Here is a 72,089-nt window from a genome sequence, read left to right on the forward strand (position 1 = left end):
CCTTGATTCATTATTTTATTGATGATATTTGCTGATTGAAAAGTTACAGTAGTACTTGCATCCACTAATCATCAGATCAAAGAAGGCTGGGTTTTTAATTTCGGTAACAGTTTTGAAGAGTGTTTTCTGATTTGAGAACCTAAATTTTCTCATCCACCTGGGCATTTTCTTTTGTTCCTCCCTCCTGATTCCACTCTCAAAAGAAAAGAAAAATTAATCTGTCAAATCTTTCTTTCTCTAATTCTGAGACTTTTAAAGATGGCAGAGGCTTTCATGGGTCTTTTCAACTTAGGCTTACAACTATAAAAAAAATTGACAGAACTCTGCAAGCAAGAAAAATGAGTGTGATAGATTTGTCAAAGGCTCAGTGGATAAAAATGAATGTAATGGGACACATATATGCCTCTTCCTGCTGTAAGTGAAAGAAAACCTCTTCAGAGTCACCAGCAAGAACAATCCATTCCTCATCTTCCAGTCACACCAGGTTTACAGTTCTGTCTCCCTGGGAGCAGAGGGATGACATCTCTTATTCAGTCCAGCAGTAGCAGACCTGATGATACTGATCATACCCAATGATGCAATTTTAGATTCCTGTAACCTCAGTGCCATTGTAGACTAATTGCTACCACACTTTCCAGAACAGGGGAATCTCCGTCTGTTCCGGATCTCTCAAAGGTAATGTAACATTCACTGCTGTATTTCCATTTTCACACAGGTATCTATCCCCTGAGCTGGATGGGGGAGTAAAATCTGACATCCACACAGAACAAACTACAGTGTGACCTTACATGGGAAATGTTAATAGGTCACTCAGAAATTATTGCTGCTCTCCTTAGATAAGCCAACTGGTCTCAATATACCATTTTTAGGCAGCTTGCCCTTATTGAGACAGGTTTTTCAGAACAAGAGCCAAAGCTAAATGCCATTGACTGGAATATGTGGCAAGTTTAATTGTAAAACCATGGCTGTGCCCCTGGGCTTCTGGTCCAACAAATAAACAATTTCTCCCATCCAGGCTTCTTTTTCCCCCCATTTGTTTGAATTTCAAGCACCTGGTCTCCAGATATCACAGATTTTTCAAACGAAATCCCAGCAAATGCAAAACAAAAAACAACAAAATAAACTACCTTGTTTCAGTGAAGATTCCTTAGGCCCTCTGTTTTATTCCAATGCTAAACAAACTGAGCAGCTTCACAGCAGCCTTTGCCAGTTCTCCAAAATAACTGTGCTGGAAATTAGAGTCCCCCTTTCTTAGTCTCTTTGTCTACAGAGGGAAGGTCTTTCTCCAGAGTGTCAAAGCATAGCTTCATCCAAAGTTCCTCAGGGGTTCTGGTCTGGATTCTAAAAAAAAAAAAATAAGAGGCTTGTGCTGCTTTCCTTACTCCTGAACTACCCTTCCCACAGTACTTCCCTCCTTCCCCAGCAGCTATGAACCCACCTGGGCCATAATTTAAAAGTGAATGTAGCAGGCTGATGTTGTGCCTGAAAAAGAAGTAGATACTTAAAACAACATGGGAAAGGAACTATGGGGAAAATTAAAAAAAAAAAAAAAAAGAGTAATTTTCAGTGCTGAAAATAAGGTGCTGAACTCCCCAATCACCTTTACAGTGAAAAATAATTTCCATTTTAGATGTTAAAGATGTCAAATGGAGGAAGTTGCCTTATCATTTAAATTGCAAAATTTTATATTGAATGTCAAAGGAACCTTTTGATTTATGAAGCAGAAAAAAAAAAAAAAAGGTATATTTAGAAGTTTGAATTCAAATGAATAACTAACTACAGGCTGCAATGGTCTACAACACCTATATCATGTTTAGCAGCAGCAGAGCTTGTATTACAGGCTGTAATTCTTTGACCCCCTAACTGGGGCACTGAGTGCAGGAAATTGGTGGAAGGAATTGTGCTTACTCTCTATCTCATCTGCCTAATGACAAGCCTACAGACAGGATCTGGGAAACACAAACTCTTTCATAGTGGCATGACATGAGGAAAGCTGAAAAAATTCCCAGTTTCCCTGGGATATAAAAAGGTCTTGTGAATAAGTGCTTTGGCATTGTGGAAGATGATAAATAAAACAAAGAAATTGTGCTAATTTTCAGAAACAACCTCTTATGTACTTAGCCTAAGAGCTTGCATTATTTGCAACCTGCTATAATTGTTCTGATAATATAACACATGTTCTGGATGTTTTATGAAGAATTTTATCTCATGATGTACCAAAGGCCACTGGGATACATGCTGCAGTCTAGCCTGGGTAGATTTAGAATAATAAAAAAAGAGAGTAATACAATCTGACAGTTGCTGATAAAAAATGTGAAAATAGATGCAGAGCACAATGTCTTAATGAGTGATTCAATGTTAGAAATGATGTAAATAAAGAGATACCCAGTTTGGTCAATTTGGCCAGAAAAATGATTGTTTTAAAAACCACATGGGACCTCTTTAAGGAAGAAAAGGTAGTTTTTCTCTATCTTTAAAAAAGTTCACTTGGGCGTGTTATCATCTCTCTAAGCTATTCCTGTCCCTGACTATTTAAAATTCTAAAAAAAAAAAAAATCATTAAAAATATTATATTTGTGTTGTCTTTTAGAACTACCCAGAATTCACCTTGGTATTTAGTAATCGTGCATGTTCTATGCAGATTCTTTCTTATCAATCCCCATATGAAAGTTGACAGTAAAAAAATTGCATCTTTTTATATAAGAGATTACATCTTAGAACTGTAATAAAAGTGAAAGTGAAGTGGATTTGGAAGCATTCACTGAACCAAAGATCACATTATTTTTTTCAATACTAGATGAATGCAATAGCAAATTCTAATCTCTCCAGTCACGGTCATCATTTTAGCATGGCTCTGTGCTTATTTTTTTTATCATAATATTAAATTGGATTTTTTTTAGCAGAATTACACAGTAAATATTTTGTCATAATGCAGATTTGCTTATTTTGTCTCCCAGATCAAACTTAAACCACATGGTACAGGTGTGCTGATATGGTTAATTAATATTCTATGGGAAAAAAATAGTTAAAAAATTTAAACTCTCAAAAAGATTCTCATAAATAAAACAATTTTAGAACTTAGAACCTTAGAGCTAAAATAAATAGAGTAGCTGCAGCATAAATGAATCTCACACAAGGGTCCGTTCTAAATGATAAAATATTCCTTTGCAAGAAATTAACTGATGAAAAAATATATCCATTTATAACAAGGAAAACACATTAAAAATTCTGAAGGTGGGCAAAAAATACAACTGAGAGCGTTAATGCAGGGACACTCTGCCCTCAAATGCTATGATTGGTCTATGTGAATATTTAGTATTGCAATAACTCTAACAAGTACGACTTCTAAAGCCAATTATATTTAATAGCTCTTTTTACCCAGTTACAGGTAACTTATTTTCCTTTAAAGCAGCATTTTCATTACTTTTTCTCATTATTATATCTTCCAAATCTTTTTCCATATTCCTGTTTTGACATCTCTAGCCATAGATTATAAACTTCAGAAGTTTAGCTATTCTAGTAAATTATAATGCATGTAGTAGTTTTTTAAATAAAAATGTGGAGAATTTGAGCAATCTTAACTTTTCACTGAGTGTAAATTAATATCTTAAATCAAAGTTACTCTGTGCCTACAGTATCCCCTGCACTTTGACATAGAAACATAAAATATTGTGAGTAATACAGTACATTAAATAGATAACTTGTTTCACCTGACACAGCTATTCATATGTCTCCAGTTCAAGAAAGTTTTTCTGTTGAAGACTTTTATAGGTGACTAAAGTCAATGGAGCTGAGCAGATGCCGAAATGCTTCCTTAAAAAGGACTTCAGTACAGGCTGAAGCACTTCCCTGAATGGGAACTACTCATCATCAGAAAACATTTAATCCACAAAACCAAATACATAAATAAATACATAATAAATTTAAAAAAAAAAAAAGAAACCCACCACACAATTAATGTATATTTCTTGTGACTATTACATCTGAAATCTGAAAATTCTTCCTTACCTAATAAAATATTATTATTAATGGGAATAGATGTAATCAGGAAAAAAATCCTGGAACATTGTTTGGTCTAGTCTGTAAAAGCAGGAAGATCAGTCACCAAATTGTCTTCTGGGTCCTTTTATATAAATTCCTTTATTATTTGCAGAGGTATTTTGCCTGGCGTTGGACTTTGACTAATGATTACTAATTTCCAATGTCCCTTTTTATTCATTCATTCATGCTCATAAAAATGTCGAAAATGTATCGATTACCACTACTGCATACCTCTCAGTTTTAATTAGTGACCTGCTCTCACCAATCTTCTTTGAGTAGCGTCAGCATGTCTACTAAAAGTTTTGCTTCATCAAAAGGTTGTGTTTTTCCATAGAATTTGATCTCGATGCCCCTTTTTATTTACTCATAGATCTGTGCTCATTGGTAAAGCGCGTTATACTTCACTAGCTTGAATTTTTAAACTTCTTTTAGTACGTGTAAACTCTAGGAACTCAAAAGGCGTTAGTAAGTACTGGTGACTCATCTCTCTTTCAAATGGTTTTCAAGATCAAAACCCAAGTTAAAGGCTGCAGAAGAAAAAGAGCTCAATAGAGTGGTTCCTCATAGCCTTCTAAAACCAAGCTTAAATCTAAATGTGTAATGAACTCCTTTGAGGATCTGAACTAGAGTTTGCTAGTGCTACAGCACAGATCAGTTACCTGAATTAAAGCAGGAGTAGTAAATAACAGTAGCAGACTATTATTCTCTATTTAGACTAGTCACTATGGAGAAACCTAGTACACTAGAGAAAAAACCCAGCTGCACTTAGAAAAAGACTTTGTGTGTAGCCCAAATTAACCCATGTGATAGAAAATTCCAGTGGAGAGGCAATCGCTTTTTCAAGTTAAGTTTACAGGTCAACTTAAAGACAACTGAGAACCTCAGATAAACGAGGGAACAACGAATAAAGAAAAATGAGAAAGTAAGAGGATGGATAGCAAAGAGGCAGAAAGTGCTGGTGTTAATGCAGCTGTAGAGAAGATTTTAAATTTATATGAAAGTCATTATGCGCAGGAAGAGAACAAACTAAAATATTCTGGCAGCAATGCATGGGTTCCGGAGAACAGGAGGTCCCGGGAGTACTGACACAGAATATGTCAGCTTGCCAAGTCTTGCTTGGGGAAACAACAATACTAATATTCCGGCATGGACTGGAGGAAAACAATTAGGTATGTCAAGACAAAAAAAAAAAATGGAAAGGCAATATGTGCTTATTTGCTTAGTGTGTAGTTAGGATATTCAGAGAAGCCAATCACAGAAAACTAACTTGAAATTATTTTAAAAAAGAATCTTCACATTGTTCAAATTAAATGAATGGATTAATAAAAATAGGCTTGCAACTAAGCTACCTAACATCTCAGTGTCAAGTGTGATAGGCCTAATTAGATAAAAATTAACTTAATATTTAAAGATAAGCATGGATCACGAAAAATAGAAAAATATTGATAATCAATGCTAATGTGCTTATTAGAGGTCAGAAAGTGTAATAAAGTGAGAATCATAAAAATTCACGTGAAAAAGTAGCCAAGATTTTTCAGCTTCATACAAGACTATATGAAAAGAAAAAAAAACCTCAAAGCACTCTCTCTTTAGTGTGAAGAAAGGACTAAAGATAGTCTAGGTATGCCCTCAAATGAATCTCCTGCTTTGGTTTTTAATACGAATGCAGATTCTGAATATTAGGGCAAATGTCGCTAATACAAAGGGCAGGAGAAAAAGGAAGCAATGGCAGGCAATCTTCACGCCAGAGTTCAGAAATAACCAGCATAGGAAACTGCAAGTCAGGCAGAAGAGATTTGTAACAAATCTATGCAATCAGGAATGGTGTATGTGTATGTGTATGTGTATGTGTATGTGTATGTGTATGTGTATGTGTATGTGTATGTGTATGTGTATGTGTATGTGTATGTGTAGAACAGCAAATGCACTTCTTATCCCTAAGAATATGGAAAGGAAGAGAAAGACAACATCAGCAAACATGAGCTTTAGAAATATGCAAAGCTGCTGAAAGCAATCTGAAGGAGGAAAAAAAAAAGGCTTGGAAACATGGGTAAATAGAAAATGGGATAAATTTGTTTGGTTTTCGGGTTGGTTTTATTTTTTTTCAGAAAGGTAAATTATTCTAGGGTGATAAATATTTCATTACCTGCCTTTGATTAGGTTACTAATTTTCTAGACAAATGAAATAGAGTCATCTATCAAGACCTCAATCAAAATGTGATTGGATGTCGTGTGGGATAAAATTAGATAGGCTGGAAACGGGGATTAGGAAAAAGTGGTAAAGAGGGTAAGGCATGGTTTAACAGGTTGTATTCAAAGTCTGGAAGGAAATAACTAATAGAATTCATCAAAGATTGATCTTGGGACCACTGCTATTCAATAAATTAATTAGAAATTCCAGCATAAAATATAGGACCTCGCTATTGAAATATGCTGCTGACACAGGACCAGTAGGCAGTCAGTAGTGTGAAGGGTCTGGGCAACATACTGGAACAGTAGAATGAGAGAAAATATAATTGTGATGTATTCTTGAAAAGGAAAACACAATAACACAATGTCTTAGAGAATATATTTCCAACAGAGATAGATTAGGCATTAACAACATTCCACGAGACTACTAACATCTAAATTTGGATGTTCAGCCACATTCAAAAAAGATTAATTCCAATGGGAATAGACAAAAGAAAAGTTTTGCTAGACTAACACAGGAAATGGAGGTCTATCACCTGAGAAAGACTGCCTGGCTCACATAATTAATAAAATTTGAGAGGGAATCTGTACGTTACAAATTTTTAGGGCTACACATTGTCAGAAGGAGGAAGAAGAGCTCATTAAGACAAAGCAGCGACTGCTAAAGGACAAGTGTGCGTAAAACCAGATATCAAATACAGTAAATCTGGAAACTAGAAGTTAGAAGGTTGTCAAATGTTAGAGGAGTGAATTTTTGGAACAGCTTCCTAATGCAGCATGGGACTCCCCTGCCCACTCCTAACTAGCTAACTTAAAGACAGATCTTGAAGGGTTTCCAAAAAGAACCTACACTGCACTGTCTGCAATCAAGGTAGATGGACTGAATGAGACAGGCAGCTCTTTCCAGTCTAGTGTTCCTAATATTTGGAAACAGAGTGAGCGTTCTTAGGACTAAGAAGAGCAAAGTTTGATGTCAGTGTTTTAAGTTAACTCAGAGGAACGAGACTTGAAAATTGAATTGAGATTGAATGGCAGATGAGTTTGATGGTAACCACAGGTTTTACTTGTTTGTGCTTATAAATTACTTGATAAAGGAACAAAAAATAACTATTGACTTTGTGCACAAGCATTAGAGATCATGTGTTAATCAGATATTTTTCACTGTCTTGTAGCAGCCAAGATGGTTTAGTAGGATCCTGAGCTCTTATTCTTAGTTTAGCTGGTTCATCAATCCATTTCTAGAGAGATTAGGATTACTTCCTGCAGTATGCAACTGTTATTTCCTGAGATGAACCAACTATTTGTCATTGTGCCTTAAAATTAGACCAGAAAATTTTTCCATTTAAATGATGTTTGAAGATTGTGCTAACATGCCAAAGCAAGGGAATGCAAAGCTCAGGCCTTTACACTCTGTTCTTAACCAACACTACCGTGACTTTTCTGGGAAGTACAAATAACAATAATACTTATCACTTACTCTGCACAGTGTTTTTCATCTTCAAAGCACTTTACAAACATTTACTGCTAGTTAATCTGGAAAAAGTATGATTTAAGGCCAGCTTCTGATAGTCTGTATGACAAATTTAATGTCATTTAAATCGAGCCTGTTTGTATTTAATAGGATAGAACTACAGTACTTCAGTTTAAACACTATTGTTCCATTAAAAGCCAATTACAGAAATTCAGCTTTTCTCGAATTTATAGAGCACAGCTTTTCATTTTAAAAAAGATCTATCTAAAGACTTCATCCGAATTTACTCTTCATAATTCCAACTAATTGCATAACAGTCTTTTCACCCAGCTGCATAATGCAATTCGTCATGAAGAAATAAAACCTTGGCGCAGCACTTGCAGGCAGTACCGCCTGCGAGCAGTAGATAGCGCCCAAGATATTTCCATTTATTATAAGGACCCGAGAACGGACCGCGGCCGCCGTGCGAGCCCGGCACAGGGTAAACTCCGACCTGCCTGGCTCATCCCTGCACAGGGTCCTCAATGCCAGACCCTTGGGCAGCTCAACAGAGCGCTTCCTTACGGTTAAGCCAATAACTGGTTCATTTAAATGGGCAAAAATATGATTTCATAGAAGATACCATTTTTCGAGACTAAACATATGCATAGCAGCATTTAGCTATTTTCCATCCAGGATGTGAAGACAACTTTTGGATTTAATTCTAATTGGTAAATCCTAACATATTTTATGCTGATCATTCTACATTAAAAATAAAATCAAATGGTAGCACAACACGTTGAAGACCACGAAGACAAACATGTTATAAAGAAATTTTAAACAGTGCTACAAAAAGTAACCACATGAATTACATTATAATATATTGACTCAGTGGCCATCACTGTTTCAAGTTTTTCTCTGAATCTTTGAATCTGCTGCAAATTGACCCATTTTAGAGTTGTTCAGTTTATATGTAGTTTCCTTTGCATCTTTTCTGAGCCCAAATGAAAGAATGTGATTTGTGGCTCTATCGCATCCACACGATATGTTTTATGACACACCTTAGCAGCAGAACTGGGAAAGGAAGCAGTGGGTTATAACAACTAAATAACCACAATCATCATCTGGTAAAGATCACGGTTGCTCTCAAGTACAATGAAAGGGCTTGCAAAGCTTGTCTCCACAGGCAAGGATTTTAGCATCTGGAAATACAAAGGTGGTTAAAATGTAACCTGAACACGGACCTAGTAAGAAGGTGAGACAGGGCAACCCAGAATTAAGAGGAAACTAATCTGCAAACAACAGGCAGGGTTTGAAAACTGAAACCACTACCTACACTTCAGCCCAGTGGCAGAGAGCTTGTGTATCACATTGCGTGTGCATTACCAATTAGCAAACACCGGCACTGCCAGACTTGATGCAGGCATCTCCGTTACCAGTGACGGTGCTGCTGCTTCAGTCCCAGGAGGCATGGGAGGCATGTGCGCAGAACGTGGCCGGGGTTTCCGTCCAGCCCCTGCGCTCCAAACTTTATTTCCCTTTTCAAGGTTGCTGCGTTACAAGGTTGTTGCTCCTGCAGTTTGAAAGCACAGGAACCAATGTTTCAGGCTGGTCATACCAAACTTAAAAATGGGTTATAGACTCATGGTTTAGGCTGCAAGAGACCTTAAAGATAATCCAGTTCCAACCCCCCTGCTCTGGGCAGGGACACCTCCCACCAGCCCAGGTTGCTCAAAGCCCCATCCAACCTGGCCTTGAACACCTCCAGGGACGGGGCAGCCACAGCTTCTCTGGGCAATTTGTTCCAGTGCCTCACCACCCTCAGAGTGAAGAATTTCTTCCTAATATCTAATCTAAAACTCCCCTATTCCAATTTGAATCCATTCCCCCTCATCCTAGCTGGAGCATATTCATTAATGTACATAATGAAATGGGTATAACCTCAGAGTGACTTCGTTGGAGACGGATTCTCCAGCCCCCTGTGCTCCCAGCACCCCCGGTCGCCATTCCCCAGGCCCTCTCGCCCCACGGCACCGCCAGCACCGCTCTTCCCCGATCCCCTGCCCAGCTCGAGCCCACGGCGAGGAGGAGCCCACCTGAACTTGAACTTGACCCTGTCCCCTCACCTACTCGAGGGGACGCCGTCCACAGCTACCAGGCGTCCCCGGGGCAGGCCGAGGGGCCCGGCTGTCCCGCTATGTCTCCTCACTGCTGTGGGGAAGAAACACACTGAGTTTCCCCACAAGGGCCATGGCCGCCCACCCGCCTGTGGGTGCCGGTGGGGAGGGGGGGGGCAGATCCACCCGAGACAAACGGAGCTGTGGCAGTGGGTTTCCTGTGAAAACGGGGCTGAGGGGTGAACGTGAAGTCAGACCCGTCTCACCAGAGCGGGAGGCCAGCGGCAGGGCCGGGCGGCGGAGGAGGCGGCGGCTCCCTGAGGGAAGGTGGCTTCCCGCGAAGCGACGCCGGGCTCTGGCCCCCGAGGGCCGCCATTCCCCCCGCCCCAGGCAGGGCCTGGGGGGGCGGCCGCGGGCGGAGGAGGGGCCGCCGCGGCTTTAAACTTGCCCGGGAGAGCCGAGTCGCCCCGCCCGAGGCAGCGGGGTCTCCTCAGAGCCCGGCGGGGACGCGCCTCCCCCGGGTTCCCCTCAACTTCGGGGCTCCTCTGCTCCGGCAGCACCATGGTGGTGGGCTACGGCTGTCGGGACGCTGCCGCCCCGCTGGTCGGCGGCGGGTTGTGAGGGGATTTCCCCCCCTACACACACCCCCCCCACACACACACACACACACCTCCCCGCCCCGCTGGGGGTGCCGCGGCCGCCCGGCCCGGCAGCGCCGCCACCGCCGCCCTTCCCGCCTTCTCCTTTTTCCCGCCTCCTGCCTCAGCCATGGCCGCCCGCGGAGCGCAGCGGCGCGGCAGTGCCGCCGGGGTCTCTCCGCTTGCCTGCCAGCGCCCCGTGAGGGGGGGGACGGGGGGACGGGACGGGGACACAAGCGGGGCGGTGTGTCCCTGAGCTCAGTCCTGCCTTCCCCCCCTTCCCTCCCCCCCCCGCCTCCCCGCTTCTCCTCCTCCTCCTCCTCCACCTCCTCCCCGGAGCGGAGATGTGCGAGACCCAGGCGAGGGGAGTCGCCTCCTAGACCGGCAGCCAGGATGGTGCACCTGCAGCCCCTGCCCCTCGTCGTGCTCCAGGGACTCCTCCAGCTCGTAAGTCTCCTTCCCCGGCTCCCCCACACCCCGCCCGGCCTCGAGGCTTTGGGGGACCCGACTCCCACCCCCCCAACACACAGACACCCCGGGGAGGACGGCGGGAGCCGTCTCCTCAGGAGGCGAAGGCAGGGCTGACCCCGCGCAGCCCCCTCCGCACCGGACACGCTCTTTCAGTTTCTTCCTTTTAAGTTATTTTTCGATGTTTGCTGCTCGGCGGGTTCGTTTGGGATGGCGGGGAGCAAAAAGCCGCTCCGGGAGCCTGGAGCTGGGGGCGGGGGGGGGGAGGCCGGGATGCTCCGGGAGCCGCCGCCGGGCGGGTCCGGGCGGAGGAGGGGGAGGCGGAGGCGGCTGTGTGCCCGGTAACACCCCAAACTATCCCTTCAAACTATCCTCCCTTCCCGAAAAGTTTTCCGCTGTCCTCAGGCGCCTCTTCTCGTGTGCACGGCCCGAGCGGGCAGAGTTCGGAGGTTCCCCCGTTAGTTTGGGCTTGCGGCAGCGCACGCCGGGGTTGCTTTTAATTCACTTTTTTGTTATTATTATAAACTGTCGTACGTATCTGTATTACGCCACGTCTTTTGCATGCAGCGGGGAGGGGTTGTGGGAATGTGGGGGCTGACGAGGTGAAAATGCAGCTTTCAAAGCTGGGGGGGGAGGGGGGGGCACGACTTCGCCCTTAACCAGCGAACGGGGTCGGTTTGTGGAGCATCGATGGGAGAAAACAAATGGGCTAAATGGTCGTGTTAATACGGCGGGAGAGGTTAAAAAGAGGGGGGGCGGGGGGAAATTACATTTGTAAAAGAGTTCGACAGTCCTCGCTTTAACAAGCGTTGTCCAAATGTTTTTTGGTTTTGTTTTTTTTTTTGGGGGGGGGTGTTTATACTCCCATAATTATCTCTGATTCGTGCTGCAAAAGTTCTGCCTCTCTTCCCCCAGCTGCCTTGTATCTGAAAGTTTTTCACTGTAGTCAATAGGGAGTGTGTAATAAACCTTGAAGGGATTAAACACCCTCCTTAAGAACTGGAGTCTAATATTACAGCGTGAGTTGATTGATTAGTTTTTGAGGAAGCTTATGTCAAATTCTAATCCGGTTTTGGATTGTGCTGGTCGTGTAATGTTTTTTGCTCCAGCACTTTATCATAGCAATGAAGTAGCGAGCTGCAGTCCTGCGATAAGGCACACATTTCTTTCACACTCCTATCCTTTTGGACAATAAAAGGCTGTTTACATTCTTCACGTTCTTGCAGCCCAGTTTCCAGCTAAACAACGCGCAGGGGTGAGAGATGGGAAAGGAAAGCAGTAAATAGATTACAAAGTTGCTGAGCAGAAGAGAACTAAATAAAAACGCTCCTTCCTCACACCTACCACCTCTCTCACTCCCTCACATCCTCCTCCTTATTTTTTTTTTTTTAAGCAGCTATCAAAGGGATTGATTTGAAACTTGTATCAACAGGGATCAGGTTTGTTATACAATGTTTTATGGATGATGTTGGAAAGTTGCTTGCTGTGGTCTTGCACACCTTGAGTGAAGGCTGACGAAAGAAGCAAAGTTGCTGTCTTGAATCAAACAAAAATCATGAGTAGTCACTGCAGGTTTTCAGGCAGATGTACCACTCGCCTCACCCAGGAGTGTTCATCTTTTCTGCATTGTTTATATACAAACCAGTGAAGTTTTGGAGCCAGTTAGTTTTATAGCTTACATGAATTAGTTTAAATAATAAATTAAAACAAGATGAGAACACCTGAGATTTTTGTGGTATTTTTTGGTATAGCTTTTAATGCTAATCTGTTACTAAAAAGTTGTGTAAATAAGTTTTAGCATATTATTACCAGAATATCTGGTTAACATCTGGATAAAGGCACAGTTTTATAAATTGAGTTTGGAAATATTTGATGCTGGTGGTAATGCACTGAATACAAGTCTCTGTGCTATTCTTTGTTCTCTGGCCAGTATTTGGAGGGACTGGTGGCTTCCTGGAATCTAATTAGCAGGTCTAGCAGGCAGGCATTGGTGGTACTCATTGTTGCCTTTTTTGTTTTATTTTGTTTGTTTTTTAAGACAAAAATCAATGTGATTAATATTAATACAACACTAAAGGCTCAGCATTTCAATCAAGAAAGAAAAAATTGTGGGTTTCTGTGTTGCAATACAGCAGTATTCTAGTAATCCAGAAATGCCTTCAAACCCTTCCTGATGGTGCAATCCTAAGGTTTTATGAAATCAGAGGCATTAGAATGCAAAATATTTTAGCATTGCATTTTAGTGAAGGTAGAAGTACTTTTTTATTATTATTATTATTAGATTTAACTTAGAATGCTTGCTTGGCTTTCAAATACCAAAGTGTGGTATCTACTTACCTACTTTTTAAAGGATAAAAACCATGTAAAACTTCACAAATTTGAGAAGCTGCTACAGATTATGGCAGACAGTGTCACTGAATTTCTGAAAGCAGTGTTAGTTAGGTGATTTTTTTATGTGCTGTATCTACTATTGTTAAATCAGAAGTTCATGTTTAGTACTTCCTTAATAGAGGATGGATGTATTTTTGCAGCGTATTCTTGGATTATTATTTTTACTAATAACTAGTATGTGTGCAGTATGAGCACGTATATATTTCTTAAACTACTTTGCATGTTTGGGTATATTAAACAGTAAGGAAACCTGCTGTTGAGTCAGGTTAAGGTGCTAACTTGCTTCTGTATAAATGCGTTTTCATTTTAAGTCAGGTTTACCTTATTTTTTCAATATAGATCAAAACAATAATTTGCAATGCACAGTCAGTAGGTCTAGGCTGTTATTGGTAAAAAGACCAAAAATTGTTGTGTTGTATTATATTATCATTAGCATGTACTGTTGCTTTGCTATTAATTTTTGGTAAGCTTTTTCAATGGTCATGTAATTGCTGAATGCCTTGTTAGTTATCTCTTTATAAATAATGGAATTCTGCATGTTGGGGATTGAAAAGACTGAAGTATTAGGATTATATGGTTTATAGTATGCCTGCTAGTGTTTTGATAAGTTAGCTTTACATGCCTTAAAGGCAGAGGGGCTTCTGCTACTTTCCTGCGGGTATTATTTATTATAAAGAAATCTTGATTAAAAAAAAAAAAAAATCAAGCATGTTGTCAGTATCCAGTACTTTCTTTTCATGTTATTAGTTTGCACCTTTAAAATGTTGTTTCTCGTAACATAGTTTTAGATAACTTCTATGGGGTCTTCAAAATGTATGAGATTTCCCCCTTTCCTTTAAGAAAGAAAGAGAGGGGAAAAAGGGCTCTATATAGGTTTTGAATCAAGAAGCAGAGTTTGCTTTAGCTATAGATAGCCACTACTTTCCCCTTTGTCTTGGCAAGGTATAGTTACAGACACTCACAGACAGGACCTGTGGTACTGTAGGGTAATTGGGCACCTTAACTATTTGTTTATTCCTACATCTTCGCAGTCTGAAATTAAAAAGGGTTACAGTAGCATTTTCTAGTGCCTATAGTTAAAGTGCATCAGCATTCCTATCAAGAAACTGTCTTCTAACATTATCATTGGGCAGAGTTGTCACCATGTTATAAACCCAGGAATAGATTGTTTTGCAAACCCTTAAAAGTAGTTTATTTTTTCCCAGTAGTGTTTGTATTATGAGAAATAATTAAAAAAGACAAAGTATGTTTTAAGATTTTTTTTTTCCACCAAGATTGACATATAGCATTTGATATGAGTGAAATTCAATGACAGATTATGTTTGTCTTGGACTTTTCAAGGGCTGAAATCTTTACCTATAATGAAAAGCAATTCATCAGACAATTAAGCCAAAATTTTTGAGGAGTGGTTTTTTTCTTTTTTTAAGAGTTTAATGACTTGAGCTGAAAAGAACATTTATAACTTGCTATAGTACAAGACATTGCTTCATATGCAGGAATAGCTTGAAAACTGAGATAAAGCTGCATTTCCATTTAAAATATGTACACCACGTGAGGTGTAGAAACACAGAGGTATGTTCCTCCTGGCTACTTTAATTTTGTCTCCGTAGCCCTGCAAACGTGGTCTGTGTAACATGCCCTTGCAGTGAGAATCAGAAATAGGCACCGTGCAAAACTCTCAACTCTGTTTCGGAAAGGTAAACGCTTCCCTCCGGTCATCTTGAAGCGCATAGATGAAATTCCATCCCACTTCATTTCAGGGAGATCTTTGTCATGAAATATATTGGGCCCAACATTTCATTTAGTTTATTTTGGTATTTTTCTTGATGCTGTAGGCATTGTAAGCCTACATCTCATTCTTGTGTAATAAAGTAATATAAGTAACCCAAGGAATGCAGGCAGTTTGAAGTTGAAGACAGCTCAACAACTGCTGGTTTCAGCAGTTTGAGAATTTATTATCCTGAATGAAGAGGTGGATTAAGGTGGATGGGGCTAGGTTTAGTTTACATAGGAGGTTAACATGCAACGCTAAACTTGACTTGTCCTTACGTCACGCCTTTTGACCTAGTCCTGTGGAATTGGTGACTGGTATTTTTCAGTTTATTTGTAGGTTGACTGGGGCACAGAAAGGTTATAGAACCTATTTAAAATCTGTACAGCGAGTCTGTTTGACTGATGTCCACTAGACTGCAAGATACCCCAGGCTTCACTAACACAGGACACGTAAAATGCAAGTCTCAATCTCTCTGTCTGTAACATGGAAAGTATTTTTCTGCCATTCTAAGTACTTTGAGAGCTACCTGTCAGAGATGTGCTGCAAGTACTTCTCATTACCGGTAGGTAGCACAGTGTAATCCACAGGGAAGTGAAACAGAAAAATCAGTGGTGCCCAAACACTAAATTGGGATACTCTGATCAGTCCCACATTTTTTGTTTTGCTTCCTGAGCCTTAATTTCTGCAAGAGGGGAATTCAAGCCTGGGTGTTGAAAGGGTGCAACAGCAGAAACCACTCGCTGATCTGGACTTTCAGGGTGTCAAGACTCAGAGAGGTGCAACTCCCTTCTAGGTGTGCCAGATTCCTCCTGTACTGTTGAAAATTTTACACTTAATCAACACTTCACAAACAAAAACGTACAAGGAGAAGCAAGGGCTGCTCAGCATGGCATGGGAAATGAGCACTGGGCAGTAACTGTCACTGGGGTGGCAGTGATTCGAAGCCTGTGATCTGTGGGTGACATGTTAACCTGTATTTGGCTCAAGTATTGAACTAGACATGGTAATTCCTGGGCACTTCTGGTAAATAACGGCAGTAAGAAAATATCCGTGCTAGTCTATGCTGAATGGTTTTAAGACAAAAGCTGTAATTCCATAGGTGCGGATTGCATCTTCATGAGAAACGGAGCAAGCTGTTCTGGTGCTCAGGGAAGACTGTCACTTTGTCTTTCACACATATTTGTCAATGTATCAAAACTAAACACAGTGAGGAAAAAGGAAGAATTTTTTGCCTTTATCACAATATTGCTGCGATAAGTGACTATTTAAAAGCACGTGTATGTACTTCACAGGACAGCACATTTGCCTTGTTAACCTGTCTTCTAACCTCCTGATTTTTGCCCACCTCTCTAACTCACCACTTCGCTCTAACCATTATAAGGCAAAAATACTGGCCTTGAAATTTTTACTAGATCAAATCTTGCAGAACTGGATCAAATCTAACAGAACTGGAAAAGAGGAAAGTGAAAGTTCTCATTCACGTGACTATTATAAATTAATCCTGAACTTGATTTCCAAACATCCTATTTTGGAGCGGCTTTCGCCTTTCACTTCAGATCTGGAATATGGTTGTGTATATTTCCCCAACCCCATTCATTGTTACCATTCCACTTTCATTCTGTCAATTTCCCACCATGTTTGTATCTGTGGTTTATGTAGTTTGTTTTGGTAGTTAAAGAATCAATCAGAGTTAAAGAAAATAATGGGTGGACATGCTAAGTAGGGTCTGCTTCCAGCAGAGCATCACTAATGTTAAATAAGTCCATGAGAGTCATGTTTCACCCTCTTAAAGTCCCTTTCCTCCAATTTAGCGCTTTTCACACTTGCAGGTTTTCTCCGATACTCTCTCTATATTCACCCCATTTATCAGTTGTTTCCTTGTGGCTCATATTTCAGAAATTATTATTGTACCATTATAGCACTGAAAACGTGGTAGCATCTGTGCAGAGTCATGCAACATGTTTGTGCCTGCATGTCAAGTTGCGCACTTGGGCTACACCCTGCATTAAATAAACTGATGGAGGATCCTCAACGTAAGGCTGCAGCCCAGGAGTCTGCACCTTGCAGCAGGACTCCTTGCAGCATGGAACATGGGCTGGAGACCTAACATGTGGAGTCTGGGAGCAGGTGCATACCACACACTTGTGATGCTGGAAAAGCTATGGGTCCTGTGCAGAAATATGGGAGTTGTCAGCACTCTGCCAGGTGAGCAGAAGATGGGATGGGGGGTGGATGAGTTTCTGAATGAATCTCATGCAAATGTCATGAGGTCTGCAGGTCAGGACTTGGAAAAGAGTGTTAATTCCTTTCCTGTAGGGAATCTCCTTGTGGGCTGATGTTCTGTGTCAGCTATAAGCTCAGTTGCAGTTAACGAAGAGATTCAAGGAAACAAGAGTGGAGGGGAAATAAAGGGCTGTGAAGATGGGTCCACAGTTAAGACTAAGTAGTTTCGTCCTTGCAGCAAAGATTTCAGTGCTGGTATGATGCTCTGCTCTCCCTGGAATGGCTGTGCTTACTGTAACTATAGAATTTGAATTACTTGACTGTAATTTAAGGTAGAATTAAAGAGCTTTAAGAGCTGTAGTTCTTGAGATAGGTTTTCTCTTTGTTCCAAACGATTGGTAGTAATAGAAGCTATTATTAGCAGGGAAGTGAAAATGAAAGAATAGGGAGAAATAAAACTAAGAATCTAATGTCTCTAAAATCAGTTTTTCTGTGCTTTGGGACCAATTATGGTTATTGTGTCATTACAGTGCAGAGTTGAGGTTGCTTAGAATGCCCTAATTCTGCTCCTCCAGATCAAGCATGTTTAGTTTATGATCAGTGATCAGTTGAGAATTTCCTGACTTTATAATACTTGGTTTTGGTGATGACCAGATATTTCTAGTAGCATGAATCACCCCTATAAACACAACCTTAATTTCATCTTGCTGTACCCATTATCTAGGAAAATAAAACACTGCGCATAGAAGTGCTTCTATATTTGTTCTGTTACTTTGTAGATTTGAGAGGTTTTTATGGTTCTAATGGAGAAGGAGATGGCTGTGCTTAAGGCTGACCTGAAGAAAAAAAGTGCTGGGACTTGGCTGAGGGAGTAAGAGGTGAATATGAGATAAGAGGAAGATGATGGAAATAAACCAGCCCTGGGGGCAGGTGGAGTGGGCCTGAGCAGTTACTGCAGAAGAAGAGGGACAGACAGACAGTAACAAGGAATATTCCAAGAGTAACACCAGGCTCTGTATATGAGAGGCTGTGGTGGGTTCTTTCTGCTGTTATTCTTCCTATTGGAGAGAATTTGGAAGTGGGATTTTTTCCAACCAGCCCCTCAGTAGGGGAAAGCAAAGAAGGACAATTTGAACTCTCTGACTTGGTCCGCCTCTTTAATTGTACAAGTGCAAGAGTCTGGTGATTGCCATGAGCAGTTCTGGGTTGCTGTTTTCAGCTGTGAAGGGGGATAGGGAACCACAAATCTTAGTACCCCAGGAGGGTCAAATATGAGACCTCAAAGGTTGGTTTTTGTTTCTTCTGAGGCTACCCGGCTCTTTTCTCCTTGCAAACTGCCTGCTGATTGCTTCTGTTGGTCTTTACATGGATTTAGAAAGTTGGAATTGCCATTCCCCACGAGGCTTGAGGGTCTCATGGCCAGTGATTTGTTCTCCAGCCTCCAGCTGTAGCTGTTTCTGAATGTGTTCCTCCACCATTGGCAGCATTAACCATACAGGGTATTCCTAGGTTGAATTTTACTCCTTGCTTCAAGCAGCTGGGTTTCTTCTTCTTAGAAGAAACCATTGGAGATTGTAGCATAGGAATAGGTATGTAACAGTAGCTTTATAGTACTCCATAGTTGGACTTCATGGTATTTTATAGTCAAGATGTGTTACACGTATGTCATCATTATTTTGGGAAACTGAGGGAACAAAGGCTGGCTCAGCATCACAAAATAGAGCTTCAGGGTATGTTTCTCAGCCTCACCTCCAGTGGACCAGAACAATATCCAGCATAGCAGAATAGACCCTCTCCTTCACTGGCTCATCTTGATACAGAGTCAGAGGCAAGGATAAATATTTGTCAGAGGAGAAGCTGACTTCTGTGTTATATGTTTACATCCATGGTGAATGACCATAAGTTGATTAATTGTGACATATTGCTTGGGATTTTTGACCCATGGCTATTAAGGTGAAACTACATGCATTTTTTCCAAGTTGGATTTTTTGTGCTGAACCACATGTGTTCTTAAGGTAAAATTCTAATATATCTACATACAATACAGTAACACAGTAGTTTGGTATTTTTTGTCTCCAAAAGACAAGGAAATGTATAATTAAGAGTGTGTATTTAAAGTACAGTAAACTGTATGTGGGTTACAGTCATCTTGGAGCCATGTATTTTGAAACTGAGTAAATTCAGGGTTTGTACTAAAGAGAGTATGTGGATGGCATAAAGAAATAGCTTTATCCCTACCCTTAAGTGGCGTTTTGCGGAGGAAAACATAAAACATAGAAAAACCTCCTAAATATCTTTACAATATATTTTAATATAATATCAGGGCAAAGTATAATTAGATATATTTATTTCATATAGTAGGGGGCAGAGGTTACATTATGAGGCTGCAGTCTACATGGGCATATACAAACTCCACTGTACTATTTTGTTCAACCCAACTCCAGTATGGAAGGCAAATATGGTAGCATGAGACAGTGCTACTAAATCTTGCTGAGAGACCAGAGTGGCAGGTTTAAGCCTAAATATGTCTAAGCAACCTCCAGGTATAAACGCAGATTTAAATACAGGAGAACCAATTGTAGGACTGTTGGTCCTGTAGACCATGTAGACATGCGTTCCCTTGTGTCAGGAAGGTTAGTATTGCATGTGAGAAACTAAACCCTTTATTTCACAGACTTTAGTGTTTAATGTGGGGATAACTACAAAATCCTCTTGTGCTTTATTCTGTTATGGATTCATAAAATACACTTTTAGTTTGGAGCCTTCTTGGTTTAAAAGCAAATAAAAGTCTTTCTAAGATATTCAGAAACAGCAAAAAAGAAAAAGTTGGGAAGCAGTATCTTAAATAAGTTAAAGATAAAACTTCAATCTTAAAACCTTTTTTTTTAAAAAAAAAAAAAAAATAAAATATTAAAGCACCACAATAGTTGAAAAGACCTGCTGAGTCTTGACTCTTAATTGGCTTGTGATGGGGACATATTCGGAGTTACAGAATGTGAAACGAGAGAAGCAAAGAGCAGTTCTTCAGTTTCTTGTGCAAACAGTATGCCAGGGAGAAGGCTAAAGCCTGTGTTGTTTTTCACTTATTAAACTAACAAAATGCTAATGAGCTTTGTGGGAAGATTCATAGATAGTGTTACCTCTGTCACTGTGGCGCCACTGAAGAGTTATCGGGTGTGTTAGCCTGGGCCAATTTAAATTTGATTCTTGAAACACTTGTATGTGACTCACTAAATCGCACCTCACTTTCTTTCAAAACAGATTAAATTTTGTCCATTGGCTAATATAAATTCTGTGGCCATTCAGGGAAAGGAAAAGAATGATGTCAAATTTACTGGGTTGGGACAAATCCTGTGATACAGCTGCAGTTGCACACTAGACTCGGCTTCATCCCGATGCTTAACCACTGTGTAGTTTACAGCTGTTGAATTAGTCTTCCAGTACTGGAAACATCCATTTTTGAGCTAATTTTGAATCAAACTGCATGATCTTTTGTGCTGAATGACAAATCCATCAGTCTTCTCTGCATTCCTCTGGCTTGAGTCTGCTCTGCTGTAAGGAGGTCTCTGGCCCTCCAAAGAGGTTTTGCAAGCTGTACTCTGCTGTGAGCTGTCTGCTTGCCACCTCTCCTTCTCCCTTCTCCATCCTCCTGAAGCTTTTTCCAAGCAGAGGATGCTCAGTTCCTCTGGGAGAAGCAGTGACTTCCTCACTTCTCTTTTTCTCCTGGAGATGCCTGCCTGATCTGAAGTATGGTAGTCAGGACCAGTTAAAAAGACCACATTCCTTTCTACTGCCCAGTAGAAAAAAAATAATACTTCAACTTTGTTTTTTAAAGCAAACCTACTGTATTTGTACAGGAAAAAAATTAAATAGAGCCACATTTCCAGGATCAGTTAGTGGTCATCTGTTCACCCCTTGCTGATAGCTGTCTGTCCAAACTCTCTGATAGAAGATCAATCCAAAGGCTTTATTGGCTTTGAGTCTTAGGTTGTATAATGTACTTCTAGAGGGCTTCCATTTAAAACCACCTATTTTTTAACTAAGTCATTACAAGGCAAAATCTGAGTGGATATCCACTATTCAAGTAAAAGATTGGAGCATGATGTGGGGGCTGTCGTATTTTGTTGGTTTTTTTTTTTTTAAGAAGCAAGTTTTACAGAACTGCAGATGTTATAGATGCTGCACTACTTCTCTAAAAATATATTTTCCTCTTCTGACACCCTCTCCCTATCAAGGTCTTGCTGTAGCAGTGAGCTCTACTGTATAAAATTTAGATCAAGACCAAGAGATACTACAAACTGCATTTCCACCACACTTGCTTTCTGGGGGCACAGAAGGTTTTTTTTGTTTCTTTACACTTTCTCTCCTCCCCCCTAGAACCCAAAATTCCATTATTTTTTTTTTTTTTTTCTACAACAGTTCTGGTGAAATCACAGCTGATGTTTTTACTTAAAATTCTTAAAAAGTGGGAGACCCATTCTCATCCATCTCACTCTTTGAGCCTCTTATTGTTCTTTTCACCAAAACGCAGTATCCAGTTCCTGGCACCTAATTGAAGCTAGCTTAAAACAATACCAAGGTAGTTGAGTGTCTGACAGGAGAACAAATTCATTGTTGAGTTAGGACCTATTTGACTTAAAATAAATGAAATGCCTCTAAATGTAAGAAGGAAAAAAATATGACGTACCTCACACTTAGATCCATTTTATGGTATTCACCCCATAATTCTTCTATTCAGATATGCATGACCTATGAATTATCACCAATGGACAGCCTAGCGCTGCTGTGACTAGGGAATTTAAACTCCACATTTTGTTTAGCAAAACCTTTTTGTGGATATTGGATGGGATCTGTTACCCTGCTTACTTAGACTGAAGGTTCAGTGTTGCTGTTTTTAATACTTAATGTTGAACAATGGGGAAGGAATGAATTTAAAACAGCTGACACTTGTATTTATGATGACTAAGAATATCATTCTGCAGAAATTTGCCTTCTGGTGAGTCTGCAATAGTCTTTCAATGGACAGCACAGTTATATTTTTGGTGGAATAACAAGATTAATATGGTGAAAAATACAAATATAATAGGTATTGTATCTTTCTTAGGTTTTGATGGATTGGATTGTCTTGTCCAGTTCAGATTAACTACTAGATTTATTTTTAATTGAGGTCAATAAAGCTGGTAACTGTGAAGAAGACTCAACTTTGTGTTCTATTTAGGTATTAAAATTGTAGTCCTGATAAAACAAACCAGTAGTCACTTCGTTGACTTGTCCCATAGCTGTGATATTAATATCCTTCTGTGCACTCAGGGAATATTGAAATAAACTGGTCTGTGAGCAGGTATTAATAAAGCCTGCACTACTATGAATATGCGCCCTATGTTGCAATTTCTGTCTTACCCCCTATAATTATTTAATAGAAATCTAATTATTATTGAGATCACCAGCTCTGTCAGATCTGATTGAAGTGCACAGAATGGTTGAACAGTTATTTGAGTGGGACTGACATACAGCTGATGGGCAGCAGCAGCAAAGCAAGCGTGATTTTCTTAGGAAATGGGCTAAAGTAATATTTAAATCAAATGAGCCTGAAAGCCAAACCACACCTTCACCCCAATCAAAAGTTCACCAGGATTTCCTAGTGTGGCAACACTTCAGGGTTTTGGTTGTTATTGTATAGACACGCAGAGGCTGCAAAAGACATTTTCATCTTTCCTTGGCTGTAATGAAAACGTGGGCTACTGTATAATTCATTTGGTTCAGGCTCCTCTTCAAAATACTCAACTGGAAAAGAAGTAGTAATCAATTTTAGTGGGGCAAGGAAACCTACACAAATAAATTTGAGTCGTCTTTTTTCTCACTTCTTCAGTTTGAGAACAGCATCTTAACTAAATGTGGTCAGGAATTTTTCTACATTTCAGGAAAACTCAAAGTCATTAAAAGATAGTACAGAAGTTATCTATATCACAATTTTGAATTAAACACCTGCAGTTTGCATATGGTGCCTGAGAATGAGATTCTGCAAGCTCCCCACACAGAAGGAAGGGAGATCCCTAGCAAGGTCCCAAGGAGAAAGGAGCAATAGCTTAAAATGTATCTTTCTTGGAAACTTCAGAGCCTGCCTCTGGGTTGCAAGGATGCCTTCTTTCACTTCGACTAGCAGGCTTTTTAAGGGAAGCTGGTTAGCCTACAGCTTTTAATGACTAATGAATAAATAGGTGATAATATCTCCATTCTCTCTTTGCAAATAAGTTGGCACTTATCCCCTAATTAGGGTAACAGAAGGGAAAGTGAGCCTGTGTCTCTCAAGACAGCATCATATTTATGAAGGTAGACAGTATTCTACAGGAGGGTGCTCAGTCCCTGCCCTCAAAGGGACTGAAAGCTGCTTGGATCTACCTTGTGAAGGGAGAAAGAGAATAAGTACAAATTTGTTCATTTGGGGGGGGGTTGGTTTTTGTGTGTGTGTTTTTTTTTTTTTTTTTCTTGGAGGTTGGGTACATATGTTCTAATTCAGTAAGATCAGGAAAGTGGCTTTCCTCTCACACCTACCAGAAAATGTACTTGCTCCTATAATGAGACATTGGATTAAAAAACCCTAAAAAAATAGAAGAAAATAACATAGAGGTGGAGGTATCATTGCAAGCATTTTTTTTTCTTCTTTCTTTGACTTTAGTCAAAGGGTGTGAAAACCACATCCTGGATTGGATCTTGCAACAGGAAACGATGCAGGAATGCTTAGACCTGTATCCTGGGAGAGCCCATGCATGGATTAGGAGCTCAGGTGCTCAGGGAGGCATACTCCAAACCAAAATAAAGGAAATTTGCATTCTTAAAACATGAAGACTACTTGGGTCATATGTCTTACAGGGTGGTTTTAGAGGTTATAGATTGAGGACCTAGGCATATGGTACGAACCTGTGGAAAAACTGTACTTGCTGTCTCTCAAGCTCTCTTTGCTTTTTTGTTGCTTTCTTTAGCAGATGGATAGCAGGAAAAGCTGCATGATATCTTCCTGTGATGTAGGATTGCTCATACTGAACACTTCCTAGTATTCTTCCTTAGGTTTTATTTTAGAAGTTCCCATGATAATCCTTAGGAAGTTTCACAGTTGACAGTATCATATTGTTTAGTAAGTTTTTCCTAATACTATACACAAAGTTTTCCTAATTCCTTCCTATTATGCTTAGCTATCTTCTTTTCTGTCACTCTTGAGGCACTTTGCTTTAGGCGGCATTATTTTCCTGTTCTTGGGGACTTTTTCCTCAAAGAACTACAATGTTAGCGTTGTGAGTCACAATAACTTTTGCCCCTTCATTGATCTTTCCTACTGATCGTATATATTTGGAGTAACGTATGTCTTTTTCTTCCCTCTTTCCTGTTGGTTTACACAGAAGATCTTAGTGGAAAGGCATCCACAGTGCTGACCCAACTTGTTAGGGTTAAAAGATACCATGTAAGCATAGAGGACTCTGGAGAATTTGGCAGTTTTGCAGATGAGAAAAATGGACTAGGTTCAGGAGGAAGATGTTATATTCTGAATAATTCTCTTGAAATTTTTTTTCTACTTCAAACCGCAATGTTTTCACTACTAATTTTTTTTTTTTTTTTACCCATCTCTGGGCACACTATCTTGGCGCTTTTTTTTTCTGGACGTCAGCAGTCAGCCCATGAGAATGGGATATTATGCATCCTACGTGTATGTTCTGAAGATGTGAACTACGTGACTACATTAGCACTATGAACAAGTTAACAAGCACAACACCAAAAGGTAGGATAAGTACAGTTACGAGGTTTTGATCAGCTCAGAGCTCGGGGAGAATGTTCTCGTATCTAGCCAGAAACATTACCAATCTCCCTGATGTATTATTTCCATTGCAAGCTCTTCAGGGTGCCTTCTGCTTTGTGTACAGGGCTGAGCACACATCAGTGCTCTGAGTAAATACAGTAGTGGCTGAAAAGAAAAATAACAGCAGGAATTACACATAAGCAGATTGTATACCTAAATATTTTGCTCAGTCTCTAATTTCTGATTAAAGAAATGCCTCATAAATTCCCGAGGGACTGGTTTCTTTGCAACCAGTGACAACCTTTGTAGCTGTCAGTGTGTAAGAAAAGCTTCTGTTGAAAGACGCCATAAAAGAAAAAAAAAATCACACATTCTGTTCGTATAAACCTGATATTGCTTCAAATTTTGTATTCTTGAAAGAAATACACTTGGAGTAGTCAGTAAAATAGTCCTTTTACCAGGAACCACCACCTGTTTCTCTTACAAGTCATCATCTTTAATAGATAAACTTTCCATTAAGAGCTAGACAAGGTGCTAGTTCTTCTTGCAGTAGTCAGAAATAAGAACAATAAATGTGTGGGAGAAATTCATCAATTTGGTTAGAAACATCAAGGTGCATGCCTATCTGAAATATAGACAAATAGGTTCAGAGAAGGCTTCAAGTACAGAATTATTGACCCTGGAGGATAAGATACAGAATAACCTTCCTACGCTGTACTTTGTCAATTTTAAGTAGTGTTTGCAAGGGGAGTAGTTTAACAGTCTCATCCTCCTCAGCAAAAATTTAATAGCAGATGCATCAGAGCTTTTCCTAAAAAATTTTTTTCCTTTTATGAATTACACTGCTGTAAAAATGTATTAATGTTCTATGCATTCACTAATGTGCTGTAAGACAGTATAAATAAATACAACTGATTAATGTAACTCATAAAAGTACATAAATGGGTCCCTTTTCTGATTGCTCATTTTCTGATTGCTGTCTTAATTCTGGGACCAAATTGTTGAGCTCTCTCTATGGTGTGTCACAATCATGGAAGCAATGGGGTCTGCAATACTACATCCATGTGTAGGGTGAAAGATTAAGTCAGTAGATCACAATGAATCTTTTTTTATCTTTTTAAATATAAATATAATTCTCCAAAGTTAACTTTTGAGATAATTTTTTTTTCATGTGGTGCTAATCCTATGTCTGCACTGGGATATTTTAATAACACCCCTCCTTCGAATTCTTCAAACCCAACAGCAACAACTTTCAGCAACATATTTTGTAAATAACTTTCTAATGAAATTCGAAGCAAACAAGATTGTTTAAATCATCTTCCTCGGGAAGATTAGTTTTCAGGGGTTTTACTTTGTTTTTACTGTGTTTTCCAGTAAACTACATCAAAACTTTTTAGTAATGAATTATTAGATTATGAAAATTTAATCCTACACAATCCTTCTGTGAATTCAGTCTTTGGTCTTACAGAAGAAGGGAACTCCATTTGTTACTGACCTCCAGTTAGAGTAGAACTTGTTAACCACTACTTTCTGAGCCTGAGTCCAGCTGCTTTTTCACCCAAACAGTAGTCTGCTTATCAAGGCAGTAACATCCCACCTTGGAGACACATGCTTGGAAGGCTGTCAAAAACCTTGATAAAGTTGATGACGTTCCTCTGCTCTCTCCTCATCCACAGATCTAGTCTTTTGATAAATATTTGGCAATCAGTTTAGTCAAGCATGGTAAATTTAGTAAATCCATGGTAAATCTATGCTGGCTATTCCCAGTCATCATCTTCCCCTTCATGTGCCTAGATATGACTTTAGAGAGGATTTGCTCCTTGATTTCCCCAGGGGCTGAAGTGAGTCTGAGCAGCTGGTAATCTCCCGGATTGTTTTTAGCCTTTTTTTAATAATGGTCACTACATTTGGGTTTTTCCTGGTGATAAGGGACCTTCCCCAGTTTCCAAAACCTTTCAAACTTGATAGTGAACAGCCTCATAATAACATCAGCCAGCTCTTTCAGCACACTTGAATGATACCCATCCATCCTTGTGGACTGTGTATGGGTTCAGATTGCTCAAGGGACCCCTGACTCAATTCTCTTCTGTGACTGATAGTAAGGATTATGTAGGGAATAGAATCAGAACTTCATAGGAGTTGAATTAGTTGCACTTAGTTGTGTAAGAGTCAAATGCATCCTTTGGAGTTCAATATTATAGCACTGAAATAAGTACCACTGGTTTTGTTTAGTGACAGATGCTAAATGATCATTAAGCCAAAATTTAAATAATCATCTGCAAAGGAATAGTTGTCATTCACAATCATAGAATGGTTTAGATTGGAAAGGACCTTGAAGATCATCAAGTTCCAACCCCCCTGCCATAGGCAGGGACACCTCCCACTAGACCAGGTTGCCCAGGGCCACATCCAGCCTGGCCTTGAACACCTCCAGGGATGGGGCCTCAACAACCTCTCTGGACAACCTGTTCCAGTGCCTCACCACCCTCAAAGTGAAAAACTTCTTCCTAATGTTCAATCTGAACCTGCCCTCTTCTAGTTTAAAGCCATTCCCCTTCATCCTATCTCTACATGCCCGAGTAAAGAATCCTTCCCCAGCTCTCCTGTAGGCCCCCTTTAGGTACTGGAAGGCTGCAATAAGATCTCCCCAGAGCCTTCTCTTCTCCAGGCTGAACAGCCCCAACTCTCTCAGCCTCTCCTCATAGGAGAGGTGCCCCAGCCCTCGGACCATCCTCGTGGCTCTCCTCTGGACACGCTCCAGCAGGTCCATGTCCTCCTTATGTTGGGGACTCCAGATCTGGATGTAGTACTCCAGGTGGGGTCTCATGAGAGACAATTTTTTCTCTAAATTAACTAGAAGGACACGATGGTTCACTTCGAGTCTCTTTAGAAGACCTAAGCTTTACTTACAAGGGTAGGTCTTGAGTTTGGTCTTCCAATATTGCCACAGAGAATGGCCTTGTAGGGGCAGAAGGAACAGTGCTTCTGGTGCACTGGAAATGCTCCTTGCAGGCAAGGATGCTCCAGGGGGGAGCAGCAATATGCACTCTTTTGATCACTCTGGAGCACCACATCCCTGTAAGTATTGTTTTGTACTCCCATCTTTCTCTATCCCTATATAGTTTGAACACAGTATACTTTTCCCTGAAGTCTACATCAGCAGTGTATAAGATTCAGCAAAAATTTTGGGAACAGCATTAATGTGGGTTAGCCCCATTTTTGGAGTAAAAACTCAAGACCACCTTGCTTAAAATACTAATTATTATATTCTCTGCAGTGTTGCATTTTAGCAATACCCACAGACATGGAAATAATATATACTTAAGGCAGACACAGAAATATGGTTCATAATTCTTTGTAAATCTCATATTTCTGAACTCAGCCAGTGTTTGATGGATAGCAAGCGTAGAGGTAAAACTACCAGCCTGTGCTTCGAGTCAGACTAACAACTTTTGCTCCTGCGATTATGATTTGCATTTTTAATCATCTGTTAGTTTGTGTCCTACATATTAAGGGATTGTAGATAAATTATTAAATTGAGAAAATCTAGATAGGCAAATGAACCTCAAAGCAATTATAACACCTGAAAATTTATCAAGTGTGGTGATATTTTTCAGCTACGGAAAGAAATAATCGTTAACCATTGTCAAGCACTTGCAGTTTTCTACCATACGGGAACTTCATTCTCCCCTCAGTTTGTTAGCTGATGTAGTGACAAGCTGCAGAGAGATGACAGATTTAGCTAAGGATTTAGAGTCTGAACACCTGTGCAGTGTCATGCATTTAAAAATAGAACGTGACAGCAAAACATATCAACCCTCTAATGTCCAAATGGAAACCACAGGGGTTTTTCCTTCAACTTTTATCCAGAGAAATAGCTTTCAATCATCACTGTCCAAGTAAAAATACAAAGCAAAAGCTGTTTTGTTGGCATCCAAAATAAACAGGAGCAAATCGGAGTGGTAGGCACAGGTGCACCAAAAATATTCAGTAATCACCCTTTCTTTCTTCTCAGTGATGTTCTGATGGCCTGCATCTTTGAGGGGTGCAGATTATTAACGCTCAGTAGCAATTTCTTCAGGAAGCACTTGCTGGCGGGTTAGGACTGTTGACTGAAGTGACTTTACGTACCTTGACTTCTGTGTGACTTATTCAACCCTCCAATATGAACCTAACAAAAAACAACCAAAACATTTTTTTGTTCTGTGTAGTCTTCTTTATGGGAGAGAAAAAAGCATAAACCAAGGGCAGAAGGATAAAATTGCTTGGTTACTTGGTTAGATGTGCACATGATGTTCTCCTCTGAAGGAGCCTACGTCATTGACAGTATTTGGAGGGAACATCTCTACTTTTCATCTCCTTTAATAGCGTACTTGAAACATTAATCAAAACGAAAGCACGTAGTCTTTATTTTTACCTAGGGAACTAGGTTTCCTAGTCTGAGATGCTAAGCCCACTGTGGTCCCCGCTGGCTGCCAGCATACTCTGCTCTGCTCTAGAGTTGAGTGCAATTACTGGGCAGCGCTGCGGGCTGGCAATGAACCCAGTTCATTCCCCTTTTCCTATTACAGGGTGCTAACCTTCCAGCAAGTGCTCTTTCTTCAGCAAAGCCTTTGTTTTTGAAGGTCGTATGTTTTTTCTTGATATTGGGTGCAATAATTTTGAGAGGGTTTTTTGGCCTCTTTTCTATTGCAATGCTATTAATTGTGTTAAAAAGGATGTTTACTCAGTGTTCTGGGACAACAGTTTTATGTGACTGTGTGATGGAGGATTAAGTAAGGTCCATATTTAGCTCTTTTGTGCTCCCATTTATGTATAAGAAAGGCAGAAGTCTACTTTAAACTCGGATAAGAATTAGTATTTTGGATGATAAAAGCTATCACACATGAATGGGTTGCTTCTTAAAATCAATGAAATAAATTAGACTCCTTGTTTAGGAGCATCTGGCACCCTTAGAACTTAGTTCATATAATGATATCTCTGTTTATTAAAAAGAATTATGTAACAATATGGTTGATTTATTTCAAGACGATTGGCTTAGCAACTTAATTGGGCTATGCAGTATACCAGAGAAAAAAAAAAATAATTTAATTAGCTCATTCATTTGTGGATGACTGGAAGCGCTGCACATCATGCTCGGCTTCTTTAAAGGTGTGTAGCCATTTGATCTTGCAAGGAATCAACTTCCACTTTTCCACTTCCACAGAAACCACCCTCACATGTACAGGACCATCAGCACCATGCCAATGTTCAGACATTGGGTTCCAGTCAAAGTCCACAGAAACCAGCACGAAGTTTCCTTTGAATCCAAAGAGCACTCGATGACTCCTTGTAGGCAAAGGAACCTTCCTGGAGAAACAGCAAGACAGAAAACACGCCTTGAAGAATTAAGCTCATTTTCCGCCACTGTGGTCTCTCTTTTCCCTTTAGCTGAAACTCCCACCTTCCAACTCCCAAATACTATCAACATACCAGAAAATTAGCGTGCTGTATCCAAGTTTTATATTCATTCTGGTGCAAAGTTTTATTCCTTCTATTTCCAGGATGACTACTTACATGTGAAAAACATGCTCTTGCAACACCATTTGACTGCTTTACAAGGTTACCTCCTCTCAGCTGAGACAGAACAATAATATTCTCAATATTATTATTAGTGAACCTCTTAGTAACACAAAAGTAAAGGAGTTATTTATTGAAATGTGTTCAAATTACTTAATATCCAAATAGCATTTTCAGAATAGCATTTGACAGTGGTTCAAATAACTTTTGAGATCTCTCCACTTGATTTCAGTTCCAAATGCAGCTTGTTGTGTCAGCCAAGAGACTGCCGTCTTGGGGGCAAATTCCACTTAAGTGGAGTTAATCACATCAGCGTAAGTTGTTTCTATACTGTAGTTTTACACCAATTTAAATAAAATTAGAGCTTTGGATGTTGATTTCTCTTGTGTTGTTAACTTAAGATACTCTGGGTCCCAGGTGGTTTCTTTTTCCACTTCTATTCTTGAACGCCAAACTCCCCACTTCTTTCTCACCCCCCAAAGCACACCAAAAACGAGACAAAAACCTAAATTAAAATCAGAGTAAGGATTTGACTTAAAACATAAAAGAAGAAATAGGGCTGAAATTCCATACTTATCGCACCCTGTTGTACCTAGATACTGCTGCACATCTGGTGTGTGAGATAATGCACTGTTTAGAGACCGTGTTAGGAACACAGAAAATTGGAAATGAGTTTCAAGTCTTAACGCTACATTTCTTTACTACTGGGAGCAAGTAAGGCCCTGTTTTTCACTCTTTTTGTAGGTTGTGTGATTTGATTCCCTCTATTTGTTTGCTCTGTAAATAATATAGGCATGAAGGAAATCAGAAAAGGAATGGTTCTGTAAGAAATATTTTGTGCAGCATAGCTGAGAAGGTTTTTTTTTATCAATTCCCAGATTGTATACTAATAATATTAATTGTAATATTAACCATAGCAAAAAATAAGAGATGCTTGGTTGAAGCTGTGGGTGGAGCAATAAAAAACACACGTATCTCATTCAGTCATTTGTCATGTAATATGAATAATTAAAACCAAAGGCAGTAGTCAGCCATTCTTGACCTGCAACAGCATACATTCTCTCAGTGCTACCTAGTATTATAATTCACTTTTGTTGCAATCACGCCTATCAGTTATTTGCATGAGTCTAGCCTGTAGCTATCGGGCAGGAAGGAGAATTTAAATCTGCAGCCAACATGCTTTCCAGCTCCTTCTTGCTGAAACTTGTGAATGGCTGCATGGGTCTGACTTTGGTAGGGGATGTTTTCTCCATACAGTCATGCAAAATGCAAAATTTTTATTACAAAGAATGACCTGGGTGTAGTACATTTAGCTTTGGACTTTATGTACAGGAAATCAAGTACATCTCTAAATGTAGAACATCAGACTTTATCTGACCTTTTAGTAATTGCTTACATTCTTCCAAATCAAATGTTTTCTCTCGGTTTTGTGTGTGCATGCCTGAATGCCCCTTCACCAATACGGGGAATGAGAGGGTTTCCATGACAAGCCAGGACACAGAAAAGGAGACTTGCTGTCTTTAATGCAAAGCCTGGTATTAGTGATGTGCTCCCAACACACAGCACCAGGCGGGATGGCACTGGGGAGGTATACAACGAGCAGGGAAGCTGTTGGCACGTGGCCTTCCCCTCGTTCCTGAATCCAGCCCTCTTGTACCTTGAGAAGAGAGGAACAGCAGTAGGAACATAATAATTTGGCTACGGGGTCAGGGAAAAAACATCTCAAACCAGAGAGAGGAGCAAACCAGCGGTGTAGTGACCTCTCCTCCTCCCTCCAATCTGTGCTTACGTTTGTCCTGTGTAGTGACCATGAAGACAAGGGGAGGAAAAGCAGCTAAGTGAAGCATGCTGTTGGCACCCTGGAGAAAAAATCTCCTCTCGAGTATTGAGCAGCAATGAAGTGCACATCAAAATTGTTTAGACATTTTGATCCATATTCAGCTATCAGAATTTTGGCTGAAATTCAGCTGAGCCCTAAGCAAAGTCGAACATGAGCCACATACATCTTATCTACAGTAATGAGGTGTTGCCCTTTGCTGACTGGAAGGAGGTCTGCCAAGATTTTTTTTTTCTGGAGTGTGATTTGGAAATACCAACTCTGTTCAGTGAAGTAACATATTCAAGCTTCTTGTTCTCTGAATGTAAGTGATAACAACCCTTGCTTCTCACTGTGAGTCCAGCCATCCTGCTCTCCTCCATGCATGACTTGTGGATGGAGGAAGCCGCTACACCTCGAACAAGAACTGCAAAGTTCCCTGCTTCAACCCCAGCCAAGATGAACAGGGAAACCAGATTTATTGACAAATTTCTGAATCAAAATCCGTAGCAGACTAGCATGCATATGCTTTGCCTAATTTGATGGTCATGCCTGGTCCAGATTCGGTGTGTACCGGTGGGTGATCCAGGCACACAGGGAACTGGCACAGGGCTGTGCTGCCTTCATCCTCACCTCTGCAGCATTGCAGGCAGGTAGGACAGACAAACAGACCCTTCCTGAAAGGGTTCATCGCAACCCACTGCCACTTTCATAGATATCATAAGTTGCAATGTTATTTGACATAACACAGTTTATTGGCCTGATTGATCATGGAGACTCAGATTTATAAAATCACATTTTTATTACTGATTCAGTCATGCATATACATATTCATAGACTTCAGAAAATCTTTGTAATTGATCAAGTACAGCAGCACCTTCAATTTTAATACAAGAGATTACTTGTTGTCCCTGTAGAACCACCTTTTGTATCTACGGAGGCAGTTTGAAACATTTATAACAGACTTGCTTTGTTGGCTGTCATATTCTTATTACCAGCTTTGGTCTAGGCAGCAGTTGCATTTAGATCTGTTTCCTTTGATCTCCACAATCTGTAGGAAAACACGCATTAGAAACAAGGAGGAAAGTCTGACTTTTTAAGCCTGACTTCACTTACATATCATCAGTCCTTGTACTTTCTGCTTATCAGCTCACATCTCATATCTCTTGCTTTAAAAAGTTGTTCTTCCTAACCCCAATTTGTTCAGGTTTTGAGATTACTCATACCACTTGTTAACATTCAGTCCCAAACCCATTTATAAATTGTGGTTAGGTTTCTTATACAGACTTAGAATTTGTCTCTTTAATGAAAAAGACCTTATTTCATATTAAGCCCTTTCAGACAGTGCGTGAATCAAGCAGTGACCTGTAAGTGTCTTACTTGCAATTATGTATTCTTCTGAACTGGCTCGTTCTGCTTTTTAAAAAGTAGTGAGAACTGATTACTGTGCAATGGCTATTTTCGGAGTAAATCTTAAATTAGCAAACTCCATTTTGGAAGCAAATTAATTATCTGCCAGAAAGCTCAAGGCTATGGTCAACTGAAAAAGAAAAATCTCCAAAGAAATTTGAACACGGAGGTGCAAAAGAAACACTTTCATTTTTTTATCGTGTGGGGTCAAGTCCAGGAGCAGGGAAGAGAGAGGGGCTGTTAACAGAGGAATGTGGATAATGTAGGCATTATCTAAACTTTTGGGGAAATAAAGACCTGCTGTGAGTGAGGTCAACAAAGTCAACAGAGCTGAGATGCCTCATTGAATGCTTATCCAAACTGACCTCATATGTAGGTCTTTAGAGGTTTTGCAGTCAAAGGTTTCGGATACTGCTTGCCATTACAACACATGGATCCACTGAAATTTGCATACAATTTGCATTATTCATGGTAACACAGGGAAGACTTTTTAAGGTTCTGTTTTTATACAGCCTTTCCTCTAAAACACCTTCAGTACGTATCCAAAGAGAATGCCTCCTGCTGTCTTGTTTCTAGGATTGTACATTTTCTAGGGTATATGTTTTAGACGTGTGTGCCTTAAAAGCAATGTGCTAGAGTCCCATTTTCCCCGCCCCCAGTCCTCCAGCGGGTGATTTATCTGCTTTTAGTGCTTGTTTCACCAACTGCAAGCACCCTGCTAGCACAGTTCTTTTATACAACCTGAAAATGTTATTCTTTATATGCCGATTGAAATACATCAAATGCATCATGGGACGAGACCAAATTAATACTTGGGGTTATGTGCACAGTAATTCACAGTAAAAGAAAGATTGAAAGATGTAAAGATGTGTTGAATGTATTCCCTTTTTGTTTGATACAGATACAGTGTATGTGGAGCAAATAGGTTTGAAATTATTTTTTTATATGCAAATGACAGCAATTTGTATTAACTCCTATTGTGCTAGAATGTAACATTTTCATCTGATGTAAGCCTTTCTTTCTTCACATCCTCTTTCTGTTCTTCCAGTGCATGTACAAAGATCCTAGATATTAAATATCACTGTAAATTACTGAAAGGGAACAAGCCAGGCACGTGACATTCTTCCAGTTGAACGGGATATCAAACTCATCTCTTCTCTCTTTTTTAAACTCAAGTTATGGATTCATTATATAAGGACAGACAACTAACAAACTTCTCATTAAACCCTGTTAAAAATTGCATGGTGACGGGATTTCAAATTTGGACCTCATCATTTTTTAAGTGTCTCAAATCTATCGTTTCTGTTTGGAATTAACACTTCATGTACTTAGCACTAGTCTTGAATAGGAATAATTGTGATTTGTTTGTTTGTATGCTTAAAAAAATTAATAAAAAACCACGGAGTTTTTAAATCGATAAGTAGCTAAAAAACACTAAGAAAAATGTTTCTATTTTAGGAAGCTTTTAATTTAGAAAGGATTTGACCAACTAATTTCAAACTGTTTCCCACATCTTCAAAGCACAAATAAAGTCAGGCTGAAAGGAATTCTGGTTTTCCTCTTCTTGGGGACATAAATTATGGCTGAATAAATTAAAAGGGATTAAAATTGGGCTTCAATAGGAGCTTACCGTATGAAGTCAGTGTTCCTATACCATTATGCAGCACACAATGGCTGCAGGCGGGGCTGGCTGCTGCTAGGCAAAGGCTAATATTGTTTCACCTTAAAACTTAATAACAAGGCAGCTTCAGTCAATGATTTTCTCTTCTTTAAGAGAGTAATTCATTTAGCAAAGCAGCGTGCATGTATGTGTGTAGGCAGCAATAAAATATCTTGAAGTGCCCCAATGTGCTACCTCATGCTAAGTGGTTTGAAAAGGAAAAAGATTTTAATTTAATTTAGAAAACTGCCGTGGTCTTTCACGCATACTGCAGGAAGGAGAGAAGCTGTGAGCCAGCACGCCACAGCAGGCGTGAGGACAGGCAGCTCCCAGCCCAAATCCAGCTTCCACACCCGGCTGGGTAGTGGGGAGGAAGACAAATCTCAGCCCTGCTTTCATCCCGAATTGGTGCGATGGGGTCATCCCTGCCGGCGCAGGTGGGGAAAGGCAGCGAGAACGGGCTGCTCAGTATCCCCCCAGCACGGGACGGGTGTTCGGCGCAGTCCTGGGAAGGCTACATCCCGGTGCTAGCTGGGTAGCTGGGTTTTTCCCAAAGGACTCCCGCTTCATTGAAAAGATGTAAATGGAGGAGCTTCACTCCAATGTGTGACCCTCACATCTCCCCTGGTCCCCGTGTTGTACCCCTGCCCTCCCCAGGAAGCCTAGCCCCCAACACGGAGCATTTCTTGTTGAGCTGTAGGTCGCCTTTCTCCTCTATATCGGTAGCAATCTGGCGTGATCTTGTAATTCCCACGTGTTTCTATCACAAAGCTTTTCAGAAGAAATATTTTTCTTAGGGACACACCAAGAACGTACTGAGCAGCTCCCACAGTTAGCAGCGGCTTGGGGCTGACTGTCCCCCTCTCCATGCATTAACAAAAGTGTGCGCAGGAAATAGGATTTCCAGGAAGAAACATCTTGCTTGAAGTAACAAAATGTGCTTTCTGGAAGAAAGCTTTGAACTTGAGATTACTAATCATCCTCCCTCCCCTCCCCGCCCCCCCATCCCTGCCCAGCTGATGGACCCTTGCATACTTCCACACATGTTCTTCAAGTAGCAGGATGAATCGCCAAGAGTCACTGAATCACCCCAGTTAACAGGGGGTTTAGCAAAGGTTCTTAGAGGTTCTTTGACAGGGACTTGGGGTGACCACAGCTTTCCCAAGATGTCAGCTCAGAAAGCGCTTGTGGCAGCTCTTTTCAACTGGGAGCTTTGCTGGCTGAGCTATGTGGTGTCCTTAAGCTGCGCTTAAAAGGCGGTGGGAACGTGATGCCCATGGTGCTCAGCCAGGGACACAGCAGCTCTCCGTGGGTACCACCTGCAGCCAGCTTGGCACTGCAGCCACGCGGTATGTCCTACCATCACACCCTGGCGCAGGGCCCTCTCTGAGCTGGGAAAATATCTGCATTTTTATATCCTTTAAACTGAGCATTTCCTCCCTAACCCAACAGAGTTATGCACCTTCTGACGAGATGCACTTAACAGTGAAAGCTGAGATAAAGCTCAGAAACTTGGAATCTGTTTCAGCTGGCTCTCCCCTCGCTACGGTTGTCTCCCATTAAAAGCAGCAGAGTTTGCAAGCACACCGTATCTTCCAGGAACGGGTTCTTTTAATTATCTCTATCACGTCAGTGACAGGTTGTTAGAAAATGCAGCCTGCAGTGAAGCAACAGAAAAATCTTATGCCTTATTTAAATAATGGTGTTCATTGCCTATTAAAATGTAACTTCTTGCTTTAAAATAGGATTAATTAAAATGCACAAGAATGCAATTCAGTTACATTTTGTGCTTCAGCCCAGTGCATGCTTTCATAACTCATTCCCAGAAGTAATATTCAGGGCAGTGTGGCATTCTCACTTCTGCCATTAAAAGCACAAATGACTATAAAACCTGTTCTGTTCAAAAACTTGGCTCAAGTATCGCCATTGTTAGATTTTTCATAACATATTACTCTGGTCATTACAGTTTTGCAAGATAATTGTATCAATGATCTAACTTTTGACGGTATCCAAAGTGGCTGAAAATAGTTTGCTGCAGCACCTTTGTCTTTTAAAGGCCATTTGGGGCTTGTTATTTTAATCCTTGTGCAGTCTGATTTATCACTTCAAACATCTGTCAGCTGTGCTTTGTCTTGAAATTGATAGTGATAGTGTTACTGATTTTTCAACAGCAGCTGTTAGAGGTTCATTAGTTAGACTCTCAAAGGCAGTAGATAACTGTAATATTTTTCTTTGTTAATCATCTCTTACGTGTCGTAATAATACAGAGCTTGAAATCTGGTAGAAATACGCAGCTTCTCTCTGTTTCTAATTTGTCAGAAACATCCTTTTATTCCTTTAATCTGGCTCGATTATTAAAACTCTCTTCCTCATAATGCGGTAAAGAATTGAATAATGGCACGTGAGTGGTGAGATAGAAAATCACCCTTTGCTGTGTCGTACTTAGCGCGGAGGGAGGTCACTCAAGGTCTCAGAGTTCACGTCCAAATATGAATCAACTCCAAAGATGAGATTAAGGGCTGTTCTGTAATTGATTTTTAATTTAAAACTTACAAGGCAAACAAAACCTCGATGACAACTTCAGTAAAATCAGGCTCATTTCTAACAGATACAGCAGTTTTCCATTAATGTATTTTCCCCACCACATAAAATAATCTTAATGGTTAACTATGATTCTCCAAGCTTTTCCCCTGAAAATCCTTGCAAGCCTGCCTCTAGCCAAGTGCCACAGTGAGGCCTGCTAGGAGCTTCGAGGGACCCGAGCAGCTGTGAAGTCTCCTGCAGCGGAGAGAGGATCAGCGCTACCGCTGGTTCAACCAGCAATGCTCACCAACAGATAATTACAGTTGGAAATTGGTATTTTAATGAACTGATCTCAGCAAATGTAAAGCGAAATCTCCCAGGCATTAAAGAAATAAGCAGAAGGGAAAATTATTAACTGTAAAGTTCAAGAGACGGGTGGTCAGCAGGTGCTGTCTTGGCAAAGGAGTTGAGTGTTCCCAGTTCAATTTGCAGTAACAGGAGGTTTGTTCAGGTTTTGGTCCTGCAAGCTGCTGAGCAGTGCCTGCAAGAGGCATGGTGACTTCCATGGAGATTGAAAACATCTGGGGCATCTCATGAGCTTCCCAGGTGAATAGAAATGTCTTCTAAAAATGGCTAAATATTAAACTGGATGCCAGATTCATCCTAAAAGCACAAGTCTCAGTCCCATGAGACAATACTGGTCCATAGCACCAGTGAAGATCAGTGCAAAATAGATTGCAAGAGTACAGCCTGAATTTCAAGGAAATATACACAGTGGCTTAAAAAGCACCTAAAAATCAGTTCCTTTTTATATGTTTTCACAGCATGAATTGTGTTTTCTTCTTAAAGATGGACAAGTACCTTGGTCTGGTTTGCATCAGGCACCATGGTCATGCCAGGTCTAGGGAGAGGGTTGCATTGAGGCAGGAGCAAACAAGCAGAGGTACCAAAAGAAACATCCTCCGCACCACACCCTTGACCTGTGCTGGGACAGCCAGAAGGCCTGGGACAGGCCATCACCGAAAGGGTACCCACTCAGGTTTCATCTTCTCCCTTCCAGCAACCAGGGTTAATAACTATTCTTGAAATAAATGCACATTGATTTTTGAAGTTGGAGTTTCAGCTTTTAGCCGCCTATCTTCAGAAGTCCTTCAGAAGTCCTACCTAGCTAGATTATTCCATTAGCATGTCATAGACTCGATGCCCTTTTTATTGTATTTGCTGAAGGACAGTCAATCTCTAACACAGTTCAAGACACTGTGTAGCCAGTCAGGTGCGTCACTGACCCATTCCACGACAGCATTTCCTTGTCTGCCCTGTTAAGAGCCAAAAATTCTTCTTGAACATTTAATATATTTATATATATACACTATATAAGTTTTCTGTCTCTATTGTAACTGAATTAGATCTTTTTGTACAAGACTTTTTCTCAGATCATTCACAGAATGGTTTACATTTATGTTACTTCACCACCCTTCAAGAAGAGATGGATTTTTCATATATAGAAAAGAGAAAAACTACTTTTAGTAGTAATTTAGTAGTAATAACTAAATAATTACTATTACTTAGTAATATCAGACCAAATTGCAAGAGTTGTTCCTCTACAAACATACAAATAAGACACCTATTTTCTATCTCAGAGTTCGCTATTTTAGATTTTGGGGAGGGGGGGGGGGAACAAACAAGTAGAAAGAGATGAAGTCTTCAAGAGTAGAATTTGTGCACATTTTTTGGCAAGAAGCATTTCTCAGAAAAATTTTTTTGTTCTTTCAGCAAAAAGGTAGATCAAGTCAATGCATGGATATCATGTAAAAGCTATCTATTATCAATTTATCCAATTGAGGGAGGGAACACTTCAGATAACCTAATGCTGCTCTTCAGCTTTGTGGGAAAGATGGCACATTCTTGCCACAAATACACTTTCAAAAACGGAAATCCTTGCAGGCTTTATTTTTAATTTTCACTCTTTTTTTTTTATTCCTTCTGCTTGTTATTCCTCCTAACTTTGTTTCTTTACAGAAGCACTGTTTTAATAAAATACTATTTTGCTTTCTCACCAAAATGGGAGAATTTTAAAGTGATTTTTTTTTTTCTGTAAAATATGATACCAAGTTTGAAGTATCTGTTTTTCTGCAATGAAATCGTAGCCTGAGTCAGAACTTCTCCCAACATACCCTTTCTTTTTAGATCCGTATTTTTGTCTGTGGGTTATTTGAATGTTATCATCTCATATTCTCATTAAAGTAAAGATTTCTACCTGTTACCTTCCCTAGCCTTTAGGTATGTACAGATGTAAATAGAGCTCTTCCTCGCTCAGATCTTCTGAGGAAAAATGGCAAGGCACCTTTCAGCGGTGCACCGTGAACCAAACTTCATTAGCTTCCCGCACGCCTGCCGTGAGAGCACAAGAGGAACTTGCAGTATTAGAGGACGGAAAAATAGTGCTGAGTCGCACGTTGGCTTTCATGCTTCCAATTTATGTTTTCCGACTTACCTTCTGTGGCAGTTTGAAACTCCTGAAAGGCAAGAGGCTAAAAGTGAGAGAAAGCTTCGGGCTTACCCTTACTGTGGTGTCTCTCTTAGGTATTTAAGAGTGTACTTGTGTTTAGCAGTATTAGCTGACTTTCAGACAACGATATGTCAGAAAGTATTAATATTCACAATTAATATACTGATATATAGTTTTATTCTGTCATTCCTCTTTTTCTTTCTGTCACTTTCCTATTACACCACTCTGACACTTTCCCAGCGATGCTGAGGAGCGATGGTTTTGGAGGAAGCCCCATCACCACTCACTGACAGCAGGACGTGGTACAGCAACGATCGCTTCCCTTCTGTCAGCGGGGATGCTAGTACAGCATCCCTCTGCGGGGGGGGGTGGATTTCTTTGTAGGATTCATTCACAAGCAGAAAATTTAATGGGCTGCAAGGTTCGAAGGTTCAGTCACGAAGCCTTTTTTTTTTCTGCTGAAGCAGCTTGTCATTTTAGTTTTAACTACAGGAGACAGGACAAAATTGTTAAAGCAATCCAATTATGTTAGCTATTGAACAGGGGATTTCTGTCCGCCTTTACGGAGTGAAAGAAAGTAGCAATAGCTGCATTAGCCTTTGAAATTTTCCAAATTGCAACCCCATCCCTAACATGACTGGGGGACTTTGAGAAGTCTGGGTACTCTGCTGCCATCCAGCTACAGTTCAGCGCTTCTGACAAACCACCCCCTGCTCTGCAGTTTCCTCTGTAAAGGCTGTCTTTACTGAAATTAGTATGGGTGAACCCCATAGTCCCTCTTTTTGATTCGTTTTAAAATGAGACAAAAATCAAGCAGGCAAACTCTGAATTTCTGACTTAATTTTATCTTTGCACCAGAGTATTTCAGAGTCTCTTATTGGCCAAAGGAGACAGAGAGGCAGTCACAACCACTAGCTGCTATTTATTTATTTACAGTTAGCAAGGGAGAGGTTGTACAAGTGTAGGAAAGCATTTTGGATGCCTGGAAAATTAGAGCATCCTCAGTTACAAGGTTCAGCCTCTCTTCTGAAGCTTCACATCCCACCACCCCCATTACCATGGGTAAATGGTGATGGCAATTTCTGTGGAGTCTCTTCATTTACATGGAGAAATAATCCCCAGCTTTTGACAAATGCATAATGAAACTGGGGATGCTCAACTAATCAAGCTAACGGGCAGGACCTTCAGTAATATTCGGGTCCTGCTTTTGCTGCTGTGCTGCTCGGCTCTCCTCTCTCCCAGGCTGCAACCTGCAAGGGCTGCTTCCAGAGCCGCAGAGGACACAAAGACCACACTCTCAACCTCCAGTCGAGATGTCTTTTGTCATTTCTTTTTTTTTTTTTTTTTTTTTTTTTTTAATTCTGACAAAAGTAAACCCCTGCACACTCTGTTCTTTCCCAACAGCCCAGTGCTCGGAGGATTATATAGGACATGGTCAGCTCCCAGGCTCCCCGTGGGTCAGACCAGGCTGCTGGGCAGGTCGTGAGCATCGCCAGGACCTGGGGAGCACCACCAGCAGCCCACAACCCCCTGGCCTGGCTGAGTCAGCCACCCACCAGGGAGGGGACGGTCACCCTGAGCACCTCGGGGTCCCTCAGCAATGGCACCATAACCACAGCAGAATTTGGCTGAGGAAGTAAAGCAAGTGGCCAAATATGTGGCCATGTTTTAGCAGTCCCTTCATCTCAAATATTTCAAGTCATTTTTGTACTTTCTTCATAACCGAAGTAAAATACAGAGGTTAGTTGTGTTTGTTTGGAGCTCTCTTGTTATTTTCCCAGCGTGAGAGCCACATACCCTGCTGTCAGGCCCTCAGGTAATCACATACATGTTTTAACTTAAAAAAACATTTCCTAATAAGCAGCTTATATAAACTCCTCTATACTTACCTAATTTAAAATACACCTTCTGAGAAAAAACACAAACCATGGCAGGATGCTCCACGCTTCCTACAAAGCAGAGTGCACACTCCATTTCCACTTGCTGCAGCTGCCGTTGCCTAATTCCTGTTGGCTCGGGGGCCGGTTGGCTGGCAGCTGCAGCCCATGGCAAAGTCAGGAGGAGGGGGAATCAGTACAAATCTTATGACCTGTCTGGAAATGAAAGATTTTTTTGATTCAGTGACAAACAACTCCTTATTTCTTGGGGCAGGCTGACCTGCACGATTTTGCTTTCTCAAGGGAAATATCCAAAAGCTTCCCAGCAGAATTTCTGGGAGAAGGGATCAAAAATCAAAAAAAATTTCAAGCAAAAAGCTGAGCATGCATTTGGGCAGCAGAAGATCTAGGCATCTTTAAGGATTTTTCTGCATGGTAACCCAACTTGTTAATTCACAGCTTTCATTCCTAGCAAAAGCTGCAGTGGTAAATGAAAGTTAATCCACCTTACAATTACGAAAGCACATGGGCTTATAACATCCTGAAAAATAAGGCTGTGAATAGATGAAACAAACAGGGCTCTTTTATACAGTCCTGCTGAAAGAAGATGTTGCTTAATTCCAGAATTCCTTGAAGCATTCCTGACAGCAATCACATCTGCTGCCATAAAACCCATCACAGCCCCTGCCTTTGGGAAAAGCATATTTAATAATCGGTAAAGTTCAAGCTCAGCTTGTTGTGATGAATTATTAGAACCCGTCGTCATTTTCTTGAAAAAAAAAAAAAGGCTATAATGGAATACAATTTTATGTTTTTCCATTTAATTGATGATGGGCTGAGTTTTTATTAATCTTTCTGGGCTCCAGTGTAAGATGCTGAAAAAGCTAATATGAGATCATTGTATCTGGTTAATGTGTGTGCTTTGCAAAATTGATAAGGCCTGTCAAGACATAAATTATTTAAAATTTGATAAATGTGTTGAAATCATTGAATTTTCAAACAGACAAAGCAAAGCTATTTCTCTTCCTCCCCACCCCCTTCAAACGGAGGTCTTTGTGCGGCCGCTCGGTGATGTTGCGTTATCCTTGCAGCACATGCTTTGTAAGGGACTGAAATTTGCAGGAGGAAACCAGAGACCTGTGCTGCTGCAGCGGAGACACGAATGTAAACCCACGAGACACAGTCTCAGGGATGGAAGTGAGGAGGCCACTGGAGGTCTCCCAGTATGAGTTTTTCACTGGTGAAACTGGGGGCAGGAGGAGGTTGCTGAGTACCACCTCCCTCCTACCACCTCTTCCTCGCCAGCGGTGGGATGAAAAGCTCACAGCAGCACCAGTGAGCAGCCGAGTGGTGCTTCAGAGCTGTTTCTCCCAACAGACCTATTTATTTCAGCTAATTGCCCAGCGTTTTTAAATGATTCCTGGCAGGGGTGAAGCTATAGAAATGATTGCTGGTGATTGATGAATAACCTGGATAAAATTCCCAAAGCATCAAAATGATTAACTCTTGCACGGGTACACCTGCTTGTATTTAGTGCCTTGCCCACAGAGAAAGGCGTGGGAATGAGTTCCAGATGAACCCAAATTTATTCAGGCAAATACAGAAAATGCAGCATTTACTGATAGCAGTGTCTCATCGACACGGGCTCACTTCTCAAAAGTTATTCACAGGGAATGTTATTTAACCCTGTGCTGTTCTACCATGGTCAGGATCTTTCACAGAAGAGGAACGTTTTGAAAAGCAATCACAGTCTTTCAGAGAAGCGCACAGGAAGAACCAGTGGCTTGAAGTTTAAAACTACATAAATATAAACTACACCATACTTTAGTTTGAGCTGTTCTTGCGGTTAACGCAGCAGAAGAAAACAGCAAGGCACATTGTGGATTCTGAGCATCTTGACGGGTCCAAGATTATGTTTCTTATGGGGAAATATCTACAGTCTAATGGAAATTTGGGGGTAACTGGGTGACATTTGACAGCCTCTGTAATATGGAAAAAGATTAGGTGATTTCTTGTTTGGAAATGGATGGTTTGAAGGGAATGGGAAAATGCAGGTGCAGCAGAGGAGAACTACAGCAATAGCCGTCTATTTAAATGCATGCATTAACTTCCCTAAGCTAGTATTTTTCAAATACCCTACTAGCAATATTTTCCACTATAGAGAAACATTGCAGTGAAATGGGAAGATGCTGAGGAAGTAATTTTTTCCCAGGATGTGCTGCATTCTTTTAATACAACTTTTTTTTTTTATTATTTATTTCCTGGAAATTGCTAACCAATGTGAATAAACACTTGAACAAAGAGCATCGGCCCATCATTGCTAATAGCAAAAAGCTGTCATCAAGCGACGGGCCTTCACGATGTATAGAGGAGAATGATGCATTAGAGTTGGGTTCTCTTATATTGCAGAAAGCTTTATTCAAAACAGAAAAAAATAAATATCTGTGCACACACAAAGAAGGTTTTACATTAAAAAAGCACAAATATTATTCACATTTCTGAACAATACACCCTCATTCCTGCTCCTGCGCTGGGCACTGAGCAGAACCAGGCGGTTCTTTGTTAGACACCTTTTTACTGAATATTTGCAAAACACAGCAAATGTACTACCCGGAGCCTGCAAAGTCCCCTTCCCCGCAACCCAGCGAGCTGGCAACTCTGCCAGCCTCCGAATCTCATTCCCACAATGAAATCAGTGAAACAAAACAGCGGTAGTATAAGGCAGAGTTGAGAATTAACGAGAGATTGGAGAATCCTACAGTCTGAAAACTATTTCAAAGAGGAGGAGGAAAAAAAGACTCAGGTGCAGTGTAAGGTACAACTTTCAAGAGTGGGTAGCGGCTGCTCTCTGGGCCTTACACGAGTATTACATCCTTATCGTTCAACATATTAATGATTTCGTATGCCCATATGATGAAAGCTGTTTCGTTGCCACATGAAATAGTCCGTGTCACTGTAGCTCCGGGGACCTTATGAGTACACCTTATTCAGTGTAACACATAGATAATTAATAGTAGTAGTTTAACACGATGCAACTCTGCAATCCCATCGTGGTTTTGAAATAATTGTGCCCTAATACCTTATCGATGTAACAAACCCACCTGGTTCTAGCATGCATTAATATTTCCCACCCTTCAGCCATCCTGAACCTTATACCCACATATTTCTTCTTTCTATATCAGAGCCTTCCGAAAAAAGCAGTTCAGAGAGTAGCGCTCTGCCGGCTCATTTGGAGTGAGAGCCCCCTGAAGAGACATACATTGAGTATTACCCGTATAACACATGACTTGATGCCCTCTGGATCTCTTCATAAAAGGAGAGGGGAGAAAAGCCAAAGAGCCATTGGATGGATTTCAATAAACATTGCAAACAAAAGTAGCCCAGAAGGACAATCGCGTGTGTTGCTGTGCCCTTGGCAGAGGACAGGCAGAGCTGGGTGCCGACACAAGCAAAGTTTGAACCTTCTGTCAACCAAGCAGCTCCGTTTCTATGTATTTCTCCTTAAAATTTCCAACCGCAGTTCCCTCCGGCTCTGTTACCAACAAAACTACCAACTCTAGGTGCCTGTGGTTTTGAGCGGTCATTAGTATTTTAGGTAGCAGATCATTTAGCCCTGCAAACACAGAGAAAAGTTTCTGGTATTTCAGCACTGTCAGGCCTCCTGGTCCCAGCTGGAATTTAGAAATGCAGCAGAAAAGCCTCTTTTTTGTGCTTCTAAAGGTCAGTTTTGGGGTGAAGGATGGGTGAACGTGTGCATCAGCTCTTGCTTCATCTGAACGGAGTCACTGCTCTGCAGCAGGGGAGTTGTTTCCCTGGCAGTGGGGATGGCCAGCTGTTCTCAGCATCACCCGGCTGATTTTGAGCTTGCGAGCAGGCTTAGAAGTGGCTGAAGAACCATGAATAAACATGACATTGCTTCACCAGGAGCTCTCTATCACAGTGGAAACGATGCTTCCCCCAGCATCGTTATGACAGCGCTATTTGTGCTGGTACAGATAAGAATCTGTCACTGTTTCCATTAGAATCTCCTATTTTCCCGGGTTCATAGCTCAGCCATAAAAAACATAGTGTAGAGGCAGAAAGTTGACGTACAAGGTCTCAGGCTGGGAGTGATCATTGTTGTCTTTTTCCCCCCCTTCTAATCTGAAACAGAAGATAACATATTTCTTCAGACACACACCTGACCGCTACATTTTGATCCAGCCACAGATTTATTTGGCCATAGTGATGGCCGCCTTTCAACATGCAAGTTGTGAACGTTCCCGTGGTGGCCACCTTTCAACATTCAATCTTAATTACTGCTTTAGGGACAATCAGGAAGAACACGTGGTAAGTGGGTTTGGGCTCTGGTTTCAAGCTTATTGCTGGAGAACAGGGCCCAGTGAAGATTAAGGGCTTTGGAGTTTCCCAACTTTGCCAGATGATGAAATGAAAAATCAAAGATTATAGAAATAACAATTGAACGTTACAGAAACTGGATACTGCTCAGAACCAAAGGCGCAGAAGACCCCTTTGGGATCAGCAGCAGAGGGAACATCAAGCTCAGCACTGCAGCTTCCCCAGTGAGACAGGGCAATGCACCCCACGAATTCAGCATCAGCACTCGGTGTTTTGACCACTTTAAGCAAACTTCCACCCTGTGATCTTGCTGTGTGGTTACCTAGCGGATAATGAAAACCCCGTCCTGTGCAGTAGTGATGCTGGGAGCCCACCATCCCGACCCTGGCACTGCGTGATCCGTGCTGAAGTGAGAGTGGCATTTTGCCAGGAGGAGGAGGTGGCGGCAGTTTGAGGGCAGCACAACACCCTTCTTTCTTCTTTCCATTTTAAGCGCCTTTTGCTCTGTTCGCACATTTTGTAAGAATAATTGCAGCTGAAAAAGTTTTTCTTTGTACACTAGGACAAGAGGAAACAGCCTCAAGTTGGGCCAGAGGAGGTTCAGATTGGATATTAGGAAAAATTTCTTCACTGAAAGGGTTGTGAAGCATTGGAGCGGGCTGCCCAGGGAAGGGGTGGAGTCAGCATCCCTAGAAGTATTTAAAATACGTGTAGATGTGGTGCTGAGGGCCATGATTTAGTGGTGGACTTGGCAGTGTTACATTAACAGTTGGACTCGATGATCTTAAAGGTCTCTTCCAACCATAACGATTCTATGATGGTATGAAACAGTCCTGAAGAGAACAAACCCTGAAAACACATTCTCCAAAACTTACATTCAAGCTTTAAAGGACCTAAAAAGAAGTAGTTAGATGATCATTTCTAGCCTGTTGAAACACAGATCCTGCTTCTGACCTCCTGAGTGTATGCTCACGTTCTGCATTTTCAGCAGGACGTCTCTCTCACAGCATACAGGGAGAACGTACATGGGCAACGTGTTTCTACATTAAATTGGAAATCTGCTATTTACTGAAACCTGTGTATTTGACTCTGAAATGTAACGCCATTCTGTTGCTACCAGAAGTAGTTATTTGCTTTCTGATTGCAAACAATTTTGCATTAGACTTAGCTTGAGCTAGTCACGTTTCTGAGAAATGATGTGTCGTCTTCTGTGGTTGGGATGGTGCAGCACTTCTTGAAGGCTGGGCCTTGCTAAACACAGGCAACTTCACACCTGAAACCAACGCATCAAAAATACGGTTATTTTCATGGTCTGTCTCAAATTAAGAGCACAGATGGGCATGTTAAGTTTGGAAAAAACAGAAAAGGCAACAACAGAAAATAAAAATGTATAATACACATTTTAGTACACAATTACAAGACCAGAAGCAGCTGAGTAAGAGAGGACTTTAAGCTTAAAGCAGTTGGGAGGTTAAGCATGGAGAAAAAAAACAAAGGGGAATGGAAAATTCTCTTTTAGCAGAGGTGCTGCTTTGCTGCTCAGGTTTTCCAGCATCCTTCGACATGTTTTTATCTAACAAATCTGCAAGCAAAGGGAGTCTGTCCCCAGCCCTCGACTTGTCCATTTCTCCCCATGGATGGCTCCCATTGAGCTTTTTGCGTCTTCTGTAAGCTATTTTGAGTGAAATCCTTGCACTTTCACGGGGCAGCAGAAGTTACTTATTACAATAGTCCACATGACTGGCCTGGTTCAAACCCTATAGGTGTAAAAATAAATATTAATAGCTCCTTTTGTATTTTGACAGTTTTATTTTCACACTTTATACAACTCTTTCTTTCTGTTTCGAAACAGGTGTTTTGTGACGCTAATCAAGTCGTACAAGCCACAGACGTGCTGGACTGGGAAGACAAGGATGCTGCAGAGACATTGGTTGACAACGTGGTCCATTCCAGGATCATCAACCCTTTGCGCCTGTTTGTTAAGCCATCTCCAGTTCTGAAACACGGCCAGGTGTCTTACTCAGACAGCATAGAAAATTTTTGGGATTGGTTGTCCAACATCACAGAGGTTCAGGAATCTCTCGCACGAACTAAACGCAGACCTATAGTAAAAACTGGGAAATTCAAGAAAATGTTTGGATGGGGCGACTTCCACTCTAACATCAAAACTGTTAAGCTGAACCTCCTGATCACAGGGAAAATCGTCGATCATGGCAATGGGACCTTCAGTGTTTATTTCCGACATAACTCCACAGGTCTGGGAAATGTTTCCGTAAGCCTGGTGCCACCTTCCAAGGTGGTTGAGTTTGAATCATCTCCACAGTCAACACTGGAGACCAAGGAATCCAAGTCCTTCAATTGCCGAATTGAGTATGAAAAAACAGACCGTGCTAAAAAAACTGCCTTGTGCAATTTTGACCCTTCAAAGATCTGCTACCAAGAGCAGACTCAAAGCCATGTCTCCTGGTTGTGTTCCAAACCGTTTAAAGTTATCTGCATTTACATTGCTTTCTACAGCGTAGATTACAAACTGGTGCAAAAGGTCTGTCCTGATTATAATTACCATAGCGAGACTCCGTACTTGTCCTCCGGCTGACACAATTGTGGGTAACTGCAGAGATACAGCATCAGTCACAGAAATACGCATTTCCATTAACCTTTTGGAGAAGAATATGTTTTCCTATCAGGTTAAAAAGTCTTAAAAAAAAATAAATAAATGTAGCTGTGCGTGTGCGCTGTATCGTAATAATCAGACTATTTATGTAACAATCATGTTTATTTGATACCATTGCATTTTAGCGCTTTCATCATTAATAAGGGAACTACCAGGCAGACACATGACAAAAATCAAACAAAATTGTCTGTAATGAACATTGATCTTGAAAATCACTTTTTTAAACTAGACTCAAAGTCAGAGGGGTTGTCCTTTACTTGAATTGGACAGCACTTAGCAGGATCCTATTTCTCATTGGAAACTTTAGAAGATGACAATATAAAGAACAACTGATGAAGCAGACTCACAGCTGCTTATATACAAAATCCATATAAACAGCTCTCCTGCTGATTTCATTAAGAATGTTACACACATGGGGCTCAAGGAATCAAGTCCAACTACTAAAAGAGAGTGCTATTTCTAGGACAAAAAAAAAGAAAGGAAAGGAATCTGCATTTCTGAGTTGTAGTAGTTGTACGTATTCATTGAAGTGTAGTTCTTCCTTCAGACTTCTCACCCGTGGATATGCAATGATGTAATTAGACATTGATGAGCTTTAGTTTATTAGACCCACCAGGCGTGAGGGTTTGTTGTGCATCTCTTCCTTCCTTCCGTGGTCACCGCTGGTTTTGATTCTTCTCAGATGTTTACATATACACCAGTTCTAGTTTTACAGTGATAGAGAATACATGTACCTTGGAAAAAGATAATCTCTGTTTAAGTCCGATGATAACAGGGGCTGGTTTCCACGTAGAGGAAGCAATTATGTCTCTGTCTAACCCTCTGCACCGTATCGCAGCACAGAAAATACATGGCAGCGCAAGGACAATGCCTGAACAAGCTTTCTGCTTAACAGCACATAGTTGTCTTCCTTAGTATTGCATTGCATACCTTAAGTCAAAATATAAGCAATGACAAATAAAGAGGACAACGAAAATCTATGCATCTTCATCTCATCGGGCAGATCTCAAACAATTACTATCAATATAAAAACATTCGGCCCAACTTTTCCCCTCGTACAGAATAGCACCGCTCCCCCGCAGTTAGTTATAACAAGGGAGGGTCCGGCGGTGGTTTGGCTTCAGGAGGACAGATGTTGCTCCCACGCAGCCTCTGATCAAACTTAAACGCAGGGCCCAAAGAGTTCCGTATCGCTTGAACGAAGCGCTACTGAAATACTCCACTGGGGTGGTGCGCACGCAGCCAAACGACTGGCAGCTCGGAAGGACTCACTCATGAGATTAATTCTGATTTCCTTGGTAAAAAGTCTCATACCACAAAAAATCACTTTTAAAAATATCCTACAAGTAACTGGCTAATTTGTTTTTCTCTTTAGGTGACAAATTTAAGTGTGTGGTTTAGTTTGTTCAATAATCTAAATGTTTTCCTTCATCTTATTTCATACAGAGTCTCTCCTGGTCTAAATGATGTTTTTTTAGTTTGTCTATTACCGTTGATTCCGACAAGATGGTCTACTTTGTATTCTGTATAGCGTGTCCTCGTTCCGGCTGTATATAAGCTTGGATTTATTGCTGAGTTTCGTGGTTGGTGCTTTTGTAACTTAGCTGTAAGCCATGATTTTATTGCCATGTATTTTTACTCAGCACTGTAGGCAATTAAAAGAAAACCCTACATGCTATTTCTTGTAGAGTATGTGGAAATCATGTATGTATATACACTTAAATATGTGTACATATACAGAATATATGTGTACATGTATTTGTATGTAAATAAAGAGAGTTTGCTAAATCTGGCACTTGCTTGTGGCATATTTGTTTTTAAAAAAAAAAAAAAAATTAAAATTAAGTGTGCTATATATAAAGACACAAAGTAAAACTAAGACACTGCCACACATCACTGAAGGTTTTTCCCCAGCTGGAATTACTCCTAGAAGGAGCTATATAAGTGTGCGCTGCAGTGCCCTGTGCTACAAGCCTGGGCAGAATCGGTTCGGCAGCATTTCAGGATATTCGGGAAATGAAGCGCATGTTTTGACGAAGACAATCATGACCTGTTTAATAATTGTGCAAGGTGCATCAAATATAATGGGGTTAGTCTCAATGAGAAATTGTGCTCCGGCTCCTTCCAAGCAGGAACGTGCTGCAGGACGGGGCAGCCCGCTGCTGACTCAGCCCTTGCGCAGTTTCTCATGGAAGCCGGAGCTGGATTCTCCTCCCCGCACAGATGTCCTCTCGCTGCAGCACAGCCACCGCCTGGGCTGAGCTTTCCACACCTCAGGGAGACAAACCAGAGCCTTGAGCAAACAAATATCCCTCCGGAAACACCCGGAGCGCCTGGGCTTTCATAGGGAAAGGCTACTACGAATCAAGGGACAAGTATTTTAACAGATTCAGCACCCAAACACAGAGAAGACATGGACCCCACCAGCAGCTTTTGACCTAAAGCAACTCTCAGGCTCTTCAAGCAGGGCTCAGGACGGTGCCGTGCCACGGGCAGAGCAGCCAGGCGCAGGGAGCAGCAGAGACTGAGCCTGCCACAGCCGGAGACCCGCACCACATCGCTCCTGCTCCCCGGACCCGGCTGCAGCCCGTCCACCAGCACAGCACTGGGAAGAGCTGTTGTCTCTCACCCGCAAGCCCCACCACGGAGCCTTCCCCCGCCCCAAACCTCCTAACGACAGAGGAGCGACTGTCATCAAACCCGCTCGGCTCCCTCCACACCTCACCAACACAAACCAGTTTGGCAAAAGCCGAAGTTTGCTGAAAGACGCAATGACAGAGAGGCACCTTTGGAGACTTCGCCTTTTGCTTTAACATAGTCCAAGCGGTTTTCCCCAGGGAGAAGCAAAGCCTTAGCGGCACAATGGGAGCAGCGGTGCCACACGCTTCGATGCCGGGGCGATGGGAGAAGCTCACCCCGCTGCTCTCCTCCCACCAAGCCCCGGCAGAAGGAGGCAGGCTGGAAGCAGGCTGGAAGCTGGAGCAGCAGGAGGGCACAGAACCCATCACACCTGAGAACTCGCCACCACACTTTTTACAATCACAATATTTTAAAAAACAGCCTAAAAGCATTATGGTTTGTTGTTGTTTTTGGTTTTTTTTTTTTTCCCCAGATCAATTGTAAGAAAGTCACTGCAAAAAAGCACTTGCAATCTTACCGCAGTCAAAATCAGATTAAGAAGAAATTATTTACGCCTAGCGAGCAAATACAATCCAATGAATCAAAGGAAGTGACAGACTTCATTAGGTCAAATGTCCATGTGAACAGAACTAAATTTGATTTAATTTCAGACAGAACAAACCATATTTTAATAAACATTTTCCTGTGCAACAGGTAACTGTTTTAGACGCGTTTCAAATGTCAATGATTGTTCCCTCTCATGACTCTTATTCAAAGGATTTTAAAATAAAAATTTGGAACATTAAATTGCTGCAGTCATAAGTCATTATTGCCCACTTGGGACACTTCAAAAAAAAAAGATATTTAATCTAAAGGGTTTTAATATACATACTTTAATCCAAATCTCAACAGTATAGTTTTGCATGCATTTATATCAATGCAAATATGTATTTAAACTCCTTCCTAAACACACTTCTTACTGTTCTCCCCATCCTGCGCATATACATATAAAAAAATCCCAATAAAAAGCTAATTCGTGATATACACATAAGCATGGGATTTTTTTCCTTCAGACAGCCCCACCACACGGTGCTGCGGGGACCGCGCACATTCAGTATTTCCTTTTTTAATCATTTCAATTTGAACAGGGAAATAACTTAGGGTTTTCAGTTTACTTTTCCCCCCTTCAAGAATTTCACCCTTGGGATGCTTTCCATCCCCCCGTAAGCCCGGCCGGTGGTGGGACCCACACCGCGCCGGGACGTGGGGCTCCCTGCCCGCCCCGCCGCCCCCATGCCGCTTCCCCGGCTCTCCCATCCAGTGGCCAGCGAGGCAGGAAAAGCAAAAAGCCGCGCGTTTTCTGCTGCGAGCTCCCTACATCTTCTTTTTTGGGGGCATTTACTAGGCAGGGCTAAAAGAGCAAAGCCCCTGATGCGACTGGAAAAGCTCTCCCAGCGACCAGGCGAAGGTGTTCGGTGCAAATCAGCATCCTGTGCTGCCGCTTTTTTTGTTTGTTTTAATTGTAATTCAAGGACATTAGAATTTGCTATTTGTTTTATGCTCTGTTGACCAGCATAATCTGGATAATGTTTTATTTATAGTATAATAATGATTTGTCATTACCACTGTCCCTATTCAAATATGCACAGTTGAAAAGACAATAACAACTCGCATATACTAAGTAGCTCAATGAAACACACATCAATCAAGTAGATTTTTAGCTGTAGGGTGCCTCATTTGAAAAAACAAGATTTTGCCATTCCCATCTCTCTTGTGAACACCTCTCGCACGCATCCGCCAGAAGCAGCTCCCTTCTTTGTTTTAAAACTAGCAGATAAAGTGATGTTTCTCACAGACCGGAGGACTTAGAGGATGTTGCCTGCACGACGTTAGACAAAACCCCAGGAGCTACTGCAACCCCCGCACAGGTTTACAAGAACAGGAATCACAAGTTTGTACCACATCCCTGGTGGATTCAGGTCTCTGGAGTTACCGAACTGAAATTAAACCGCCTCTCACTCGATGTCCCACAGGAAAGATGGGGACAGACTTTTTGGCGGGGCCTGTTGCAATCGGACAAGGGGTAATGGCTTTAAATTAAAAGAGGGCAGATTTAGACTAGATATAAAGAAGACATTTCTTACACTGAGGGTGGTGAGGCACTGGCCCAGGTTGCCCAGAGAGGTGGGAGATGTCCCATCCCTGGAGGTGTTCAAGGCCAGGCTGGACGGGACTCTGAGCAAGCTAGGCTGGGGGGAGGTGTCCCTGCCCATGGCAGGGGGGTGGGACTAGATGACCTTTAATGGTCCCTTCCAACCCAAACCATTCTATATGAGTCTACGATCTTCCTGTGCCGGGGCAGCCCCCGCATGCTGCGTGTGCAAGGAACACACCGGCTCAACAAAAGAGGGATGGGAGGGGCTACTTTAGCAGAAGAGGTGAATTGTCATGAAATATCCCGCTTCAGTCAAAGCACACCTCACTCGGAGGGCCGCTGAGCACAGGTCTGCAAAACCTGTTCGGGACCACAACGAGAAGTGATGCAAACTGAAGGGAGTCTGCCGGACGCCGCCGGCAGCACGGCACAGCGGCATCTTCCCACCGAGACTGCCCCAACCGTCCCCATCACACAGCTCTCCAGCCCAAAAAAAACTGCAGGTTTGCAGTCAGAAGCAAGCCTCCAGCTGTCGGTCCTCTCAAGCAAGAGCCCCGTCATCTAGACTACATTTTGAAGGTTGAAAGAAAAAAAAAAACCCACTCACAAAAAAATGCTTTTTCAAAGATATAATTTAGTCTCCAACTCAGCACAAATCCAGCAGCAGCTGTAGCCCAATTAAAAAGCAATTATGTTCATGGGAAACCACTTTGCTCAGGGAAGAAAAAAATTCTACCTAAATAACAATGGTAGGGCTCTCAGACAAGACTCGCAGTGAAATACCGGCACTTTCCTACACAACAGTAACGAAACAGCCAAGTGGGTCAAACAGTATTTCTTACAGCACTCTCTGGTTTTATCCTAAAGTCAGAACAGAGAAAAAAAAAAAATTCTTAATATACTTTTTTTTTCATCTTATGGGAAATGCATGTCTGTAATTCCTCACCCAGAGATGGGAAGCTGAATTCTGCTGAGGGTTCAGAGAGGACGAGCGTTCCTCTGCTTGAGTCAAAAGGCTCAACCACCTTTAACCACAAGGAGCGGAGGGGTGCGGGAAGCCCAGAGCTGGCAGATGGGGACACCGCTGTCCCTTTTGGCTCGGCAGCACCCGGAGGTCTCACCCAGAGCCGGGCCATGGGAGCAGGGCACAGGACACCATGGGACACAGCCCAACTGCAGCAATGGAGGAGAAACTGTGCAAAATCCACCTCAAACATTTTCATCCACACCACTCCCCTCTCACTTGAGCTGCTGTCAGAAAAGGCGACAGTTTTATTTCCAGCCGGATCCCAGACTAACATCATCTCCTGTTGCAATCCTCATCCTTCACATCTGCCCTCAGCAGCTCTACATTTCAGCCACCTCAGACGCAAATCCCGTTTCTCTACTCTCTTGCCTCATTCCCAGACGGTACATGGCTCCTTCATCACTCTGCAGTCAATTAAGCTTTGGCCACCTTATCTTAACAGCTCCAAATAAGCTGGTGATCTTCCTGAAAGGTGATACATTATAATTGGTTCCAAATTGGCAAGAAAGAGAAGAGTGAAATATGAGACTCGGAGGTTATTTGAATTAGCCCTGAAGTTAAAAATGGCCAAAAAAAAAAAAAAAAAAAGCACCTAAAGTTATCAGGGTGGTTGCTTAGATCTTCTAGTATTGGTCAGGTTTGTGTCTCTGTTACAGCCGGTGTTATTTCCTGGGAAACAAGACTTGGGATCTTTTGTTCTAGAGATCCCACCAACAGCAGTGATGCTGCCAGCTCCCGAATGCAGGTGATGGAGGAGATCCGCTGTGCTCAGTAGCGCAGAGCCACATCGGGGAGAGGGTCACGGGTGCCGGAGCCTGGCACAGGTCACGTTTCAGACGCCCAGACTCTATCCGTGCCTCTGCTATATATACCTTGATGATTTTTTGGAGTCTACAGCTCAGACAGTCCCAGGCAGGCTCAAAGCAAACAACCCTCTATTCCCCCCAGCTGGGACACGGGATCATCACAGTTTCTTGCAACTCTTGTTTTCGTCCCTGCGATGAAAGTGATAAACACCTAAGCAGCCATGAGAGCCGGGTCCGGATAAGTGCTGGATAAGTGTCCCAATTATGTGGGGTTTTTTTGGTTTTTTTTTTTTGTTTGTTTGTTTTTGTTTTGTTTTTTTTGTTTGTTTGTTTTTTTTTTGTTTTTTTTTTTTTTTTTTTAGGTGGGTGGGCAGTGATTGCACCCCCTCCCATCCACATTTGAAAAGCCTCTGATGACATGCAGCTCACCCCGAGCTCTTCCAGAGAATGACAACGGCATCTCCTCAAAGGAGAGGATTTGGGGCTTTCCACCCCCGACAAAACCCCCCTGCTGCCCCAGGGGGTGGCTGCCGGGCTGCCGCTCCCCCCACGCTGCAGACCGGGAGACCTCGGGCACGGCTCCCACCACAGGCCACCAGCCCCCTGCGCCGGTGGCCAGATCCAGAGGGCCAAGCTCTGGGTTAACCCAGGGACGCGGCAACAGCAGTGTCACCCACTACAGTTACTCACCTAACCGGTCACATCATTGCCTTCTAGGCTTTTCCAAAAAAAAAAAAAAAAAAAATTAAAAACAAACAGTTCAAATGTTTAAAATGTGTCAAATTGATTTAACTTGAACATCAGCACATGTGTTTGGGCTTCGTACGAGAATCTACCTGCGAGGAGCCTTCTGTCTATTCGGAACCAGTAGCACCTCCACTCTTCCACCACCTTTACTTTTTAAGGAGAATCTGAAGCGCAGGCGATGGCGAGCAGACCCGCACCGCTCACCCGCCATCCCGGTACGGACCACTTAACACAGATTTCTGAGCAGGTAAACCAAAGGATTAAAAATATTTCAAGCTGCCATATTGAAGACGATAAAGCAAGCCTGGTTATTATATAGCGCTTAAGACTACTTAATTCCAATCCACTTCTCACGTCAGATAGATTTAACTCTAGCATTCCTGACTTCAATCACCGAAGATTTGGATTAGCCGGAGCACCGCAGGAAAACGAGACGCCTGCTCACCCCGGCTTCCCGAAGGCAGTCGCAGGGCGATTACTCTGTCCTGAGAGAATACGCTCTTATCTTCCACTTCCTTCTCTTGGTTTTAAGATAAATACACCATAAATACTGGACTCGCGGTGTTGTGCCATGGCCGAGCACAACCTGACTGCGCAGAGTACAGGCGGCAGCGCAGATCCACGAGCTCAGCCGGCCAGCGGCGGGGCCGGACATTAAGGGATAGGTCTTTTGTTTGGCAAAAGGAGCGGAGAGAGAAATACATTTTGATTCACCACACGGGTTATCTTTAAAACAAGCAGAGCCCCTTATTTAAAATACGAGTATTGAACTGTGTTGCCAGAAGCAGATTAATTGCAGCTTCCAGGAAAAACTCCGAGCTTATTTCACATTGACTTTTATTCCCACTTGAATTAAGTTCCTTATGTTACACCAACTCATTTGAATTTTTTGAATTGGTTTTGCACAGTATCATTTACTGATGTTCTATCTTTAATTACATAACACACATACACTCTCCAACTGCATTATTAATGAAAGTGGTTTTAATTAAATGGCTCTCAGCATAATATTCAGTCATTAATTTCACATGTTCGGGATGTGGAGAGATTCCTTTCTGATGGTCTGGGGAAACTTCGTACTTTAGATGAGGGATACTTCCAAAGTGATAGTTTTAGAGCGAAGTTGAAAATCATTATGAGCACTGAATTACCCTCTCAGCAGCTGGTACCGCAGTTCTGCTCTACTGGGTATTATCCATTCTGCAGCTCAAGTGCTCCTTTTGCTCGGCCATGCTTCCCCATTGGTAATTTTCCAATGCCTCTCGCTGGATTCCCATATATTCCACGGTGAATAATATCAGAGTTAGCTTTTAGGACAATTTATACTTAGACAATGGCACTAAGGGCTGCACCCTCGACAATAAAAAGCTCTGCACCCTCCTTTCTAATTAGCTGTTGTCCACCTGCCATCCCTCTTAAGCTCTCAGTGCTCTTAGAAGTGACAAAGCATTCGCGCTCTTGAGGATTGGTCTTTTTCTTTTTTTGCCCATCCACCAGATGGAGGCACAGACACACACCAGCACGTCATGCGGGCTTTGCCCTAAGCATCCCTAACATTCACCTGCTGCAAAGATTGACAGTTATGGCCAAGAGGCAAAAGAACAGCATTAAAACTCCCCCCCGCCACCCCAAACCAGCACAAATTTAACATCTCCTTACTCAAAGACGGCAGGAGACCTTCTCTCCAGCCCAGCTTGGGAAAGAAGGCCACCCAAGCTGTCCTGTATGAGCTCCTCCGACAAAGTCTCCAGAACGGATTCATTTTTACCTGTTTACGCCTTCTATTTATTGATTAAAAAGAAATCCCTACTTTAAAAAAAAAAAAAAGTTCTAGGAGAGCATCTTCCAGGAAGACTTTGGAAGTCTCGGAAGTAATTTTTCCATCTTTCTAGAAGAGCCCAAAGGAACTTGAGAGTAACGAGACTGCGCACTACTGTACCTGTTCAAACTGTGAATTTTGTGGCAACTTTGTCCATCTTCCCCAAAGGCAATTGCACATAAAACAATATTCTGGTAGGACTGTTCCTGGGACTCTTATCACCTAATTAGTCTGTAGGCAGCTAAGTCCTGGCAACACATAGTCTCAGACCTTTGCTTTTGAGCAATGGGGTCCTTCCCAAAAAACTGTCCTTAAATTTCTTTGGCTGAAAAGAAGGAGAGGAGCAGCTGTCGCCGACCCCATTCTCCTGAAAGCACAGCATCCCGGCTCACGCCTTACCGACCCGTCCTGCTCTGCTTCAGCTCCAGCTCCTGCTGTAAGGCTCACGCTTTCGGATCCCTCTTTCTGCTATGCTGCCCTACAGCTCCTGTCCTCTTGGAGCTCGAGGTTGGCCCTTCCAGCTCCGCTCCTAACCGCGGCGAGACGCCTGCCACGAGCTCCCGCAGCCTCCACCTCACTTCAGCCCAGCAAAAACCCTCGTGTAGAAGGAGAAGACAGACAGGGAGGGCATAAATTAGAATAAACGCTTGGAAACCTTCTGTTGGTAAGATGAAATAGATCCCTTACTTCCTCGGGAACCAGAAGGATGGAAAGGACTTTAGCTAGTAACAACAAACCCTTCCTAAAAATCATAGCCAGACTCATCCCAGAGTCACCACGTCGCAGTGTGCTGTCTGGAGAAAAGCCACGGGGACAGACCCGGGCTAGCAGCAGCAGAACCTGCCTTTACAGAGCCTCGCCATTAAAAAGCATTGCTTCCCAGGGTTTTTAACGGAAGGGGAAAGATAAAGGGTAAACACACACAAAAAAAAAATTAATAGAAATCTACTACGTCAAAAAGATACTATACACGGACCTCCAGCGCATTGAAAATGGATTTCAGAGAAGAGAAATAACTCCAGTATTTTTACATGACAAGACTAATAATAACACATTCCCGGCATTTCATGCCTACATAAAACATTGCCCCATAATGAAGATAATTGAAAGTATGACTTTCATCAATATTTAATTAGCGTTTGGTGCTAACTCATTATTTCGGTACAATTAATTTGACTTCTCGCTGTACGGCCTGCACAGATTTCCTTCTAGAGGGTTGTGTTATTGGTGGGCCATAGTAACACCAGACATGTGCACCTTCCCTGAGGCTTCTAGAGGACTATGAAATATGGAGAATTATGAGTGACATTTTAATCTACTGCAGGATACAAAAGCATAATATTGAAGCTCAAAATACGCACGTGCATCTAGCTAATGCATTTTTTGTAACAAGGGAAATATTTTACTAAAATAACAGTTTCAGAAAATAAATTAGACGGTCATCACGCCTGCCTTCTCCTTACCGAATCCCCAGGCTTATGAACCCAGTGATAATTCAGTAAACCAAACCAGCAGTGCCTTACATTAGCAATTTAAAGCCTTTGTAACTAACAATTTTAAGATCATTTCCCATAAAATCAGGAAGAGAAGACAAGGCTCCGGTGAGATCTTATTGCGGCCTTCCAGTCCCTAAAGGGGGCCTACAGGAGAGCTGGGGAAGGACATTTTACTGGGGCATGTAGTGATAGGATGAGGGGCAATGGCTTTAAACTGGAAGAGGGCAGGTTCAGATTGAACATTAGGAAGAAGATTTCACTGTGAGGGTGGTGAGGCCCTGACACAGGTTGCCCAGAGAGGTTGTTGAGGCCCCATCCCTGGAGGTGTTCAATGCCAGGCTGGACGTGGCCTTGGGCAACCTGGTCTGGTGGGAGGTGTCCCTGTCTATGGCAGGGGGGTTGGAACTCGGTGATCTTCAAGGTCCTTTCCAACCTAAACCATTCTATGATCCTATAAGCACGTAGAATCCTCTACAAAAAAAAAAAAAAAAAAAGCTGATCTTCAGGTGATCAGAGAATACAAGAGGACTCCTGATGAGTGGGATAGACCTTATGACCGCAAGCAGACAAATGACAAAAGATGCTCCACAGTCATTTTCAGTCCAACGTATAAAGTTCCTTCAGAGAGATGTTAGTATCAGACATAATGTAAAGTGCACTGTTTTCTTTCTACGTCCTTAGAGAAGTGTCCCCACCCAGAGGACACTGCAGTTAGTCAGTGAGGTATTGCCACCATGAAGGAATAGATGCATGGAAGAAAGCAGGTGACCAGTCTTGACTGAGGCAAGTTGACAACGCACTGCATGTCATAGAATGGTTTAGGTTGGAAGGGACCTTGAATATCATCAAGTTCCAACCCCCCTGCCATAGGCAAGGACACCTCCCGCCAGCTCAGGTTGCTCAAAGCCCCATCCAACCCGGCCTTGAACACCTCCAGGGACGGGGTAGCCACAGGTTCTCTGGGCAACCTGGGCCAGCGCCTCACCACCCTCAGAGTGAAAAATTTCTTCCTAATATCTAAATCTCCCCTCTTCCAGTTTAAAGCCATTCCCCCTCATCCTATCACTACATGCCCTAGTAAAAAGTCCCTCTCCAGCTCTCCTGTAGGCCCCCTTTAGGTACTGGAAGGTGCTATAAGGTCTCCCCGGAGCCTTCTCTTCTCCAGGCTGAACAATCCCAGCTCTCTCAGCCTCTCCTCATAGGAGAGGTGCTCCAGCCCTCGGATCATCCTCGTGGCCTGCCTCTGGACATGCTCCAGCAGGTCCATGTCTTTCCTATGTTGGGGGCTCCAGAGCTGGAAGCAGTACTCCAGGTGGGGTCTCATGAGAGTGGAGTAGAGGGGCAGAATCACCTCCCTTGACCTGCTGGCCATGGTCCTTTTGATGCAGCTCAGGATGCGGTTGGCTTTCCAGATGTTAAATGAAGTGCTCAAACAGATCCTCAGAAAGCTGGACGCAGGGATTTTCTGAACTGCCTTGAGTCAACACGGAGCCCATTTCCAGAAACAGAAAGCAGCTGCATACCTGCTTCATGAACAACTAATCTAGCAATTTCCAAAGAAAAGGAACTACTGGTGGCAAAAATGCATGACTGGACTTTGAAAACTGTTGCAACACATTCACAATCGTCATTCATTGGAAGTTTGACCAATTTTAAGCATCTCGAAAGTTGGCAGCAGCCCCAAAATTTTAGATTGCTCAAATCATTATTTTCCTACACTTCAGACATTTCAATGAAATGATTAACAAAGCTTTAATGAGTGTTACAAATTAGGAACCAGTACTAACAGCTCTAAGTGCAAAGTTTTAAGATCTGCTTTAAGAGCTGCTTTCCTTCACTTTGCACACACACACTTCTTTTTTTAAACATAATCCTCTAAAGCTGATTGAGTTTTGGAAACATCCTCACTTCTACATTTTCAAATATGTACTACTGGCATTTTCTACTTTTTTTTTTTTTTTAAGGAAAATTTTTTTTTTTTTTTAATGATTTTCAAGCAAAGGCAAATCTAATGAACAGATTCTGTAACTTTGTTACATTTGAAAACTATAAGGCAGTATATTCATGCCTAGCCTGCTAACGTAGCAACATATTTATAGAACAACCCTCTAAAATTGAAAAATGTCTCTCCGCCAGCTTGGCAAGTGTCATTTTTAACATGCAGGCTCCTACACGCATTTTGGTTCACATCCCTTTACAGGGCTCCAGAAGGACACACATCACATCAGCACAGTTCCTGGGCAAGGACCAAAAAAAGATGCTGTTCCCCTCCGAATTCCTGCTGCTGACCTTCCCAAGGGTGGGTACGGCAGCTCTGCCGTACACCGCCTCCGACTCAGTAACAGGCTATTGACCACAGCGCTCACAGCACAGCCAGAATCTATTTCTTCACATCATTTCTTTCCACCTACCCCCTTAGCAGCTCTTACCCAGGAGATGGAGAAAATTTTTTTCCAAGGTGCAAATGGGAGAGTATTTGGTTTGCGATGTGAAGAAGGTGTCAAGTCCTTCCAGCTCAATCTCCCTGGAACAACAAGCACTCATCCCCTGCGTGCACTCTCGCTTATCAATTATTTGATGAATCCTCCGTTTCAAATGTTTGCTTAAGACACAAAAGAAATATTCCACAGCGTAAGCAAGCCACAACTGCCCTTTGCTTTCTCTGGTTTGCAGAAGACATTCCAAGCTATGACGGCCCGTACTCAAAATTAAGCGTGAACAACCTCCCAACAAATCCTAGTGGACACTTTCGCTGGGTGCACGTGTGCACGCACTCAGAGTTAAGTGTACTACAGGGAAATTAATCCTAAATGCACGGAGCTTGGAATGAAGCCAGCAGGATGTTCAGCTGCAAATTCCAATGATGCAGCACACTCAAATACATTTATATTACATTTAGAGAACTGGTCAGAAAAAAATATAGGTATTTCTACCAGTGGAAAAAAGCAGCGATGTGACAGCTGGAGAAGCTGAGGACTAGATACGAGGTGTACACTCACCGTGAAAGTCACCAGCGAGATCAGGGCTCAACTGCCAGTTCCTACAGCCCTGCTGGAGAACACACAAACGCTCTCCTTCGCTTCACCCTCAACTTCACTATTTAAGCTAAAATTGGGGAATAAATAGGTTTGAGAGCCCCGTACAAGGATATGAACTCAGCTCTACCCAGCCAGCCATGCCCTATGCTCTCCTCCGCGGCAGCACGGTTCCTCTGGGGAACATCTAAAGATGTTTAAACCCCAGTTATCCGCAGGAATGGAAGCCAGTTCTGATACTGAAGGTTTAGCCTTACAAGAAGCAAGTAAAGATTACAAAACTATGCCAATGCTATTGGTGGTTCTATGATAGGAATCTCTACATACAGCTAAATAAGCTGCTTATTTTTATTACCGATGTGGTCTCAGTGGCACTCAACATTGCTGAGCCAGTCCTGGGTTTTGCGTTTGTTTTCAAAGAATAAAATAAGAAAAACATTCATGCCAGGAAAAACTTCTTTCCATCTTTGTAATTCATGCTAAAACACAAACAAGAATTATTGTTAAAGACAGCCTCAGTGCTACAGCACCTTCCTCTACACATTTTTATTTGGAGGAATCGGGAACAAACGTTTAGTTTGCTCTCTGCAAACAAGCAACGAAGGAAGATTATGGACTTGCTGATAGCGCCGACTTAAAGTAAATACAATGAGGGTTCATAGAATGACTATGACCAATATAGAGATGATTATTTACACAAAACGAGCCCAACTTAGACACGCTCTTGGTTTTATACCACATGGAGTACCCTCAGCAGCTGATTTTATATTCCTTAAAAAAAAAAAAAAGCAAAACAGACCTTTAACATTCCTCAACATTAAACTGAAACCTCCTCCTCACACAAATTAGTCATAAAATATCCGCACTTTTTACCTCTTTGTTTCTTTTCTGAGCTGTCCAGAGTATCACCTCATCGGAAAGCTGCAGCCACCTGTGAAGTACATACTTTAGCTGCTCAGCCCCCCCCCTCATCACTTGAACATCCTTTCTAAAACGCTTTTTTAAGGAAAATTCTTTCAGAGACCCAGTCTCGATCCCTGCAGCCATGGATCGGGTTAGGCAAGCTACAGCCCAGATACAACTAAATCTGGTCAGGGACATTAAGACAAACAAAAAATCCTTCTTTAAGTATGTCAGCAAGAAAAGAAAGACTAAGGAAACTGTGGGCCCTCTCTGGAAGGAAACGCAAGAACTGGTTACCTGGGACAGAGACAGAGCTGAGATACTCAATGACTTTTTTGCCTCAGTCTTTACTGGCAAGGACAAAAGATGCAGCCACACTACCCTTGGCGCAGAATGCAAAGACGAGGATTGGGAAAATGGAGAACCGCCCACTGTAGGTGAAGATCAAGTGTGAGACCACCTGAGGAACCTGAAGGTGCACAAGTCCATGGGACCTGATGAGATACATCCGTGGGTCCTGAGGGAACTGGCAGATCAAGTCGCTAAGCCACTAGCCACATATTTGAGAAGTCATGGCGGTCTGGCGAGGTTCCTGCCGACTGGAAAAGGGAAAACATAACCCCTATTTTCAAAAAGGGAAACAAGGAAGACCCAGGGAACTACAGGCCATTCAGTCTCACCTCTGTGCCTGGCAAGATCATGGAGCAGATCCTCCTGGAAACTCTGCTGAGGCACATAGAAAACAAGGAGGTGATTGGTGACAGCAAGCATGGCTTCACCAGGGGCAAGTCATGCCTGACAAATTTGGTGGCCTTCTACGAAGGGGTTACAGCAGCACTGGACAAGGGAAGACCAACTGATGTCATCTACTTGGACTTGTGCAAAGTGTTTGACACTGTCCCACACGATATCCTGGTCTTTAAATTGAAGAGACATGGATTCAACAAATGGACCACTCGGTGGATAAAGAACTGGCTGGACGGTTGCACTCAAAGAGTTGCGGTCAACAGCTCGATGTCCAAGTGGAGACAAGTGGCATTCCTCAGAGGTCAGTACTGGGGCCTGTACTGTTCAATGTCTTTGTCAGTGACATGGACAGTGGAATCGAGTGCACCCTCAGCAAGTTTGCCGATGATACCAAGCTGTTTGGCGAGATACACACACTGGAGGGGAAGGATGCCATCCAGAGGGACCTGGACAGGCTGCAGAGGTGGGCCCAAGCCAACCTCATGCAGTTCAACAAGGCCAAGTGTAAATACAGGCTCGGCGGGGAATGGATGGAGAGCAGCCCTGAGGAAAAGGACCTGGGGGTGCTGATTGACAAGAAGCTGAACATGAGCCAGCAGTGTGCAATCGCAGCCCGGAAGGCCAACTGTATCCTGGGCTGCACCAGAAGAAGTGTGGCCAGCAGGTCAAAGGAGGTGATTCTGCACCTCTACTCCACTCTCATATTGCATCCAGCTCTGGAGTCCCCAACATAAGGAGGACATGGACCTGCTGGAGCGTGTCCAGAGGAGAGCCATGAGGATGATCCGAGGGCTGGGGCACCTCTCCTATGAGGAGAGGCTGAAAGAGTTGGGACTGTTCAGCCTGGAGAAGACAGGGCTCTGGGGAGATCTTATTGCAGCCTTCCAGTACTTAAAGGGGGCCTAAAGGAGAGCTGGGGAAGGCCTTTTAACAGGGCATGTAGCGATAGGATGAGGGGGAATGGCTTTAAACTGGAAGAGGGCAGGTTCAGATTGAACATTAGGAAGAAGATTTTCACTTTGAGGGTGGTAAGGCACTGGAACAGGTTGCCCAGAGAGGTTGTTGAGGCCCCATCCCTGGAGGTGTTCAAGGTCAGGCTGGATGTGGCCTTGGGCAACCTGGTCTAGTGGGAGGTGTCCCTGCCTATGGCAGGGGGGTTGGAACTTGATGATCTTCAAGGTCCTTTCCAACCTAAACCATTCTATGATTCTATGATATTCTGGTTAAGTACTTTTGATTAAAATTTGTACAGGATATTCAGAGGTAAATATAACTGGGGCACACTGCCCCAGTAAAACTCTATATTTAACTAAACAAGTGGCAAGACAACTAGAACGAAATATGAAAAGAAGCTGAAATTGCCATCACTCCATTTCTTTGATAATGTCTAAACAAGTGGAGGTTTTGGAGCTACCCAAAGAGATGCTAATTTCAGACCCTGCAATTCTCGCAGACTCCTGGAGCTTGGGCAGACCCATTCCTACGCTCCTACCAATTCCTGCGGTCACCTTCATCAGCACCACAGAAACACCCCCAGTTGAGGAGTTCTGAGCCAGTTACGAGCAGAACCCATCCTGGTATATACACCCAAAAACTTTTACAAGTTCTACTAACCATGAATTATCCTAATAAGCATGTGAAATACCCACCCCCAGACGGCAGGCAGGAGAGCTGTGGGCTTGGGACAGTCGTTTACACAGAAGCAGGGTGGCTTTAGCATCGGCTTCTAATAACAGGGCAGCACACCTCCCGGGAACAGCACACAGCCAGTTTATACCGAAATGCAGGAGCTGGTTCGCTGTCTCCAACACTGAGTCTAGCACCCTGCTCCCTAAGCCGCTTAAATGAGGTGGGCTAAGGGAGCCCTTTATTTTCAACCTCTCCTGGCACTGCACACCTCATGGCTTGTCATCCTTTAAATCCACACACTTCTCTTCAGCCCCGGGAAAGAGCAGAAGCATTCTGCAGAAGACACCTTCATTTTTACCCCCTGAGTCTTTATGTTTTATGTCCCCATCTTCTCCCAAACACAGAATGCTGAAGTGATAAGACAACCAAATGGTAGTTTGGGCAAGATCAAAAGCTGAATATAAACGTCGAAGGGGAAATTCTTATTGTAACTGCTCAACAGTAACATTTCAACTCAGACCTTTCGCATGACCCTTCATCATTTATAACTCACTCATGCCAACTTGTTTGTTTTTACAAGGTCCTATCTTGCACGGTGTTCATTACAGCCTCAAGGTATTTTTCTGCCTTAGCAGCTTTAAAGCATCTCCTTTACACAAAATTTGTTTCAGCCGATTATCCCACAAAATATTAAGTTTTATTTCTTCAAGTTGAATCTTTATTTCCTGCCAATTCATTACAAAGTTTTATCCTACTGCCCTTTTTTCTTCTGCTCAGAAAGTACTTTTGTTTGATCTCAGTTCTTTCCTCTGGATGAGCATTAGTATCAGAAGAGGCAAGACTAATTAAGCAGAAACCAAAATTTATATTTTTTTTTTTTTTTTAAAGTCAAAGGTTAGGTACCTGCAGAGCTTAAGCTCCTACGCAGATAAAAAAACCCAATGGCTACAAAAAACCCCTCATGCTACTGATTTAAAACACAAAATTCATATGATGATATATTTGGATAAATCTGTTCATGTGTGCATGTTAGGAGTAGGACAGAACTGAATGACAACATAAAAGAGGCATATAAAGACTTTAAAAATTAAAAAAGAAAAAAAAAAAAAAAAAACAACCACAAAACCAAAACAAACCATCTCTGAAGAGCAGATAGATGTCCTACATCAGGATTTACTGAGTTTTGCCACCTTGCAGATCTAAATGTTTTCCAAAGCTGATGTAGACTCAAGGCTGAATTAAGAATCCTGATGACAGATTTCCATCCTTACATTCCTTACCTACCCACTAAAGAACAGGTGGGAACAAACTGCTTTATAGAAAAGATCCGAGACCTGGGTTATGCACAAATTGTTTCTTATGGAAGTAGCATATTAAACTATCTAATGCATCTACCATATTCTCAATGTTCACCTGAAAATACAAAACTGAAAATCCCCAACAGTCTACAGAAGGAACAGACAAAACCAGCTCACCCACATACACAAGTCTACACTTTTTTAGAAACACTGGAGCCTGAATATGCAAATTATAAGAATGTATTAATTATCATTAATCATTCCTTCACAAAGACTAGAACTAATTGGAGAAATCATTTGAGAAAATTGAAGTACATGCCAAAGAATTAAGATTCATTAAGTTTCAATTCTCTGGTCTGTCAGCTTGTCAAAAGCAGATGCCTGCTATTCTAGCATTACTGGTAAAACACTTCATATTTTCCTCATCTAGTATACCATTTAACCCTTCTTATCGTTTGTTCTGAGGTTAACTACCTCTGACACGATACATTTTTTTGTCAAAAGACACTGTTACAAAGAAAAGTTGCATCTCCATTTCTTTTAATCAGGGGAATTAAACTTGCTGAATTCCATTATAAAGCATTTGCAGGTTCACTAGATATTTTGTATTTACTTATATTATTTGAGTGGTGGGATAATCCTTCCCACTTACGTTGAACTGGTATAGACTCTTTCAATACAGCATAATAGAAAGTTCTGCTGTAAGGGAGAATGTAGCGCAAGGACTCCCACATGTGTGTGTCTGAAAGGAATAGCCCATCTGCAAGATCTGACAGGGACAAGATGCAAAATTTAATAGCCTGTTTTTTTTTTCCCCCTTTTAAAAAATATGATGTGGGCTTTATGGAAAACATCACAGCTCTTAATCTGGGGTTGGCACAACTACCCTAGCAAGATTTAGTCTTCGCTAACCACAGTAAGTAAATATTTTAGTTGCATACTTCAGTAGCAAGTAGGTGGTTTGTTTTAAAATTTCAAGACTTTATAAATTTAACACAGCTGGGTTAGAAAACTATGTGTACATAAGATATAAAAGTAATTTTAAAGCTTACAAAAAGTTACCAACTTAAAAATGAAAAATTTAAATAGTTTACTTGGCAATTAAGGTTAAAATAGGAGGTTAACCTGCAGTTAAAGCTTCTATGCTTTAAGAAGCCAGCTGATTAGAGTTTTTTGCATATGTTTCAAAATTTACCTTTATTAACTGAAATGGCCCAGTCAACTACGCAATGAGAAATGTGGGAAGTCAAAAACCGTAACTGCTTAAAATGCCGCACAAATTGCCTCCATTCTGATCAGCAGCGCAAAGTCTGACATAGTGCAATTTATTTTCTACATGACTAGCACTACCAACACATGAAACATGCATAAGTTTGGCAAAGCACAGATTTTCACTCGTTATATACACACCCTTCATTGAAATACAGTACCTGCACAAAAACATTGTTATGCTGCAAACTCTGCTAAGAATGCAAAAGAAAACTGTTAGTGTCGGGTAATGGTTTCAAAGGAAGTCAAATCCGCTCTCTGCTTTACCAGACAACCACCGCATATTGCTACAGCTTTAAGTCTCCTTCAAAATACTTTAACCAAGAACTCAAAACACTCTTGGTAGTTTCTCTGTATGCCAAGGTCAAGCAAACTCTGCAAAATTATTCCCCCACCACCACCACCTCCTGAACCTCGAATCACAAGCTCATTTCTGTTATTTGTACTTGACTTACGAGAAACTCAATTTTACACTTAAAGCATCAACTTCACATACTGTTTAAAATATAGCTTTTGTCACTGGAATGCCATCTCTGTTCCAGAGCACTCGTGAATTGTCACAGCTGAGTCTGGGTTTTTTTTGCCTAGATACAGTGCTTGTAGTGGAAAAAGTAAATCCTTTGCATCATATACCTGAAACGCTTCATTCGACTTCTGCACTTGTATTTCTTCCAGCTTTCTCTGAGAGAACAAAGAAGGAATCTTCAAAAATTGACAACAATAAAAACACATTCCTCTAGTGAAACATTACCCAGAAGTTTGCAGAAAGATAAACTGTTCAAAACTACTCTAGTTTTAACAGCATTTCCTTTTTTGCCTTATCACAATGTTAAGTGCGAAGTTATTTGTGTATAATGGAAGTAGTCTGATCATTAATATAATTTACTTAATAAACACAGCAACTAAAATATGTAGTGGAATGGGTAATACCGTCACTTAGATAGCAATTTTAACAGAAGTAATTTAACACAGAAAAACATTAAAAGATTACATTCTTCCATACAGAACATAGCTAAACTTACTGAATTCTTTATTATCTAAAACAATAAGTTAGGTAAGATCCTAGAATAAATCAGAATTTCTCATGGTAACGTGAAGATGCAAGTTGTCATGATTAGTCAGTAACAACTATGAATTCTGGAGAAGTGGCACAAAGACACTTTAATTGGTATTTCTCACCTGTGACTGCTCAGGCTGCACTTTGAAATACTTTTCTTTGAGTGGCAGCAACGGGGACAGCTTAAGCTGGCACTACTCAGTAGGACATCCAACTATGCCTCCAGCGTACGGCAGGTTTGGCAATTCTGTACAGCGAGAGATGCTTTTTACTCTAACAGCACGTCTTACCAATCGAGAGTCATTAGTGGAGCTTTCCCCTTTTAAAGAAAGGGAAGGTCATACATTGGACTTCAAATGAGAATTCTCAGAAAGCTGCTAAAGAAAAAGTTACTAGTAATATTTTAGTTAAAACAAGATTCAGATAGATTGTCACTGTAAAATATTATTTATTTTTTTTTTTAACAGAAGCATTCAACTAAAACAAGGAAAAGCTTTATGTGCCCAGTTTCCACACAAAATACTATTAGATTTCATCTTAGAAGGAAAATAAGTGCTTTTTTCAATCAACACTACTTGAATCTGTTTAGCTGAATAACGAGGGAAACTTTTGTATGACGACAAAGTAAACTTCTTGGAAGAAAAATTACTTCAGAAAGACTAAGGATAAAACCATAGCCTTCTGAAAAAAAGAAATAGTGAAGCTTAATAGTCTTTACCTAAAAAACAAAGCACAAATAATTTTCATTACCATTCACAATGGTAACTAGTCACATTCACCTCAGAGGCTACTGAAACTCTCTGTTCAGGTGTCAGTTATGCCATAAGTGGTATAAGCCCCTCAAGGACCTTTAAGCTGAATCACTACAGAGTAACTTAAGGGATGTTTGTTTTAAGCAAACATGGAGAATTTTGCGTGTATCTACACACAAAACTGATGTGCTACGCTGAGACACCCAAGACAGCCCTGTGAGGACAGCTCTTTATCCTTATTTGTCACCCAAGTCATCTCAAAGAACTGCCATGGTCGACTGTGCCACATTCTCGCCGCAGCCTAGATGACATAAGGCAGGTAACTACATTTGTTCAAACAGCCTGTGTCACTTTTTGCAAAGTAACTTACCTTGACGTCATCGTTTTCCGGAGTTCAGTGCATCCAAAGCCAAATACATAGAGCAGCATATCAACAATCCTACATAACTTTGCAAAATATCTATAAGCATATTAAATCCCATGAACTACCCATATAGATTATTCCGACATACCACTTCTCCCATAACAAATGCAAGCGACACTCCTCTTGTATATAGTCATTGTAAGCCTACACTCCTTGACGGGGGGGGGGGGGAAGTTTCCGATCTTAGCTGGAAAAAGAAACTAAATCTCTTAGAAACCACGAAGCCCATCTTCCTTACCACAGGAGCAACTTTTCTTCCCACCCAGTATCAGTTCTAATGGAGTATGCGTTACAGCAGTCATTTCTCAGGTAGGCAAGCTATATATTTGGAGCTCAAAGTTATTTGAAAGTGTCAAAATGCAAAAACAACTAAGGTGGTGGAAATCAGAGCAAGATTAATATGATCCTCCCCCCAAAAAAGGCTTTCCAAAAGGACATCAGTATATTTAGTATATTTTACACCAGACTGATTGACAGTGCTGGTAAAATACCTTTCTCAAAGGAGAGAAGCAAAGGTAACCATTGTGAACATACACAGGAAAAAACCAAACACAAGCCACAGAGACACATTCTGTATAAGTAACAACTTTATTGTAACTTGATGTGCTGAAACGCAAAAATATTTTCAGCAACAAGGTACAAAAAGTATTTCACCATTAACATCAGCTGATAAAAAAAGGCTGGATGGTTTGATACAACTGTTTACATATCTGAATTCTCTTAATCATCTCCACCCCAAAACAGGTCTAAGTCATGTCACTGGTTTAATTTCTAAAATAGGACTCATTGATGTTCAGCCTTCAAAAACCAGGTTACAAATACAGCGAAGTTCCTTGCAAAACACTTGAAATAGTGAATT

The 72,089-nt window shown here is 41.7% G+C and overlaps 1 protein-coding gene across 1 annotated transcript; it reads left to right on the forward strand.

Annotated features, from left to right (window-relative positions):
- Positions 1–10,829: 10,829 nt before the first annotated feature.
- Positions 10,830–49,369, forward strand: NXPH2 (neurexophilin 2; the record flags this gene model as incomplete). Its single annotated transcript, XM_082483739.1, has 2 exons — positions 10,830–10,883; positions 48,626–49,369. 2 exons carry the CDS (start codon positions 10,830–10,832, stop codon positions 49,367–49,369), a joined length of 798 nt encoding a protein of 265 aa, XP_082339865.1.
- Between the last annotated feature and the right edge of the window lie 22,720 nt (positions 49,370–72,089).

Source organism: Vanellus vanellus (assembly GCF_965231255.1).
Source record: "Vanellus vanellus genome assembly, chromosome: 5".
Lineage (NCBI taxonomy): Eukaryota > Metazoa > Chordata > Aves > Charadriiformes > Charadriidae > Vanellus > Vanellus vanellus.